The sequence below is a fragment of the Pinus tabuliformis genome, chromosome 1_1 (genome assembly GCF_031772625.1).
Source record: "Pinus tabuliformis cultivar Carrire ecotype Pingquan chromosome 1_1, CPIR1, whole genome shotgun sequence".
In the NCBI taxonomy this organism is placed as follows: Eukaryota; Viridiplantae; Streptophyta; class Pinopsida; order Pinales; family Pinaceae; genus Pinus; species Pinus tabuliformis.
In genome coordinates this window covers 16,627,256-16,699,344 of record NC_142297.1, presented here as the reverse complement: position 1 = coordinate 16,699,344, position 72,089 = coordinate 16,627,256, and the positions used below count along the sequence as shown (strand labels likewise).

General features: G+C 39.2%; 1 protein-coding gene across 2 annotated transcripts; it reads right to left on the bottom strand.

Annotated features, from left to right (window-relative positions):
- Window positions 1-32,175: 32,175 nt before the first annotated feature.
- On the bottom strand, window positions 32,176-57,354 carry LOC149211387 (plant/protein). 2 transcript variants are annotated; one of them, XM_089391488.1, is made up of 4 exons: window positions 56,818-57,354; window positions 55,611-55,865; window positions 55,190-55,349; window positions 32,176-32,689 (listed from the first exon to the last, which is right to left on the bottom strand). In XM_089391488.1, the coding sequence occupies exons 1-4, from the start codon at window positions 57,205-57,207 to the stop codon at window positions 32,511-32,513; spliced, it is 984 nt and encodes a 327-aa protein (XP_089247614.1). In that variant the 5' UTR covers window positions 57,208-57,354; the 3' UTR covers window positions 32,176-32,510. The 2 variants fall into 2 exon arrangements, with proteins under 2 accessions (XP_089247614.1, XP_089247615.1); XM_089391489.1 differs by having other exon boundaries at window positions 55,611-55,862; window positions 56,818-57,353.
- Between the last annotated feature and the right edge of the window lie 14,735 nt (window positions 57,355-72,089).

Here is a 72,089-nt window from a genome sequence, read left to right as displayed (position 1 = left end):
TTCGGCTACTTGTTTCTTTATCTCAACCATTTCATTTGATAAAGTTTTTAGGACTTTTTGCAAACCTTCCATGTCATATGGGTCTTTTGGGGTCTTCTTCCTTGAGTCATCTTTAAAAGAGACTTTCTTGGCTTTTCTGTCTTCCAGAGCAGCTTTCTTCTCTAGAGCATTGATGCGTTTTTCCACAGCAAGTGCTTCTCTCATGTTTTCAGCTAAGGTAGGTTTCCCAGCCCTGTCTACAAAAATGGCTATATTGGCAGGTAGGGCGGTGATATACCATTCGCTTCGAATTTGTTCACTTGGTTTGGAAGCTGTAGGGATTTTATTGAGGAGTTTATTGAAGCGAGCATTAAATTCCTTAATTGGTTCCCTATGCTCTATTCTCAGATTGGAGAGATCGTTTATTAGGGTAGCCAAAGACCTATCATCTCCATATTTGGTAAGAAACTGCTCTTGGCAAGTGTTCCAACTGGTAATGGAACCAGAGGGTAAAGAGAAATACCAGGATCCTGTTGATCCTTGCAAGGTGTAAGGGAAAAGTCTAACAACAACATCTTGTTCTGTTACTCCTTTCAAGTTGATTGCTAACATGAAATTATTAATGTGTTCCTCAGCCTAGGTCCCATCATCTGGATTAAACTTTGGTAGCCATTTTTCAGGGTAATCTGGTAATGGATGCAATGGAGCAGGCATATTGACTGCACCAGGTCTGGTCCATGGATCTGCCATTATAATAACAGTAGTGGTTGATACTACCGCTGGAACTCTAGATGTCTGGGAAGGAAATAATGTTGAGGAGTGAGCAGGTTGGGATGTTGAAGCTTCTAATCCCTGGTGAACAACAATATGTAATGGGGGAGTGGATGGTTGACTTTGTAGATGAGAAGTTGAAATGGAGGATGTGGATGAAAGCTCTTCACTGTCAGATCCTTCAGTATTTTTCTTCGCCTTTTTCCTTTTGGGTAAAGGGAACTCAGTGGGTTCAATACCGAGCTTTTCGCTCTGAAGTCTGGTGAGAGGATGAGATAAATTGAACTGCGAAGTCGCACTGCTTTGTGATACCTCAGATTTCTGTGGTGAAATCGAGAAGCTCTGAAGTTTGTGGATAAGGGACTGGACTTCAGGTGATTCAAGACTTAATTTTTCTGGAGTATGCTGGGTTTGAGTAGTGGTAGTTGATTCCTCTTCTTCTTGTTTGGATACTGGCGAACCAGCATGCGAATGAGAAGTTCGAGGGGATTCGAAGGGAGATTTACTCTTAGAATGGCTTCCAGATTTGGGTTTGCTTGCCATTCACAGTCAGCCCTCCTTCTAGCGCCAAAAATGTTGATGCCTCGAAAATCCTTGCAACAACATTGGGGATAACCACCCGGTCCGGACCTTAGTACAGCTCCTTTTCTGTTTGGAATAGTGGCTCCGACTGGGGATAATGGGACCAGTTTCCCAAAAGTGGATAAACGGGATGAATGGATGATTTATAAACTAAGCTAACGGTGAACGAATAACTAAACTATTAACAAGAATACATAAATTATGATCTATCCCGGGAACCTATTGAGCTTTAAAGTGCAGCGCTTGATGATCTGTGTCTATAAATAGGCATATATATGACTCTATTTAACAGACATAGACATTATTTCATTCATGATTACTATGCTTAAATAGTTAAGCAAAGCGATTAAAGCGATATTACTACACTTATCATTTATATCATTGACATATACATGATTAAAAAAAAAGGCACATCATATGAGCTGCTTGACACTCCCAATATCAATCGCTACTTGTAGTTCTTCCTTCAACGCAAAAACATTCCCAACAAAGACAATAGTGCACAATTGCGTAAAAAGCTTCCTTGTCGAATTAAGAACAACTGGTCTAGTTTCATAAAAGAATATTGACTGAAGCACAATAGTGCAAACTTCAGTCTTTAAGTCTGGTACAAAACTTTACGACCCTTTCCAAAACAATGAAAGGGTCTATAAATACTAAATTAATCTAAATATCTATTAAACTGAAATCCAACTAAATCAGTATCAATAAATCTTGATCCTATTTTCCTCAGCGATCTGGCAATCGGCAGCATGATTCATCAAGTAGGTTGCTTGCCTTTAAAGCTGAGCTGACTTATTGCAAGCATTGGCTCTACTTCAGGGGGTTTGTTGAGGCGCGAACTGAGCTGGGCGGCATAGGTGGCATCCTGAATATCGGGAATTATATACCCGATCGCATCTGTTAGGCACTTAAGGGCGACTCTCTGTGTATGCGGCTTTACCAGGAAGAGCCAATATGCTTCCATGGTTAAATTGTTAATCCTAGCGATTAATCTCCCCTTTTCCTCTAAATCAGGATAACATGATTGCTCCAATGTGTTTGTTGTTGTCAACTTTCCTGGTGTACATTGGGAGATCATATTTGATAAGTAGAGAGTGTTGTTAACTAGTTCAACCAGATTGTTGGAAGTTGATTTACATCTTGAAGCCGCCCTCTCTACTTTCATCATCTAAGACTGCCATTCTCTGAAGAGTATATCGTTATGTGTTTCTAAGATTCTGGGCAAATTTGTTGCTCTCCCTTGTTCAGAATCTTGCCAGTCAAGAAATGCAGTTATGATCTCTTCGGCTTGATCCAATTCATTTCTGGCCTTCTCTACCTGCTGATTTATGGATGTCGTTAATTCACACAGTGGCTCTGCCTGAGCGATTTGTTGACACAGGAGCTTAATTTGGGATATTAATGCAGTGTTTATTTGTAATGCTTCTGCTCTGAATTCAACCACTTGTGGAGCGCCCTTTATCTTTTCGAGCTGCGATGACAATTGAGCGATTTGCTCATCCTTTGTTTTCATCATTTGCTCGTTTGTTGCCCTTAATTGTGCCAATGCCTCTGATAATTCCTTCTGTTTCTGGATCGCGCTTTGGTCGACCCTTTGCTTTTCTACCTGCAATTGCTGAGTTAATTGATTGTTCGCTTGTTGTTGTGTCAACAATTGCTGCTCTGCCTGTTCTACCTTCTGCTTTTTCTCAGCCAATTCTGCCTGTAATGCGAAAATTTCTTGATCCTTGGTTTTCAGTAGAAGACTTACCTCTGATGCCTTATCGATTGTCGCTGCCGAATAGGCTCCCGCATACTGCGACAATTTTGTCAAGTCATCGGAGGGGTTGAATTCCTCCTTCCAAACCACGCTGCCCGTAACAGTTTGCTCTGGGAAAAGGGGAGGTTGATCAATCTTCCTTCTTTTCCTCTGTCGTTTTACCACTGCTTTATGCCTCGGGCTGTAGAAAACATCCAGGGGAGGAATATCTTCTACCTGGAGAATGATTTGGTCGGAGGGGTCTTTTGGTATTACCTCAGCATCCTTAGAAATGGGTGGGCCGCTGGTTCCACTTAGAACCTGAGGTGAAGTGATGTCCTGTGTATCGTTTGTCTTGAAGTGTCTGTATCCTTGGAACATTCCAACCCACTGATGATAGAGTCAAATTTCTTCCACTCCTGGAGAAATTTAGGGTCAATATGAGTATCTATATTGACATCAATGGTGGTTTGTTTTTCCTTTTCAGCTTGGGACTCCTTCCGCACTTTTTCCTGCTCTCTCTTCTGGTGTTCCTCTTGTTCTCTCTTTTGCCTTTCCTCATGCTCTTTCTTTTGTTGTTGCTCTTCCTCTTTCCTCTGTCTTTCCTCTTGTTCTCTCTGTTGACTTTCTTCCTATTCTTTTCTCTGTTGCCGACCAGGCTCGCTTGATGATGTTGTTGGGGTTGTTGCTAGTAAATCTAGAGGCAGAGTTTGCAACCTCTGTTCTCTAAGTTTATTAAATTATGTTAACCCTTCATCATTATATTTCGCCTTGGCGAATGCTCTAACCTGGTTTATTGACTCAGCTGAAGAGAACAGGTCGTCAAATATATCTTCCTTATGATCAAATCTGGTAAGTTTGGCATGTTCTAATGCATTATAGACAACTTTGTTTGGATCAAATGGCCTATTTGGGATAGTCGCCAGAGTTAAGGATTGAATATTTGTGGCTTCCTTTTCTGCATGTTTGAGATCATGCAGAGTATAGACAACACACCTCAAGGGAAAAGAGGGCCAACCCCTCTTCTTTTCTTTCTTGAGAGTCTGTGTAACACTCTCAGCCATAATCTGGTAAGCGATTTCCCTTGCCAGTAGTTTATCAGGTATGTATAAAGGGAGGACATGGGGGTTGGCTTGACTGCCGAAAACTCTTATGTAGGTAAATCTCTCCTCTCCAAACCATCTACCTAATGCGGTTAAATCAAATTGGGCTTGATAAGAAATCTTGGGAGCAGGTTTATCGAAAATGGAATAATAAATAGGCAACATAAAGCCATTACAAACTTGGTATAGATGATGTTTATAAGAAGATTTCCACAATTTCTGATGATATATATGAATAGGCGTGGGGTCTTGTGCAGTCCACCTCCAGCCGAGTACGGGGAATTCAGAGTTAAAGTAGAGGGTATATAGAATATAGGCACTGTAGTAAAATGGGGGAATTACCCTTTCGGAAACACGGGTCTTGCTTCTAAACTCAAGCACAACTTGTGCTAATTTGTCAGAAATGATAGTGGCCCAATCCATAATTATACTGTTGCATGCTGCTTCCATTAGAGGGACCATTTCTATGGTAAAATTAGCAGAGTCATGCAATCACCATAATCTACACATCATTATTCCAGCATAGCAGTAAGGAGAAGCCAGAGAATCAACTGAGTACTTACCGGAAGATTCGTGTTTGTGTTTGGCCGGATTTTGTCTCCAATCCCGGATGGGTTCGAATTCAACTTCATTTTCATTTGCGAATTTCTCCAGGAACGCCTTATTATATATCTTCTCTGGCTCGGGCAAATGATACATTTGCCTTAGATCATCCGCCCTGAATGACCCGAAAATTCTCCCGTCTCTGGTGCTGAAGGTTCTATCCAAGATTGGAATTTCTTCAATCGCCCACCGCACTACGTCTGTGTATGGGAGAATTTGCTCCCTGGCCGCTATCCTGTGAAGGAAAGAGTCGGCTAAATCCTTGAGAGTACTCTCAGACTTCCGAGTTGGATCCACAGTAGCTTCGTCTATTGTCCTTACTGGTTCGTCGGCTTCAATCAGGTTGTAGGTGCCTTGCCAAGTGACTCTGACGAGACCCGTACATGTAGTATCAGATATCAAGCCCTTCTTTTTATCCACGGCAGCTTGTCCTGCAGCTGGTGTAGCGGAAGCGCCTGTGGTCTTCTTGGATTTCTTTCCCATATTGCTTGAGCTTTCTCCTTTGGATGAATTCTGCACAGTGGCGAAAACAAACGTAACACAGAGATATGCTAATGAAAATCCAATATGGGAAAGATATACTGATCAAAGCGTGCTGAGGGATTAACTCTTGAAAATGGTTGTGGATACAATCCATGGGAAGATCTTACAATTACATTAAATGGCCGTTTAAGACATGCCATCTTTTAAATGCTCATTATACCATTATTCGGCTGAATGGCCCGCTTAAGCGTGCTATGGATATTTTGGCAGTTGAGTGCAGGTGACCGATTATTTAAGATATCAAGTTTTAAATATGCATGGATCGTAATATCCCTCCATTTAACGGCTTTTTTTGAAATCCGCGCTATATCATAATCGGGCGTCGGGAACACCTAAATCCTTATTTCGACAATTTTGAAACCCTGATCACCGATAGCGATATCACATAGCATCGGGAGAATTGGTGTTATATAAACATATGGATAGCATACCACCGATCACCGATAGCAAAATCGCATCGCATCGGGGAGAATGGGCATAACAATGTGCATATATAGTGTATCGCCGATTGCCGATTGCGATATCGCATCGCATCGGGGTTTGACCTGGGCGCCTTATTATTGTGCATAGGATATTGCCGATTGCCGATTGGGGTATCGCATCGGGGTGAAAGGCTTGGGGTGCTTTAAGACTTGCATAGAGTATTGCCGATAGCCGATAGCGATATCGCATCGGCGAGAACCCATATGTCACTTATTTGTGTTTTCTATGTCATTGCGATATGCGATCTTGCGATCGCTTTATCGCAATGATGAAAGATTGTTTTATTTGACCAAAAATGGGTTTTTAAAAGGTTTTATATAATGTCTTCATTTAGTTTGCGGACCTTTATCAAATAATGCAATATTGATACCAATTAACTTCTAAAGGGACCCATTTCATATGATAATTTTGTAAATATAAATGATATGAAAATGGGGGGTTGTTGTAGGGCACAACACATCCCTGATCTCAGAATGCAGCAGCAGATTTGCTAGCTAGCGTTGCTTCTAAGCTCCTTCCATCCGAAGATTAGAGTCCTGATATATTTTCAGTAGAGTTAATTTTTAGACCATCAATTCCTGATAATGTCACTAACTGGCGAGTGTTCAATCATGATGATGACATTTTAAATTTCTTAACTTCTTAGAAGTCCTATGATGATCAAATTATTGATGAAAGTGAGCATGATCTTTAAATGAAAGAAAATCTTGAAGAAAACTCAATACCTAAACCAGTGGTTAAACTTGAAGATCTTTATGACATCAAAGACAGGTTTAAACAGGTTACTAATTCAAAGCTCCAAAGTTCTACTTTGAGATTTGAATTGTTAAACCTTGGTACTGAGGACAATCCACAAAACATCAATTTGGGATTAGGACTTTCTTTAGAAGAAAGAATTGAATTCATTAGATTATTGCATAGATATAAAAATGTCTTCGCTTGGAAATATGATGATTTGAAAACATATGATACATCTATCATATAGCATACAATTCCAATGTTTTCTGAACAAAAACCAGTACAACAGAAATTAAGGAAGATTCATCCTAACTTAGAGAGTCAAATGAACGCTGAATTAAACAAACTCTTGAAATCTAAGATAATTTTTCCTATTAGACATTCAAATTGGGTGTCCAATATGGTGCCAGTAAGGAAGAAAAATGGTGACATTAGAATTTGTATTGATTTTAGAAATCTTAACAAAGCAAGTCAAAAGGATAACTTCCCTCTACCAACAATGGAGCAAACTCTCCATTCAGTGGTTGGTTCTGAACTGATTTCCTTCTTAGATGGTTTTTCAGGGTATAACCAAATTTTGATGCACCTCGATGACAGACTTAAGACTACTTTCAAAACCAAGTGGGAAACTTATGCCTATCAAAAAACATCTTTCGGGTTAATCAATGCTGGAGCCACATTCCAAAGAGCGATGGACATAGCATTCAAAGGGCTAATCAATAAATCAATAGTTGTCTATTTAGATGATATTACTGTGTTCTCTAAGAAAATATCAAGTCATTTGCATGATTTAAAACAAATCTTTGAACGCTGCAAAAGGTATGGCATTTCACTCAATCCTAAGAAATCCTTTTTCGATCTTAACCAAGGTAGAATCTTGGGTTTCGTTGTTTCGAAAGATGGTATTTATATTGATCCAGATAGAATCAAAGAGATTTCTGATATTCCATTTTCTCATAATAAAAAATCAATGCAATCATTTTTAGGTCAAATTAACTTTGTAAAAAAATTTGTTCTAGATTTTTCACAGATGGTTTTACCATTACAAACTATGATAAAGAAAAATTTAGTGTTTAAATGGGGGCCTATAGAAAAAAGAGGCATTTGATTCCATCAAACAATCGATCATAAATGCCCCTGCTTTAAGCACTTCTAATTTTTCAAATCATTTCATTTTATATACTCTTGCATCTGATTCATCTTACGCAGCAGTGCTGACACAAATTAACGATCAAAACTTGGAAGCACCAATCTCATTTTATAGTTCAAACCTTCAAGGTGTTGAACTTAATTACTCAGAAGTTGAAAAACAAGCCTTTACTGTATACAAATCCATTAAACACTACAGACCCTTTCTCTTAAAGCTCACACAAAAGTTATAGTCCCTTTTTCAGCAGTAAGACAGTTACTAGCTCAAAGGGAATTAGGAGAAAAAAAAGCAAATTGGGTCACAACATTACAAGAATATGACTTGGAAATTAAACCAGCAAATATTTTCAAAGGCCAAGGTTTTTGCAGGTTGTTGGCAGGAGCTTCTAATATTCAGGAACCTAAAGGTACAAATGATACCGAAGAAATCAATCAGATAAGTACCACTAATCCTGAATCCCAATATACAGATTTGATATTCTATTTGAAAAATGGATATGCTCCTTCTAATCTTTCCTATAAAAACAAATGTGTCATAAGACTAAAAGAAAAAAAAATTATGATTGTTGATGATGTGTTGTTTAAACGAAATTATGATTCAATTTTGTTAAGATGCTTAGAAAAACCTAAAGCGCAAAAGGTCTTGCAGGATCTACATGATGGATCGGCAGGAGGACATTTTGGCGCTGATACAACAGCCCACAAAATCATTCATGTTGGGCATTACTGGCCCACTTTGTTTAGAGATACTCATGAATATGTAATAAAATGCCAAATATGTCAAACTGCCAGTGGAATAAAACGGAAGCCAGTGTTCCCTTTGCAACTAGTCAACATTGAACAACCCTTTGAACAATGGGGATTGGATATCATTGGAGAAATCATTCCACATTCATCCAAACAACATAGGTATATCCTTACAGCTACCAATTACTTTACTAAGTGGGTAGAAGAAATTCCTTTGAAGACAACAAACTCTGAAGCAATCATTGATTTCATAGATCAGTTTATCATTACCAGGTTTATTGTCCCAAATGCTCTTATTCTTTATAATGCATCTTACTTCTCTGGTAATTCTATACTTGAATTTTCTATCAAAAGGGGATTTAAATTGAAATACTCTGCAAACTACTACCCTCAGGGTAATGGTTTAGTAGAATCTACCAATGAAAATCTTATCAAAATCATTAAGAGAACTATTGAGCAGAATCATAAACACTGGCATAAGTCTTTGATATTTGCAATATGGGCTGACCGAATAACACAGAAGGCCTCAATAGGCACTTCTCCATTTAATCTAGTGTATGGAAACCAAGTTGTCATACCAACAAACTTAGTACTTCCATCACTAGCCTTAGTGCAGTTTATTGAAGAAAATACCTCGTCTTCTATCCAATTGAGACATGATCAGATCCTGAAACTAGAAGAAGAAAGGGAGAAAGCCCGAATAATACATGCAAAACATCAGTATATTATTAAGTCCTCTTTTGATACAACTTCAACCGGCTCAAAACACTTACAAGTTGATGATCTAGTTTTGAAGTGAGACAAAGCCCATGAGGACAAAGGAAAACATACTAAATTTCAGAAAATGTGGCTTGGACCATTCCAAATCAACGAGAAGATAGGCCTTCTACATTCATATTGCAAGATATATCAGGAAAGAGAGATTCTCTCCCTGTCAATGGCCTTATTCTGAAAAAATTCTTCAATTGAGGAGGTAACCCCTTCTCCCTTTGTAAATATTCAATTTTCAGCAGGATTTGTGCGAATAAATTAGTTTATTTAAAATCTTAGGAAATAAAGTTGTGAAAAGTCTTCCATTTGTCTTTACTTTATTGAATAAGTTACTCAAAAGAACATAGTTTTAATATTTACTTTTAAGAAATGAAAGCCTTGAAGGAAAAAGAATATTCTAGGAAATTAGGTATAATTGGATTTTGAAAACCTCATTTTATTTTTGTGAAATCTTCTCAAAACTTAGAAATACTGTAAATCATTCTAAAGCGTTAGAAGCCTAAAAATGGTTATCATATAAAACAGACACTAATTCAATCTTAGCATCTTCAACTCTTACCTTTTCATCCATATTCTCTTAAGGAGAAAATTGTTCATCCCATCCATCAAAGTTTATAATTACTCAGAGTGTAATTCTAAAATATATTTGATATAAAAGATAAGAGGTCTTATTACAAGCCTACTTACCATGATCATAGGGGAATAGTTCAACTGACATTACCAACACTGCATACCAAAACAGGGTAATGGCGTATAATTATAAGACAAGGGGTCTCATAACGAGCCAGCTTGTTTAGTTAAATTACAACCAGTGAATGGCATTGTCAACAGTGGACACCAAACCAGGACAATGGCTTTTTATCTTACAAAATAAAGAAATGGCTAAAAATAAATAAAATGCAATACAAAAAATGTGGAAACATATCTTTTGGATTCATTCTTTTAATTATACTCTGAAATGGATGAAACAATGAATGATCAAATGGTTAAAAGGTAACCCTGCCGAGACTATAGACGTTTGCTGGTAGCAGATGCTCTACCTATGACATAGGAGTCATTATAAAAGCGAAGTTGAAAAAGTCTTTTGTTTTATCATTATCAAACAATTAAGGTTTATTTAAAGCTTAGAATGTATTTAATTTTAAGATGAGAAATAAATAGCAAAAATAGTTATCATTATGTTCAGAATTTATGATTATCTAGTTATATTAGATTTTCTTTATCAATTAAGGTTTTCAGATTAAGAAAATTAAAGTATTATATTACTTTCTCAGAAATAACTGTTTCTCCCAGTGAATCGCCAATTGTTGTGTTGTATAACAACCCCCCAATTTCAAAAAAAAATTACATAAAATTTTAATAAGAAATGGGTCCCTTTTAAATCAACTTAGATGAGATCTGTGTGTCCACAAATAAAATTGGTATTAACCCATCATAAGAAAAAACCATTATTAAAAGGCTTAATGTAAATGAATCATTTTTAAAGCCTTTTAAGTAAAAAATAAAGTGTTCCTTTAAGTGAATATTATAAAACTTTTCTTTATTGCGATAAAGCGATCAGAGATCGCATATCGCAACAACAAAGGAAACACACAAAAAAAAAAAAACCTCATCCAATCTCTTCGATTCGAAAAGGTAATTGCAATTGGGAAATGAGAGAAAGCAAATGCCAAGTGTAATAAAACAAAGCCCCTCAATTCCTCCTATGCGATAAAGCATATCACAATCGGCAAATCGGCAATGTCAATAATAAGCAAACACATGAATAAAGGCATGCTCAATTCCTCCGATGCGATAAAGCAAATCGCAATCAGCAATCGGCAGAATCACATTGAAAAAAAATAAAGCCCGAGCCAAGTCCCGACTGGGATATATTAATTAGGCTCGCATCTCGAAAATACATTTAAATGGTTTGCATGTATTATATCACCTTCTGGTAATCGGAGATATTTAAAGCAAGTGTTAAAACCTTTTCTTTTGACATTCCCGATCGCCGATTTGCGATTTATCGCCGATCACTGATCAAAGAAATCTAAGGCACGCTTGAAATAATCATTCGGCATATGAGCGACATGATGGGCATTTAATATGTTATTTACCATGATTGACAGGTTAAACGGCTATTCAATAAAGCAGTTAAAGTTAGATATTTTGTTAAGATTTTATCCGTGGTAATCTTTAATTACATCTCATTATTACTTGCCAATCAATGTAACTCTTTTCATTATCATATTGGCTTGCAGCAGTATTTCTTTGTATCACGGTTTGCAACTGCTTGTGCAACATTCTTCCAAAACCAGAAATCCGAAGAAAATGGGAAAGAAATCAAAGAAGTCTGCAACAGCAGCTCCTCCAATCAAAGATCCAGGACCAAGCAAAAGAGGATTAATCTCAGATACGACGTGTCTTTGTTGGGTCCCTATAATACTAGTGATTACCCCATTACTATTGTAGTTATACCCATTATTTATATTGATGTACCCATGTAGTGCCCATATTGTTACTATTGTGCCACATAGAAGCCCACTATTGTTATTGTTGTGCCCTACAATATTATTGTTATGTAGGCTTTGATTGTATTGGGACCACTTAGACTCCTATATATAGAAAGGAGGTATTTTCATTTGTATCATCCAAGAATTGTTCATTTATGTAATGTAAAGGAGGTTGCCCCCTCGAAGAGGCTGAATTCTAAGGCGTGGATCTCTCTTTTCTATATTTTTGTGAGCTGGTTTCATAACATTTGGTATCAGAGCTTTGGATTCTAGGGTTTCGCTGCTCCAAACAGGTCATCGTGGCATTTTCGCTATAACTTTTTTTCTGTGACGTTTCAGAAGTCGAAAAAAAAATCAATTTGAGAAGAATTGGCGCTGAACCTTGGGTCCGAATTTCAGAGATTTTCGCGCGATATGTTCGGAGATATGATCTAAGGAAGTTGGGCTTTTTGCAGACTCCTGAATTACATTCAAAACAGGTGACCTGGGGAAAATCGTCATAACTCTCTCTCTGAGGATCGGATTGTAATTTCGTAAAAAGGTGCAGAAAGAGGACGGACTGTAGTTTCTTGTGTGTGTGTTTTAGATTCAAAGGTTGAAGCAGTGGCTCGTGGTACGTTGTACAAGTTCGCTCTACTGAACCAGTCTAAAAGCAAGTCACTGTGGGAGATTTCACATAACGCTTCCTTGGAGAATCCAATTTGGCTCAGACTTGTGGCATTGGAAAGAGGACGCAGAAGGCTACTGCAGGTAGCAATTTCAGAATTGGATGATTCGAAATTACAGAGACACATCAGATTCAATATCAGGCTTCTATAAAGTGAAAAAAAATGTGTGTAGTTTGTTTTTAAATTTTTGTGTAAGCTTGGTTTAAAGGAATTCAAAGGGCATAGTAAAGAATTATTATCGGTAACTGATGCCCCGATGAAAGAAAATGCAAACACCTATTAAGGAACCTGAAAGCTCTAGCATGACTCATGAAGAAGAAGAAGAAATGCTACGTGATATATCAAAATTACAAGAACAAGTGCAACAAATGTCACAATCACAAAAGCTAACAGAAGCTAAGATAAGTGGCGTGGAATCTAAGATAAAGGGCATGGAAGCTAAGATGGATGATTCAAAGACAGATTTGAAGAGAGACATGGCAGATTTGAAGATAGATTTGAAGAGAGACATGGCAGATTTGAAGATAGATTTGAGGACATATATGGAAGAATTGAAGAAGTTGCTACAAGAAAGTGTCACTAATGGTGAAAAGGTATTAAAGGAAACTCATGATGAGAACAAAAGAAATGTTAATCATGATACCATAGATGCTAATGTTGGATCAAAGACTCATCATGTTCCAAAAATCGATATGAGGAAGTTTGATGGCAAGGATCCCGCCACATGGATATTACAGATGGAGCAATTCTTCGATCTCAATAATGTGCAAAACACACAAAAGGTACGTATGGCAACTTTATATTTGGAACCAAATCAGTTTGTATGGTATCAATGGCTTTGTTCTCGTAAACAATTTATCACTTGGGAAATTTTTACAGAAGAATTGATAGCACATTATGAGGATACAAAAAGCAACACTTTTTTTAGCCAATTGATGAATCTCAAACAAAAGGGTTCAATAATGGAGCACATTGAGGAGTTCCAAAAATTGAACATAAGGATAAAAGATATTCCAGAGGAGCATAGGATTGATGTGTTCATAGGGTCTTTAAAGGATAATATCCAACATGATGTGCGCCTTTGGGAACCTGATTCATTAGAGAAGGCATTCAGGTTAGCAAGAAAAATGGAAAGCAAAATTATGGAAACTAGGAAGCATACCATTCACAACTATAAAGATGGAAGTGTTGTTGCCCATAGTCTTCCACAACCTACAAGGTTGACACCGCAACAATTGGAAGAAAAAAGAGCAAAAGGGCTTTGTTACAATTGTGATAGCAAATACACAAAAGGTCATAAGTGTGCTGAGAAGAAATTATTCTACATAGATTGTGAAGAGGAAGAAGAAAAGGAGCAAGAAAGGTCAAAAGAAGAGGATATATTCCAGGAACAAAGCCTATATGAAGAACAAATAAATCCGACCATATCTTGTAATGCATTGGCGGGAATTACCACTCCTCAAACCATCAAGATAGAAGGACAAATCAAGAAGAAAAAGGTGATAGTGTTGATTGATTCAGGAAGCACCCACAATTTTATTCATTGTAGGGTAGCAAAAGAATTGAATTGCTTCCTATATCCAGCACCAGAGTGTCAAGTGATGATTGCAAATGGAGGAACAATAAATTGCTCTGGAAAGTGCCATAATATCAAGCTATCCATGGGAGAATATGTATTGACTAGCCCAATGCTTTCCATTCCAATGGGAGGTGTTGATGTTGTACTAGGAGTCCAATGGCTACAATCCTTGGGTACAATAGCTTTTAATTTTCAAGAACTTTTCATGAAATTTTTTGTGGAAGGAAAGGAAGTTGAATTAAGGGGTATTGCAGGGAAACCAGGAAAGATAATCAGCTCTAATGGTATGACAAAGCTTCTAAAAAAGGAGAAAAGGGGTGTAATTGCACAATTATGTTCGCTAGATGTTTCCACATTAGAATCATCTATTTCTCTAGATCTCCAAAAAGTCCTGGACAATCATTCCAAGGTATTTGAGACTCCCAAAGGTCTCCCACCTATGCGTGATCATGATCATGCTATTCATCTGATTCCAGGAAGTGTTCCTCCAAACATCAGGCCGTACAGATATCCCTATGTCCAAAAAAGTGAAATTGAACGTATGGTTGCAGAAATGCTAGAGGCTGGTATAATTCAACCGAGTCAAAGTTCTTTCTCTGCTCCAGTAGTATTGGTGCACAAGAAGGATGGATCATGGCGCATGTGTCCGGATTATAGGGAGCTCAACAAGCTCACTATTAAAGATAAGTTCCCCATTCCTGTCATTGATGAATTACTGGATGAATTACATGGATCAATTTACTTCACCAAGTTGGATCTTCGTTCAGGATATCATCAAATCAGAATGAAGATTGAAGACATTCCGAAAACGGCATTTAGAACTCATGAGGGTCATTATGAATTTTTGGTCATGCCTTTTGGCCTTACCAATGCACCTTCAACATTTCAAGGTTTGATGAATTCAATTTTCAAACCATTCCTTAGAAAATTTGTGTTAGTATTTTTTGATGATATACTTATCTACAGCAAGTCTTGGAAGGATCATGTTGAACATGTCGACAGGGTGCTACAACTATTGGAAGAGAAACAATTATATGCCAAAAGATCCAAATGTTTCTTTGGAGTCCAGGAGGTGGAATATTTGGGTCATATTGTATCTCATGAAGGAGTTAAGGTAGACCCTACCAAAATTAAAGCCATTAAGGAATGGAAAATCCCCACATCCATAAAGCATTTGCGCGGATTTCTTGGGTTGACAGGGTATTATCGCAAGTTTGTTAAGAATTATGGGAGAATAGCAACACCTCTAACGACATTATTGAAGAAAGATGCATTTTCATGGACTCCGGAAGCAACAAAGGCCTTTGAACATCTTAAAGAGGCAATGTGCCAAGCACCGGTCTTAGCTACACCGGACTTCACAAAAACCTTTACTGTGGAATGTGATGCTTCAGGAAATGGAATTGGTGCTGTTCTAATGCAAGATGAAAGACCCATTGCCTTTGAAAGTCGTCCAATCAAGGGAAAGTTTCTAAGAAAAGCTATTTATGAGAAGGAAATGTTGGCAATACTCCATGCACTTAAGAAATGACGACCCTACCTAATGGGAAGACACTTCAAGGTAAAAACAGATCATGCTAGCCTTAAATACTTTTTAGAACAAAGATTATCCTCTGAAGAGCAACAAAAGTGGGTCACAAAGATGTTGGGTTATGACTTTGAAATCATCTACAAAAAGGGGAAGCAAAATGTGGTGGCATATGCACTCTCAAGGAAGGATGAGGATGTGGAAGCATTGTTGTGCGCTATTTCTATCATCCAACCAGATTGGATAAATGAAGCAAGGGAGGAATGGAAGAATGACGAAGAAGTATGGGCACTTATTAGAAAGCTACAACAAGATTCCAGTACGTCTGATACATTTAGCTGGAAAAATGATTCGTTATGGTACAAAGATCGCTTATACCTCTGTAATAATTCCCAGCTAAAACAAAAGATTCTTATGGAATTGCACACTTCTCCCTTAGGAGGGCACTCAGGATTTTTAAAAACTTACCACAGGGTGAAGAAGGAATTTTTTTGGGATGGCCTTAAATTAGATATTCATAAGTTTGTGGCGGAATGTTTGGTTTGCCAGCAAAATAAAGTTGAAACAATTAAGACACCGGGTCTATTACAACCTTTACCCATTCCAAGCCAACGTTGGGAGGAGGTATCAATGGATTTTATCACATGTTTACCCAAGTCTGAGGGAAAGAGTGTCATCATGGTGGTAGTTGACAGACTTACCAAGTATGCACACTTTTTTGCATTATCACATCCATTTAAAGCCAGTACAGTTTCTACTGCATTTATGGAAACAATTCAAAAGCTACATGGAAACCCAAAGATTATTGTAAGTGATAGAGATCCCATTTTCACTGGAAATTTTTGGACAGAATTATTTTCTTGTCTTGGTACTCAGTTAGCTCATAGCTCATCTTATCATCCCCAATCTGATGGGAAAACTGAGATAGTAAACAAATGTTTGGAAGGATACCTTCGTTGCTTTGTATCTGATAAACAGACACAATGGGTCAAATGGTTGCCTCTGGCTGAATGGTGGTATAACACTTCCTTTCATACAGCAACAAAAATGACCCCATTTATGGCACTTTATGGGTATCAACCACCATCCATCACATCATATTTAAGAGAAACTTCTAAGGTTCAGGCAGTGGAACATCACATCGAACATCAACAACAAGTCCTCCAACTCTTAAAGGATAACCTTGTGTTGGCACAGAATAGAATGAAACAACAGGCAGATCAGCATCGCAGTGAAAGAAGTTTTGATGTAGGTGATTGGGTATTCCTACGGCTACAACCATATAAGCAAATGTCCCTCAAGCAAGCTAAGAAGGATAATAAATTATCACCAAAGTATTATGGTCCGTACAAGGTGTTGCAAAAGATTGGTACTATGGCATACAAATTGGAGCTTCCTGCAGCTTCTCGATTGCATCCAGTTTTCCATGTTTCATGCTTAAAGAAGGTTATAGGCGACAAGCTCCCAGTTCAAACAATATTGCCAGAACTTGACGAAGAAGGAAAAATTATATTGGAACCGGAAGCAGTTATAGAAACAAGAACTCGACAGCTACGAAATCGATCAATTTCAGAGTACCTTATCAAGTGGAAGAACTTATCCGCTGAAGATTCCACATGGGAGGACGAGAATTTTATGCAGAAGTATCCTGAACTACTCAAGCATTGAGGACAACACTTTTTTGAAGGAGAGGGGCATGTTGGGTCCCTATAATACTAGTGATTACCCCATTACTATTGTAGTTATACCCCTTATTTATATTGATGTACCCATGTAGTGCCCATATTGTTACTATTGTGCCACATAGAAGCCCACTATTGTTATTGTTGTGCCCTACAATATTATTGTTATGTAGGCTTTGATTGTATTGGGATCACTTAGACTCCTATATATAGAAAGGAGGTATTTTCATTTGTATCATCCAAGAATTGTTCATTTATGTAATGTAAAGGAGGTTGCCCCCTCGAAGAGGCTGAATTCTAAGGCGTGGATCTCTCTTTTCTATCTTTTTGTGAGCCGGTTTCATAACAGTCTTGGTTTGGGAAACACTAGCTGGGAGAGTATCTATAATCTGACTGAAGCAAAAGAGCCCGAAGAGTTATCAGAAGAAGCCACAACTGATTCAACTAATAAGTCTGAAGGAACTCTTAAAGAATTAGCTTGTTCCTTTCTTCACAGGATAGCAGCGCGAGCTAAAATCCTGCCATATACTGACGTGGTAAGATGGGTGGTAGAGAAAATTCTAGTTACAAATAGAACCTTTTGCACAACTGATAGGAGGATATTCGGCTCGTTTCAGCCTGAAGATCTAAGGAAAATGTATCACTTACCTGAACCTGAGAAGCGATACAACAAAGCATTCATAGAAGCGTTTGCAAAGGAAAATGACTCATAGTCAGCCCCGATAAAGCTGTGGAGACAGCACGAGTCATCGAGTAAGTACTCTGTTGACTCATTGGCTTCCTCTTACTGTTATGCCAGAGCTATGATGTGTAGAATGTGGGGGATACTTGATTCTACTAAATTCACTATAGAAATGGTCCCTCTAATGGAGGCTGCAATCAATGGTTATGTGATGGATTGGGTGAATATTTTGTCTGATAAGCTAGCCACAGCAATTTTAGAGTACAGAGCAAATGTATATCAAACTACCATGACCATTCTCCCATTCTATTATAGTGCATACATTATGGATACTATTTGTTTCAATTCTGAATTTCCGTTACTCAGATGGAGATGGACTCCCCAAGACCCTAAACCAATCCATATTTATCATGAGCAGTTATGGAAGGTTCATTACAAAAATCATCTGTATAAAATTTGCAACGGTTTTATTTTGTCTGTTTATTACTCTATTTTTAATAAGCCTGCTCCCAAGATATCCCAGGAAGTAGAGACAGACTTGACAGTAGTAGGTAGTTGGTCCGGGGAGGAAACATTTACTTATATAAGGTCTTTTGGTAGCCTTACTAAACCCCATGTCCTTCCCTTAAATGTGCCCGATAAACTGTTAGCTCGAGAATTGGCTTATCAAATAATAGTAACTGGGACATCAAAGACCCTTAGAAATTCTAAGAAACAGGTATGGCCTATATTCCCTCTACGGTGCGACATTTTCATTCTTCATGATTACAAGCACGCAGAGAAGGAAATAGAAAAAATAAAAATGTTGAAGCTTCCACAATTCCTAACAAGCAATATGATCCAAGAAAAGTTGCCTATAATGTTCTTGAACAAGCCAAACTTGCTAAATTTGATCATGAAGAAGATGACTTCGATGATCTATTTGCCTCAACTGAATCATTATTCCAAGTTAAAGGATTGGCTAGAATCAAATATCAAAATGAAGGGCTAGAAATGTTTAATAGGCTTAGAGAAAAGAGGTTGCAAACTCCGTCTTTAGACCTATTAGCCGCAGTCCCTACAGTTCAGCCATCCAGTCAAGCTGAACAAACAGTTACTGGTAAGTCCCCCAATGTGGAAAAGGTCTCCAAGAAAAAAAAAGTTCCAGAACAGGAACAGGAATAGGGAAAATATAGTCAACTCATGGATATATATACTCATATTGATCCCAAACTACTTAAAGGATGGCAACAGTTTGATTCAATCATAAGCAATACTGAGAGCTTACAGGGATTAAGCACGCCTGAAGAGACAACTGGTCACAAGACAGCAACTAATATGGTTCCGACTGAAGGAACCAACGGCCCACCTATCACTCAAAAGGATATAGAGATAATTCCAGAAAACCCATCCGATGAAATCGTTCTACATGTAGAATAAATACCACCTTTGGATGTCTTCTACAACCCTAAGCATAGGGTTGTAGTAAAGAGACAAAATAAAAAGAGAAAGCTTGATCAATCTTCTCTTTTACCTGCACAGATGGAAATAACTAATGTGGTATGGAGAGAGGAAGTCAATCCTTCCGAAGACCTTACAAAACTCTCTCAATATGCCGGGGCATACTCGGCAGCTACTATGGATAAGGCATCAGAAGTCAACAATTTACTTAAAGAAAAAGATCAGACAATTGTTTCACTGGAAGCACAAGTATCCGAAAGACAGTAGAGGATAGAGCAGTTAGAACAGCAGGTGGAAACACAGCAGCAATCAAACAACCAGTTAAACGAGCAATTGCTCAAGGAGAAGCAAATAATAAATCAAATTGCAGTTCAGAAACAAAAGGAACTATCCCTAGCATTAGCCAAGCTGAAGACAATGAATGAACAGTTGAGCAAAACAAAAGATGAACAAATCGCCCAACTGTCACAACAAATAGAAAGGTTCAAAGGATTTCCTCAAGTAGCAGAGTTTAAATCAGAAGCTCTCCAGATTAATAAGGCATTAATTAATCAATTGAATTTGCTATGTCATAATATCTCTCTTGCTCAGCCCCTCTGTGAAATTTCTTCATCAATGATTGATAAGTCAGTCGATGCAAGGCAGAAATTGGAGCAGGCCGATGAAACATTAACAGAGTTTCTTTCTTGGCAAGAAACCAAGGAAGGACAAGCTGCAAATCTGCCTCAAATTCTGGAATCACATAAGGAAATTCTATTCCTAGAATGGAAATCTCAACTGATGAAAGCAAAGAGGGCAACTTCAAGATGCAGATCGACGACTGGTAATTTGATTGAATTAATTAATGATACTCTTTATTTGTCTAATTTAATTTTAGAATGCACTCCAGGGAAACTGCCATCAGCCAAAGCATTGGAGCAGACATGCAAACAGGAACTAGAAAAGAAGGAGAGATTGATCGCGGGCATCCAAAGTTTAACTTGAGACACCTTTTGGTTCTTCCTTGTTAAACCACATAGTCAAAAGGCAGCGATGAAATGTTTAACCGATGCAATTGGTTACATGATTCCTGAAATAAATGATGCCACGTATTCTGCACAACTATATTCACATATGAGTCACCCTCCAGAACTGCAACCAATGCTTGCCATATGCCAGTTCAAGCCAAAGGATAGCCAGCCGAAATAGTGAATCATTCTTACCGACTGCAAGCATGTTTATTTCAAGGAGATTTCATGATTTGGTTATACCAACTCACAACATTTTTATTTCATAGTTAGTTTATAAAGTATTTATAGACCCTTTCATTGTTTTGGAAAGGGTCCTCAATTTTTGTATTAAAACTTGGATGGGGAGTTGCACTACTGTGCTTCCGATATATATATATATATATATATATATATATATATATGAAGACTAGACCTATATTCTGAATTTTAATGAAGAATACTTTGATGAGATATGCACTATTGCTTTTTGTGAGAGTATTTCTAAGTTGAAAGATGGGATCTGAATGCGATTGATATCGGAAGGGATTCAAATTACATATGGTACTATTATCTATGTCTTTGCTCCATTCTTTTATATGAATCGGCGTTTATTCATTTTTGCTCTCATTTCATATATATATATGTGTGTGTGTGTGTGTGTGTTTTAACAACAGTCCTTTTACTTATCACTATTAAATGTTTAAGGGATGTTACTTCTTCAATCATATTTATGTCAATGGTATATGAAAAATAGTGTAATAATGTTTTAATTATTACTTTGTTCAACTACTTGAACAAAGTAATTATCATATGAATGAATGTTTTTGTTTATAAGTGGAGTCATCACTATGCCTACTTGTTAATAAGAATTATGTTAGGTCCCTATACTACTAGTGTAACCCCTTATTGTTATTAGTATAACCCACTTATTATATTGTTGTACCCATGTAGTGCCCATATTGTTACTATTGTGCCCCATAGAAGCCCACTACTGTTATTATTATGCCCTTACATTATTATTGTTATGTCGGCTATGATTATGTTATAACCCCTTAGACTCCTATATATACAAAGGAGGTCTTTTCATTTGTATCATCCAAGAATTGTTCATTTATGTAATGTAAAGGAGGTTGCCCCCTCGAAGAGGCTGAATTCTAAGGCGTTGAGCTTTCTTTTCTATCTTTTCTTGAGCTGGTTTCATAACATTTGGTATCAGAGCTTTGGATTCTAGGGTTTCGCTGCTCCAAACAGGCCATCGTGGCATTGTCGCTATAAATTTTTTTCTGTGACGTTTCAGAAGTCGCAAAAAAAACCCATTTGAGAAGCATTGACGCTGAACTTTGGGTCCAAATTTTAGAAATTTTTACGCGACATTTTCGGAGATATGATCTGCGGAAGTTGGTCTTTTTGCAGACTCCTGAATTACACTCAAAACAGGTGACCTGGGGAAAATCGTCATAACTTTCTTTTTGAGCATCGGATTGAAATTTCGTAAGAAAGTACAGAAAGAGGACGGACTGTAGTTTCTGTTTATATATTTTTCAGAGTCAAAAGTGGAAACAGTGACACGTGGCACTTCATACAAGTTCGCTCTACTGAACTAGTCTATAATCAGGTCACTGCGGAAGATTGTGCATAACTCTTTCTTGGACAATCCAATTTGGATCAGACTTGTGGCATTGGAAAGAGGACACAGAGGGCTACTACAGGTCACAATTTCAGAACTTAAAGATCTGAAAGTACAGAGTTACAGTCGTTTCAAGGTAGAGCTCCTAAAATCAAGAAAAAGCAAGATGAGGAAGTTTGATGGCAAGGATCCGGTAAATTGGATACTTCAGATGGAGCAATATTTTGATATACATGGTGTACAACTGTTACAAAAGGTATGTATTGCATCTTCATATTTAGAACCAGATCAATTTTTATGGTACAAAGGGCTTTGTTCTCATAAAAAACTTGTTACGTGGTCAATTTTCACGGAGGAAACGATAGCACATTATGAGGATACAAAGAGCAACACCACAACAATTGGAAAGAGTAAAAGGGCTTTGTGACATAATGGAAAGCAAAATTATGGAAACCAGGAAGCATACCCCTCACAACTATAAAGATGGAAGTGCTGTTTCTCCCAGCCTTCCACAACCTACAAGGGTTACACCACAGCAATTGGAAGAAAAAAGAGAAAAAGGGCTTTGTTACAATTGTGATAACAAATGCACTAAAGGTCATAGGTGTGCTGAGAAGAAATTATTTTACATAGAATATGAAGAGGAGGAAGAAAAGGATCAAGAAACATCAAAAGAAGAGGATATACGTTAGGACACCACCCCAGAGAAAGAAGAAATGAATCAGACCATATCTTGTAAAGCATTGGCAAGAATTACCACTCCTCAAACTCTCAAGATAGAAGGACATATCAAGAAGAAAAAGGTGCAAGAAGTGAAAGATCACATCGAGAAAGAAGAAATGAATCCAACCATATCTTGTAATTCAATGGATGAAATTACCACTCCTCAAACTATCAAGATAGAAGGACACATCAAGAAGAAAAATGTTCAAGAAGTGAAAGATCACATCGAGCATCAAGAAATGAATCCGACCATATCTTGTAAAGGACTGGAAGAAATTACCACTCCTCAAAAGATAGAAGGACATATCAAGAAGAAAAAGGTTCAAGCAGAGAAAGATCATATCGAGCATCAACAACAAGTTCTCCAACTTTTAAAGGATAACGCCACTTCGGTGCAAAATCAAATGAAACAACAGGTAGATCAACATCGTAGTGAAAAATGTTTTGATGTAAGTGATTGGGTATTTTTACTGCTACATCTCAAGCAAGCTATTTATGAGAAGGAAATGTTGGCAATACTACATGCACTTAAAAAATGGCGACCTTACCGAATGGGAAGACGCTTCAAGGATGAGGATGTGGAAGCATTGTTTTGTGCTATTTATATTATCCAACCAAATTGGATAAACGAAGCAAAGGATGAATGGAAGAAGAACGAAGAAGTATGGCCACTTATTCAAAAGTTGCAAAAGATCCCAATTCAAGCAATATTGCCAGAAATTGAAGAGGAAGGAAAAATCATATTGGAACCTGGAGCAGTCACAGAAACAAGAACCCGACAGCTACGAAATCGATCAATTTCACAGTATCTAATCAAGTGGAAGAACTTACCTGCTGAATATTCCACATGGGAGGACAAGAATTTTATATAGAAGCATCAAGAACTACTCAAGCGTTGAGGACAACGCTTTTTGAAGGAGAGGGGCATGTTAGGTCCCTATACTACTGGTGTAACCCCTTATTGTTATTAGTATAACCCACTTATTATATTGTTGTACCCATGTAGTGCCCATATTGTTACTATTGTGCCCCATAGAAGCCCACTACTGTTATTATTATTCCCTTACATTATTATTGTTATGTCGGCTATGATTATGTTATAACCCCTTAGACTCCTATATATACAAAGGAGGTTTTTTCATTTGTATCATCCAAGAATTGTTCATTTATGTAATGTAAAGGAGGTTGCCCCCTCGAAGAGGCTGAATTCTAAGGCGTTGAGCTTTCTTTTCTATCTTTTCTTGAGCTGGTTTCATAACAAATTATCAAAAGTTGCACTAAAGTGGAGATTTCCTGGAATAGATTAGTTGTTTATATTTTGGAATTTTACAATAAATCATCCATCATTACCATTAGATAATAGAAAATCAATCACTTATCCATCCTATTTACAAATCATTGGGAAACTGGTCTCATTATATCCAGTGGGAGCCACCACACCAAACGGAAAAGCAGCTGCGTTTAAGATCTGGACCGGGTGGTTTTTCCCGATGTCGATGTAGCGATTTTCGAGGCATCAACAATGCCCTAGACAAGTCATCGCTTTGAATGCCTCCTTCCCTGAGAGTTTCTTGGCCTGAAGCCCTCCAGAAATGCCTCCTTGAGGGACCAGTGCAACCTTGGTCAGGGGTAAGTGCGCTTCAGTGCAGGTAGGCCCATGTCAGGGTGCTTTTCAGAGCACTTAGACCCACTTTGACCTGCGTTGGGCGAGATTGAACGAAATCACCATAGGGTTCTGGGAATATTCTTATCTTCTAGAGCCATCTAGAAGATTCCCACATTTATCATCTCCTATGAACTTGAAATTGGATAGGGAATGAGTTAAGTAACCTCCTATCCTCTCATCCCTTCCTCCATGGAAACTAACTCTAAGTTTGGAAGGCCATTTAATACCCTCATTTATGACCAAACCTCCTCCACTTTCCTATAAATTGAGCACTCATCTAAGTAATTAGGTACTGGACTTTGAGAATTTGTAAGGAGATACTGTTGGTGTCAGGACTGAGATTGTAAGCAAGTATTGTTATGCTACTGGAGTGTTGTTCTTTTGATGTGATGTTGGTTGAACCCAAGCTAGAAGAATGACAATGGATTGAACTTCATGGTTGTAATTATTCCTTCTACTTAATCAAGTTGTTTACACATTTTCCATATTCTTGTCTTTATGTATGATGATTATATGTGTAAATGATTTCGATTCCATTTTCTTATAGTAGATAGATATCTTTCTTTGATTGGTTTTTTTCCTCTGTTTATAATTGCAGGTACTTGTCGAGCATATTAAGTTCGAGAAGGAGCAACGGGAGCCATATAAAGGAAACATAGGGAAAGCGAAAGATAACAAGTAGTTCCCTTGTATTATTTATCTTCTATAGAAAAAGGTTAAGTGCTTTAAATCTGTTGTTCTAGGTGTAGCTACCCACTTAGGGAAATTGTATTTATCCGTAGATGAAAAATTCCACATAACAGGTAGTACGGCTAAGGGTACGGTTGATCCTCCTTAGTTAGTGCCCTGAAAGATTGGGCTGAGTACTACTGTTGGACCCTTCTGTATATTGCGATCTGTAGCACCTGACACTCCTTAAGACCATAGTTCCCTCGTCTCTTTGAAGCTCGCCCATTATCTTCTTTTCCAGATCAGATCTAGCAGTTGGGGTCTGTCACCACCGCAACAATTCGATCCATCAGTTGAGGTTCTATGGCCACAGTACCATTCAAATCTAGCAGTTGGGGTTCTGTCGCAGTCGTAGTCCAACTCACATTCAGTAGTTGCGGGTTTCGTAGGTAGATCTGACCATTTGTGCAGTGAGGCTTGTGGCTCTTATACCCTGGGGCGATTCTCACGAGGCATGGGGTAGGATTAAGTTCTCTGAAAATTGGCCACTGTAGTATTGATAAGTGGGGAGTAAAACTCCATTCGGAGTAAAACTCCATTCGGAGTAAGAAAAAAAAAATTGAGGCCTTCCTGGGACGCTTATAAGAAACTTAGCCCATAAGAATCAGGGCGACGATCTGATCGCGGTGGTACCATTACTTGTCAGCTTCAATTTCCAGGCGGTCCCAAATTTTTTCAAAGTGACAAGTGACCAGAATCTGTGTATGGTAGAAACCAGAGCTCAAGCCATGGCCAACGAGAAGATCGAGAGCCTTGAAAAACAGTTGGCTTCTTTCAGAGCTTAGCAGATGAGATGCAGAAATTCATGGACACATTCAAAAGGAGCTCGTCGGGGTTGCATTCGGAGGCACACGGTTTTAATGAAGACCTTGAAGGAGAATCTAGCCATCATATTCACCTCCATGGAAATCACCAACATTCCCGCCCTCGACCACCCAAGCTGGACATGTATAAATTTTATGGCTCTAATCCGGCAGTATGGGTAGCACAAATGAACCAATATTTCACTCTGAATGATATCCTACATGATAAAACTAAACTACGTGTGGGAGGCCTTTACTTGGACCAAGAGAGATGGCAATGGTGGCAATGGCATAATAAATGTTTTCCCGGGAAAATTACTTGGCAGGTGTTCTCAAAATCCATTTCTGACCACTTTGACTGCGAATCTAATTTTTTGGTTCATCTTACTAAGCTTCGATAGACAGGCACAGTAAAAGACTACATTGCAGCCTTTGAGACATTGGACATCCGCATAGAAGGTCTGGGAGATGAATTCTACTTGGAATGTTTTATAAGTGGTATTAAAGAAGCCATTCAAGCCCATCTCTGGATACACCACCCACCTACATGGATGGGCGCTTGCAAAAAGGCTATCAAAGTGGAACGTGCTTTAGCTGCCCAATCGCCTCGTCCAAGTTTCATAGCCAAGGGGCACCCCACCCAGGCTCAGGTCACTACCCAAACACTTAAGGTTCAAAAGGTGTCCCCAACAGAAATGGCCGAAAGAAGAAAACAAGGATTGTGCTACTACTGTGATGACAAATACTCCCCGGAGCATAAATGCAAGGAACCCAAATTCTTTCAAATTGATGCTACTGATCACAACTCATCTAAGGAAGCCCCACCCCTTGAGGGACCAGAGGAGGAAGATGAAAACACCCAGCAGGACAATGAACTCCCAGCTACACCCGAAGAACCAGTTATCTCGTTACATGCTTTGGCAGGCATTTCTGCGCCCCAAACTCTCAAAATCAGAGGTTTTATTAAACATCACCCTATAGTAGTATTGATTGATAGTGGCAGCACTCATAACTTTATCCATCAGAGAGTCGCCGAAGTTTTCATTGTTTTTTCAAGGCAATCTCTAATTTCCAGGGCAAGATTGTTGATGGGGGACAATGAAATGTGAAGGCCGCTGCAAAAATATCAAACTTTAGATGGGAGATTACCACTTAAAGACCCACATGTTTGCAATCAACATGGGTGGTTGTGACATTGTCTTGGGTGTTGAATAGCTTTGCACACTAGGCCCAATCACAATGGATTTCCAGGAGTTATATATGAATTTTAAGCAAAATGACCACATGCATACCCTCTGTGGACTCCAGGCAGGTGTTCCTTTTATCATCAACTCGCATCGAATGGAAAATTTGTTGAAAAAGGGCCATCATGGAGTTATTGCCCAATTTAATGCCATCCAGGCCATCGAGCCCACTGCTCTTCAAATTCATCTTGAGATGCAACAAGTCTTAAACTACCACCAATAGATCTTTGACAAACCTAAAGAGCTTTCAACCTCTAGATGGGAACATGATCATAGCATCACTTTGGTCCCAAAGGCACAACCGCCGAATGTGTGCCCACACAAATATCCTTTCTCCTAAAAGAATAAAATTGAAAAAATCATCAAGGAACTCTTGGAAGCTGGTGTCATTCGTCCTAGCATCAATCCTTATTCATCACCAGTGGTCATGGTGCTCAATAAATACGGGGAATGGCGCATGTGTCCAGACTTGAGGGCCCTCAACAAACTCACAGTCAAAGAAAAATTCCCTATCCCGTTGTTGATTATTTTTTGGATGAACTACATGGTGCTTAATTCTTTACTAAGGTAGATCTTCGCTCGGGCTATCACCAAATATGCATGAAAGAAGTAGACATTCCCAAGACTACTTTCTAAACTCATGAAGGCCATTATGAATTCTTAGTCATGCCATTTGGTCTCTGTAATGCCTCATCCAATTTTCAAAGCCTCATGAATCACCTGCTCAAACCATATCTTAGAAAATTTGTCCTCGTTTTCTTTGATGACATTCTCATCTACAGCCTCACCTGGGAAAAACGTCTTCAGCGTGTAGACCTGCTCTTGCAACTGCTCCGGAAGCATAAATTATTTGTCAAATTGTCCAAGTGCTCTTTTGGTATGGAAGAAGTCGAGTATTTGGGCCATATTGTGGCTCATGAAGGTGTCCGTGTGGATCCCAAAAAGGTCCAAGCAATGCAAGATTGGCCCCAACCAAAGACCTTGAAGAGTTTGAGGGGATTCTTGGGTCTTACAGGCTACTATCGCAAATTTGTCCGCAATTATGGTTGCATTGCTAGACCCCTCACTAACCTTCTCAAGAAAAATTCATTCCTCTAAACTGATGAAGCACCAAACATTTATGGCTCTCAAACAAGCCATGTGTTCCACTCCCGTATTGGCACTACCCGACTTCACCAAATATTTTGTGATTGAATGTGATGCTTCAAGTACTGGTATTGGTGTTGTCTTAATGCAGGAAGGTCGACCCTTGGCTTTCACCAGCCAACAACTAAGTGGGAAACATCTAGGACAATCTACCTATGAGAAGGAGATGATGGCCATCTTACATGCAGTAGATACCTAGCGACCATACTTATTGGGGCGGCGTTTCCAAATCCGCACAGACCATCAAAGCCTCAAATATTTTTTGGAGCAACGTCTATCCTCACCCCAACAAAATAAATGGCTGACCAAAATGTTGGGATATGATTATGAGATAATTTACAAGAAAGGGTGTGAAAATGTAGTAGTGGATGCTTTATCACGCCAATTTGAGGATGAAAGCACCCTGCTATCAATTTCTCTCCCCATACCAGATTGGATTGAAGAAGCCCGCAAGGAATGGTTTTCACATCCCTCTCTCTCCCAACTCATTAATAACTTGAGAGCAGATCCTAATTCCATAGTGGGCTACTCTTGGAAGGATGAGATTCTTCGCTACAAGGATAGAGTAGTGATATCATCGACATCCACCCTCAAAACACGCATTTTGGTAGAGTTGCACTCATCTCCCACTGCAGGCCATGCAGGCTTTCAGAAGACTTATGCTCGCACTCGTTGTTCTTTCTTTTGGACAGGCATGAAAACTAACATTTTTACTTTTGTAGCTAAATGTGATGTGTGTCAACACAACAAAGGAGAAACAGTCAAGTCCCCAAGCACCTTACAACCATTTCCCATCCCTACCTCAATCTGGACGGATGTTTTTATGGATTTCATTACTAGTCTTCCGAAGTCAGGCAACAAGTCAATCATCATGGTGGTTGTGGACAAACTTTCTAAATATGCTCATTTTTGCGCCCTACCCCACCCATTTACCCCCACTTTGGTGGCTCAAGCTTTCATGGACCGGATATTCAAACTGCATGGCATGCCCACCTCCATTGTGTTTGATCGTGACCCGACCTTCCCCAGTGACTTTTGGCAAGAAATTTTCAAGCTACAAGGATCCCAACTCCAACTAAGTACTTCCTATCATCCCCAAACTTATGGTCAAACTGAAGCAACCAACAAATGTTTGGAGACCTACCTAAGGTGCTTCACTTCAGAAAAGCAACATCAATGGGTACAGTGGTTACCTCTAGCTGAATGCTGGTATAATACTAACTATCATGCAGTGACCAAGATGACTCCATATGAAGCAGTGTATGGTCAACTCCCACCTCCACCTACTTCTTATCCCCCTCGATCCTCTAAGGTGCAAGCAGTGGATCAACTCCTACAGAACCGTACAACTATGCTAGCTTGTCTCAATGATAGTCTCCATCAAGCTCAGAATCGTATGAAGCAACAGGTAGACCAACATCGTTCAGAGCGCACATTTCAAGAAGGGGATCAAGTATTCCTGAGGCTGCAACCATACAAGCAAACATCACTCAAAGACAAGGGTTGTCAGAAATTAGCTCCAAAATTCTATAGACCTTATCAAATACTTCAGTGCATTGGAGAAGTAGCCTACAAGCTAGCCTTGCCACCAACTTCAAAAATCCATCCCGTCTTCCATGTATCATGCCTCAAGAAAGTGGTGGGGAACAATTGCAGCATTCAAACTAGTCTACCTGAATTGGATGAAGAAGGTTCACTCTGGCTCCAACCTGAATAGGTCCTCGACACGCGAGAACGACATCTGCACAGCCGCACGATCAAGGAAGTCCTCATCAAGTGGAAAGACACCTCTCTAGAAGATGCGACCTGGGAACCAACCACTATTCTTCAATAGTTTCCACAGCTTCAGCCTTGAGGACAAGGCTGCTTTTTATGGGGGAGGGCATGTTAGGGTCCAACCCTAACCCCTTTATTTATGTAATAGGGTCGAGTCATAGTTATAGTTAGTTAAAGAGTCAATAAAGCCCATATTAATAATTGTAAGTGGTTGACCCACATTTAAGAAAGGGACCACAGTTAGTTGCAAACGGGCCATGGTATTAGATAGATGGTATTGAGAGAACCATGGTACTGACCCATGGTATTGCATGTATGAATCCTATATAAAGGATAGAGACTCCCCATTGAGGAGCGTTATGTCTTATTTTGTAATTGAGCTTTGCTCTGCTGGAGGTTGCCCCCTCGAAGAGGCAAGTGAACATTGCTTTCATCTCTGAATAATAAAATACTTGTTGTTTTTCTCATATTGTTCTGTGTTCTGGGTTGTATTTCTTCATATATTTGGTATTCTGGCATCTTCTCGCAAGTCAAGAGCATAACAGTGATAGTGGGCCACTAACCCGTTGTTGCTTCTAGGTCTAGTTTATGCCTTATAGGTTTTCCCCCTCCAAGGCCTGCTAGATTTTGTGAAAACAAGTCCCTCATGAATTCAATATTATCATAGAAGAAGTTGTATCCTCTAAAGGTGAAGGATAGTGATAGGGTTACAAATCACCTTAATGCCTCCAATGCCTTGCTTGATCAGTTCAAGGCCATTGGTAATGAAGAACAGACAATGAGAGATGCATATCCCTACTTTATATTTTTCTGGATTCTTGGAAGAATCTAATAGTTGCCATCTAGAGAGCTACAAAGATAGATAAGATAGTTTATTAATGTCCAACAAATGACCACAAATAGGTCAATGACACTACTACGTAGAATAGTATCAATACCTAGTAGGAGAACACCATTCTTATATAAAATCAAAAGTAGATATAAACTCTAATAGCCATAAAAAAAGTGCTATTGGAAAAATTAAAGTGCTACACATGCTATGAAGTGCCATAAGACAAATGTCATAGAGGGATGCCTTCAAAGAAGGTACAAGGGAAAGGGAAGGAGTCTTGATGCATCTTGAACCTATTGACTGAGGACAAGAAAAGGCTATTACCCCACAAGTCATAAACCTCATTATGTGTTTCTCCTAGCATTAAGGATGAAGAGTAAAAACTCATGATGTAAGATTGTCCAAAAGAGACAGTTCAGGGTGTGCTTCACTATCTCAAGGAAGCAAGTTGTTATTGAAGTCTAGAAATGGAGGACTACTAACTAGAAGGGTGACCTTGTGCTTCACTATCTCAAGGAAGCAAGTTGTTATTGAAGTCTAGAAATGGAGGACTACTAACTAGAAGGGTGACCTTTATCCCTAGATATGGTTAAAGTACATGCCGAATGATGACCCACCTTCTTTCAACAACAATGTCGGATGGTGAAAGATGTCTAACTAGTGTAAACTGAAAATTGGAAGATCTTGGCATATCATCATGTACTAAGTAAATGTAAAGCTGGTTGACTACCCAAAAAAAGAGATTTTTTTTACTATTAGATTACGCACTTTTTGTGATTAACACTCCACACTCATATTAATGTATATAACATGTACTTGTAACTTTTTGTGATTAACACTCCACACTCATATTAATGTATTTCACATGTACTTGTAATTTCTAAATAAGACCACACATACCCTTTAACATGTAAACGACCTATAATAAAAATCAAAACATCAAAATCAAGTTATACAAAGTTAAAAACACACATAATAAAAATCAAAACGTTAAAATCAATTCATATCAAACACCATATTCCCACAAAGACCAAAACATGGTGAAAATTGATATAAACATTACCATAAAATAAAAACGTCATCACCCTAACATTACACATACCAACATCCATACATCGTAAAAATTAACATAAACATTACCATGAATCAAACAATACAACATGTCACATGTCGAAATTCACATTTACAATAAAGAGTAACATAACTATTATCATGTGCAATAGCATTGTCAAAGTCCAACACCTATAGGAACCAACCACGTATAGATGGAATGATACTGACAAAGCTAAATATTAATAATTAAAAAATAGATGGAATGATACTCTAACAAAGCTAAATATTAATAATTAAAAAAAATGGTGTAATTTTCCTAAAGAAAAAGTATAATTTTATATAAGTTATTTTAAAAACTTTAAAATACAGAATCAGTATACTTGCATGGACAATGTATTGAAAAAATAATACAATCTCCAACTTCCACATAATCTAATTCAATATAATTATATATATAAACGGATATTGTTAAACAAATATGGAGCCCGTGGAAAAGAATGAAACATGATTTCAGCTGTATGCCTTTCAATCCGCCATCCACACGATTCAATCCATTATAATAAAATATTTACTCGGAGAACAAATGCTGTGCCAACCCTTGAGTGGAAATTAGTGTTCAGACATCTGAGCAGTTGTCTTCAAGGCCATTTTGTGAACTCCAAGACCTTCAATAATATTTCGATACCAGTTGGAATCTGCCAAATAAAGAGTAGAACATTGACGGCATTTAATGCTATATGCAGGCTTCTTGCAACATCATTACCCTTCTGCATTGCAGGAACAAGCGCAGCAGCTAAAGCCCACAAAATGGTTATACCTGTCAAAGTATATATGTGGTGTCAAACATAAGCCTCTGCAGCAAAGTAAAATCACTGCACTGTAATATGTTTGATAAACACCAGAAACATTTTTTGTTAAGCAACTCCTGCTGCACAAAGATTAAGGTGAAATGTTAAAAATGAGAAAACGAAATCCAGAATTGCTTGTGGAATAAAACAAGCAAAATGCCTTCATATAATGTCCAGTGAAAAATGTCCTTTTAATTTATTTTCAATCACAATATTCTTTATTCCTTGCTATTTTTACTATTATTTTTTATATTGTCAATGAAGCTGCAGTCTAGTGATCAAGTAGGTAGGGATGTCAAGCCACCTAACAAGGTTAACACGTGGAGACATGTTAGCACGAGGTGTAAGTTAAGCGTGAATTTGATGCAACAGTGCCATGGTCCCCTCTCACAAACAACTTGCATCTAGCAATAGTGCATTAGATGCTGTATAAGTTGGGATATATATATATATATATATATATATAAAATTCACTGCTGCAGGGTGCATATTATTTACCCCTTCCTTCAGTCTGGTTTGATGTCCAAAGGCTGTTTTACCAACACAAGTGAGGAACCCTGACCTCTTCATGGGAATTTTAATGCCTTTGGGTTGGTCGAAATGCTTCTTTAGAGTCTAAAGAATCACTTTGAAAAATTCAATGGATATCTGTGTTCCATGGTATGTAGATTCCTCTTCCTTGAAGAGATCATTTATTTATTGCTTGGAAGTTGGCAAGGCTTTGTGCACTTGCACCAGAGAGTCAATAGTGGCTGGATTCATCTCTACCAGCGCCATCAACATGTGGTGGAAATGAGTTTGCCATGTGCAGTCAATATCTTGAACGACTTTGCCATTTGACCACATTCCATTTGTAAAACTTTAATGTCACGGTTGCGTGCCATGCTCAGAGATTTTCTGCAATATCCTGTTTGTAGAAACTGAAATGGATATAATGCAATATCCTGTTTGTAGAAACTGAAATGGATATAATTGATGCAATTGACATAATTGTAGTTACACCAGAAAATGTTGTGCCTATGAATGAAAATGACCTTGCGAAAAAGTTATGCTTCAAGAAACCTGAAAATGACAATAGTGATAGGCATGCGACATTTTAGCTGAACTATGAAAAACTTATCTTTGATCTCCTAATGATAGGATCTCACATGGGTCAGAAAGTAGACAAGATACAAAGCCAAGACATTCAGTAAAGTAGCAACATAATATGAGCAGATTTTCTTGGTCTCTATCTAATTTGCATGGAGAATCTCAAGATGGTTTTGATTTTGCGATAATGCCAAAGATAGCTGAAGCTTTGACTTGAAAAGTTGTTGAGATCCCCAGAGAGCATTCTCTTTCAGCTTTAAGGTATATATCATTTGAAGGCCCCTTCAAGGACAGGGCAGTGAGGTTAAAAGGCTATTAGAAGAACTCTAATTGCTATCTTGCACTTATGTCTGAAAAATAAGGTATCTGCAGGCTAGGATCCAAAGTAAGATCCGGAATTGTATCAGATGGAATTGAACATACTCTTGAGCTAGAATGATGTACATATACCAAACCATAAGGTGTCCATGCCAATTATTAGAAAAATAGAATTTTAAGACTTTTTTTTGTGACTAGTGGAATTAGCAACTTGGGTGGTCTTGTACTCGCATGACACAGGTTAGATTCCATCTACTACCACTATAACCACTAGGTGCACCATACCTGCCCCTAACATGGACATGGGTTAATCTGGGGGATCAAACCGAGGACCTCATAATATTTTACATAACATGTTTATGTACATCGCCAAGTGAGCTAACCCAACCCCGAGGATGACTAGAATTTTGAGACTTGAGTAGTTGTTGAATTAGGTTTAAGAGATCTCGCTCTTAGTTACTCTGCTTAGTAGATAGGCCACTGAAAACCATAACACTAATACAATTCTATCTTCCTTTCTCATTTGAAAAGAATGTAGATGACCAAAAAAAATATAGATTTTATATTTGGTATTCTTTCAATTTCCTACAAAGCTAAAGCATGTTTTTGATTCAAATTTACAGTCCCAATATTGAAGGAGCCTAAATGCATAGGTTTATCCAATGGTTCATACTAGTGCAATGCAGGAGAACGAGCTAGTTCAGTCCTGTTGCACACATTTTGTCAAAGTTCTAAGGAAGCGGAAGTGCCCATTTTTTCAACATGATCGGGTAATCTATCAACTGTTTACATGTCGTTGTAAACTCATTATGCAAGTTGTATGATGTAAATAATCCTAGTAAGATCTTGAATATATGTATCAACCTAGGTAAGACTATAATCTTGATGACGAATTTCATCCTAGGAGGTTTTTTAACCTTGCTGATTACCTGTTTTGCTAGACACGACTAATCAAAAGATTTTTCCCCTCCAGCTTAAACCCCAAAGCTAGGGTGAAATTTATTGTCAGAATCTTAGGTGAGTCCTAGTGTTTTTAGTCGAGTCTGATGTAAAAGTGATTTTAGTCGAGTCTGATGTAAAAGTGATTTGGGAATAATTTAAGCTAGTTGGCTTAATTATTTTATTACAAATCACTTGGTCTACTAGATCATATTGTGTCGCAAGTGGGTTATGTGTCTTTAGCGTCTAATCCTAATGTGTATTCCCCCTTTCAGGGTTGAAAATGTAAAATATTATGTATTAGACAGTGGAAAAATAATTAAATCCCCTCATGTATAAATTAAAAAAAAAAAATCTGACAAAATAAAATGAAATCTTAAGCTAGAAAATTAATTAATAGAGTCAAAATTAAATGGTCTTAGGACAAATAATCTTCCAATTGGAAAAAATCGTGGGTTCTAAAGGAATCAATTTTTAAAGGTCCTCCACAAAGGGAATATTGTATATTTCAAAAAAATGGATTTCTTTTGATAAGTACATCTCAAATACATTTATGAAGACTGGACCTAGTTATATATTTCAACACTCCTTAACTAGAGAGGTATTCATCAGTACAAGTACAAGGAAGATCTCAGAATACATGAACCATGAAGAATTTTAGGCACCGCAATGTCGTGGACTAGAGATTCCTGACCAGGGAAATCTATCCAAGGTCCTCCAACATTTTAGGCACTGCAATTCCATGCACTAGATTCCTAACCAAGGCAATCTATAAAAGTGGGACTACGATGGACTAAAGCTTTTAGCCTCTCTAGGTACCATCAGGAAATCTATCCAAGGTCCTCCAACAGTTTAGGCACTGCAATTCCATGCACTATATTCCTAACCAAGGCAATCTATAAAAGTGGGACTACGATGGACTAAAGCTTTTAGCCTCTCTAGGTACCATCAAGCTTACTTGTTAACCATCAACCTACGGATCTAGGTGTGTATCCGAGGTTAGAACTCTATGACCAACGACACCCTCCCTACTTCGAGAACTAGACATCAACACAAAGTGTAGACCAGATGTCCTCCCGGGCAATGTCTCACACATAAAGCCTCAACTTCCCGATTATTCCAATTGGTAACAAATCCTCCTCGATCAAACAGGATGGCAACAAATATCTCACGATCAAACTGATCGACAACCCTAAGCATATAAAACATGTTATCAAACCTTCGAGAGATTTACCTGTACAAACACAACCCCAATTAGTAATAGACTCTCAAATGTACATAAATAGATACAAACCTCTGGGGTCTTCCAGAGAACTTGATGTTGCTTCTCAACTTTTCATAGTAGGACTTAGAGCTTTCCCAATGAATCTTGATAGAAGATTCCTCAACCATACAACTTCCTTTCCTACTTCTCATGCAACAACATATTCCACACATCGATCCGACTTTTCTTATCTCAACAGCCCTTCAAAATACATTCTCCAATTTCTTGTCTCACTCATGGCCTTCACTAAAACTTACGGTTGTTAGTCCTGGTCTAGTGCATGACACATGAAGTAGAGAACCATATCCATCACTCCCTCTTAATAAGGGAGGATCTAATATACCCAAGCTCCCTCTTAACCTAGGGAGATCAACTTTCATCCAAGCTCCCTCTCAACTTAGGGGGCTCAACTTCTTTTCTACGACATCGAAGAATCTTTCATGGATTCCATCCTTCTCATAAGAGTTATCATGAACATCATAATTCACATCATGTTTATCACATCAACTTTACTTTATGAACATCTTCACCATCTTGAAGATTATGTACCTGAGAATCTTTCATGGATTCCATCCTTCTCATAAGAGTTATCATGAACATCATAATTCACATCATGTTTATCACATCAACTTTACTTTATGAACATCTTCACCATCTTGAAGATTATGTACCTGCACAACTTAGATAGCAAATACAACCAAATCTATAGAAGCATGAAGTTAACCATATCAAAATCATATAATGAAAGCATTCATCTTTAGACATCAAATACTCAAACTTAATTATAAACAAGACGCACATACACTTCAACTTCTTACTAGGGTTTTGTCATAAACCCTAGACTACCTCATCAAGACTTTGAGCCTTTCATAACAACTTCTGTTATATCTAGGGTTTCAATGTTTCTTCCAGAGGTATGACATACCCTACGACAACATATTGCACACCCTAGAAACAATTCAAATGTTAGACTTCCTACTAGGATTTCATACAAACCCTAGATTTCATCCATGAGATTCAACAATCAAAACCAATCACATCTCAATCAACAACATGACTAGCTTCCACTAGGATTTGTTGTAAACCCTATATTTTACTTATTCTCAACAATCATAACTCAATTTCAGATTTTGACAATCTTACACAAATCTCAAATTATCACATTGTCATCACATATCAGAGATTTGGACTTCTACTAAGATTTAATTACAAAATCCTAGAATTCACCAATACTATCATCCTAGAGAATCAAACTTCGACTAGGGCTTAGTTCCAAACCCTGAGACTCATTACCATCAACAATTAGGTCAACTCATATATCTAGGATTACATCATCATGCACAGGCATCTCATAACATGTGTTAGTCAAACCCAACTACACAAACATCAATAAGAGTTCGACATATAACAAACTTGATCAGACTAGGGTTTGATCAGACAAACACACACATGACAAGGATTTCATTTCTCGGACATAATAAGGGTCTTGCTTGTGGACCCTACCAAACCCTAAGGATCTAGGGTTTCAATACAAAACATAGAAAACCCTAAATTACCAATACTTCAAAGGTTCGGGATTTTAGACATTACCATTCAACCGTAACAAGTTAGGGTTTTCATTACCATACCAAAACCCCAAACATGACATCATCAAAGCATCAAGCATTTTCTCTAGACTTCAACAATAACCCTAAGTAGGCTAGGGTTCTACACATTATCAACATACCCTTAAGTTAGGGTTTTCACAACAAACCTTTCTAGGGTTCCACAAGGGTAATCAAAGATATGAGGAGGGTAGATTTATCTAATGATGAATCACCCTATCAAGAATTTTTAAGATTCAAGAAAGCTAGACAAAAAGATGTTAGTAATAGTTTATCAAGAATGAATATGGAGAGAGAAAATACTTATAATTCAAAACATGCCTCTTGTTTCTTAAGAAACCTTGTAATTCCAACACTTTGTTTTGTGAAGCCTTCTTCCTTGAGTCTTCAACAAGTTTTCCTAAAAAAGGAAAATAAGAGCATAAATGCGATTAGTATTTAAAGCAAACAAAACTAGATAAGGAAGGAAAACTAAAAATGAAAATGGTAATAGGATGCTTATCTTTAGAGGTTGATGAGGGCTCCCTCCAAGCTTGAGGGATACCTTTAACCTTAAGAACAAATAAAAATGTTTTTCCAAAATATGTTAAACCTTATATCAAAGGACTTTAGTAGTGTAAATCCCTTATATCCAGTTCTTCGGGCTTAGTCTTCTTTGGAGATCCTTCTTCAACGACATTGGCTTGATCCCTACTTCTTTTCTTGTTCTTCAGATTGTCAGGACAGTCACTTCTATAGTGACCTGCTTTGTGGCATTGGTAGCATTCTATCTTGTACATATCAACCTTCTTTCTTGGCCCTCTTGACTTCTTGGAGTGTCCTTTCTTGTGAGAAGCGGAGTATGCATTTGAGACCTTTTCATCTTCATTGTTGGATACTAAAGAAATTCTCATTTCTTCTTTCCAACTATTGAGACCTGATGCAAAAGAACTCCAAGTAGGTGGTAATCCCAATAGTGCATTGATTACTAGCTCCTTCTCTAGTACAATTTCATCTATGGCTTGAAGTTCATCTCTAATTCTCAATATCCTCACGAAGAAGGAAGCCATAATATCATCCTTTGTGATCTTACCAGTCCTTAACTCATTCTTCAAGCTTGCTATTTGACCAATATTCTATAGTGAATAATTTTGACAATGCTTCATAAATTTCTTGAGCATGGTCTATATTGGAAATGTATGGGACAAGATTTTCCTTTATGCTTTCTACCATTAGTGTCAAAGCCAATATCTCCAATTCTCTATACTTCGCCTTGTCTGCATCACTGAATTATTTTGTAGGTTTCTTCACTTTTCCTTTGACCACATCCAAGACCTTGTTCTTTTCAAGAATGAGGTCAATCCTCTTCTTCCAAGACTTGTAGTTTGATGTTCCTTCCAATTTTTTCTCACTCTTTATTGTGTTAGACATTGTCCTTGAAGATAGTGAGCTCCTTCTCTTGTAAGAGCTCCTTATATGATCCCTTGATCAATCTTTTAGATTCCTTCTAATAGATACTAATAATTTCCTTTTTCCTCCTTTCACCTTAGCTCTAATACCATGTTAGAAAATCAGAAGGCAGAAAAATTTTCTTATATAGATAATTACTTGAGATTATTTTAGCTTTATGTTCTTCTTTTATCTTTTAGTTCATCAAGCAATTACCAAAACAATGACACAAGGACAATAGATGTAAGCAGACAGCGAGGGCAAAATCCCTATCTGGGGGAAAACCCAGTCAATAATTCTTCCTTCAATAGTTTCTCGAGATAATCCAAGACTCTAGACCCAGACAGAGGCTTCCTCCACACCAAGTCAACCCTCAATCCTTCTTGCATATGATAACCCTTCAAAAGCAACTTTGTCTTCTATCTTCCTCCAAAAGCTCACACTTCTTTCCAGCTCTTCTTCTAGCCCTTTACCAACTTCGCACTTTTCTAGCTTCCATCTTCAGAGATCGAACTATGTGTGACAGAGTATGAGATGCTCCAAATGAATTCGAATTTCCTTGTATTTATAGCCTTCCAGGGAAGTCGAATTACTTGTCTTGAGGCAGACTTGGTGTGGAGGAGACTAAATTCATTTTTTACTAAAAAATAATTCTTTTTACATGATTCGAAAGCCCAAGAAGGGTCTTTTTTAATGTACAATGACTCTAATGACTCAGAATAAATATTAGAAGTCATCAATGGGGACTTTGACCTAAAACATGATGACCCTAGCATGAAACCCATGCTTTAATAAGTCATAATAATCATTAAAAAAAAATTATTCATTCTTTTGATAAGTACATCTCAAATACATTTATGAAGACCAAACCTAGTTACATCTTTCAACAATATGTCCTCATATGGAATATGAGGTGGTTGAAAGATATGAAGGAACTATGATTGGGAGTTCCTAGGAAGTAATATGTGAATAAAAGGAAAAGAAGAGATCGTGAAAGATGCAACTATGGAGAAGACAATCAACATCCAATGACTAGAAGAATTGACCATGATATCTCCATGGGAAAGATATGAAAACCTTGGAAAAGTCTGAGAAGAAAGAAGACCCTTGACAAATGAATATCTTGGAGATGTGTCAATATGAATGCAGGATATTGATGATGCTACAGGCAGATGTCATGATGAAGGGCCATCACAAAAGGTCATTTTTTATTTGATGCTCATTTCTGATTTATTGAATAATATTTGGATGGGCTAATACAGGGCTACCTAAAGAAAAGTATGGATGTCATCTACAACTGATACTAATGTGGAAGGATGGAAGATCCTGAAGGAGACATGATGTGAAAAAGGTAGCTATATGAGGAAAATCCAGAAATGGTCCAATGGATCACTTCGATGAAAGGAAGGATGACATGACTACCCTAATTCAAGAAGGAAAGTGATGGATGGTCAATGCCCTACATAGAAGTCCCAAAGATGAAGGCTCCATAATATTAAAAACGAATTCATGACATCGAAGGGAAGAGCACTACAAGCAGCTGAAGATCCCATAATCTCCACCAATGAATAAAAGAGTTGTTGTTGGAAATAGGTCTCTAGTTAAGAAGGAGCCTAGAAGCAAGTTTTTGATTTAGTAGAAACTTGGAAGCAAGTGTCTAATCTAAGAGGGAGCTTGGACAAGTCCCTGGTTAAGAGGGAGCTTGGGTGCATTCCTTTTAGAGGAAAGGGTACATTCCTTCATTGGAATGGGTATATCCTCCCTAGTTGAGAAGGAGAGATAGACACATCATTCTTGTCTTTACTTGGGAAGAAAAGAAGAGAGGATTGGATAAGCATCTGGCATTCGATACTCTTTGAGGTTGTGGCAAGGCATCCAAGATAAGAGTAGTCGTAGAGGACCGATAGTCTTTGAGGACTGGGAATCCAAGATAAGAATACTCCTGGAAAGACATACCTTGTGAACACTCAGGTGGGGTATGCTCCTGGAGAAACAATGATGAAGGTGTCTATAAATCATTGGTCTCGCAAGCATTGTGCTCTGATCTTGTGGAGAGATAGAGTTGTTAGTAAAGGCCTTGCTATGTGACAATGCTGGATGATATGATGCTATACAGATGGGTTACCAATCCGACTCTTCTTATGAGAATTCTTGAGATTGAGAGTGTCCAAGTACATTCTATGGATTATGAATACCTCCTTAGTTAAGAGGGGGTGTTGAAATATGTAACTAGGTTTGGTCTTCATAATGAAATATGTAATCATGATTTTATGTAGTTAAAATAATGAAAAAAATAAATTATAATTGTTGATCTTGAGGCATGGGTTTCATGCTCAAGAGGAATTCATAGGTCAAGCTCCCATTGAGAGCTTCTAGGGCTTATGAGTCATTGTCATGTATGAATGACCCATTTGGGCATGTTACATATTATAAAAATAATTTTGTTGAGTCAATGTTAGAATCAAAAGACCCTCCAAGACCTCATCTCAAGTGCTACAACAAGTTGTCCCTCAAAAGAAGCAAATTGGTTCATCTAAGGGACATGTTGGCCTAGGTGCTATGATAATTCGGCCTACAAGCGTGGGAAGGAAGACTATATAAAGGAGGACTCGGCCTCACTTGAAGAAGTATCCATCAACATCCACGGCAAGAATAGAAGTGCTAATAACAAGGGAAGATAGCCTCTTGAGCAGCAAAGAGAAGAAGAAAAAGATCAAAGTCTTCTTGTGTTGTTTTTGGGTTAAGTAATCTCGCACATGTGACTACAACTAGGGTTTCTGCAGTAAAACATTGCAGACCTTGGAAAAGTTGTGATATAGCCAAAGGAAAGCGAAGAAGAGGAGCCTAACAAATTAGCCCCAATCAGTCGACACATGTGAATCTTTTGTGATTACAGGTAGGCCGAAAATTGCAAGCCTGTAATAAGAGGCCGAAGCCGAAATCTATGGTGTAGCAGTCAATTTGACCAAAAGGAAAAAGAAGTCTTCAAGGGCCGAAGTGTGAATTGGTCTTGGAGAGGTTTTTTAGTCAAGGGTCTAGGTCTTGGAATTCGTCAAATTGAAGATTATATATGAAGAAGAATTCTGTGGGTTTTCCTCTAAAGATTGGAGAGGTTTTGGCCCTGGCTGATCACCTATATCTTGTGTCCTTTGTCTCATTATTCTTTATGTTTTGTGGTAGTTATCAATCAAGCTAAAGAAGAACCTAATCACGATAAGTAAAAAGTATTCACAAGTAGTTATAATTTAAAGAGAAATCACCTAATCTCGCTGCCCTAGATTTCTCAATATGGCAACCTTCCCATCCTCTACCATAGGCCCAAAGGCCTTATTCTCTAAGGCCACACACCTCTCTTAGCCTTACGACAGGCCTACAAGGCCTCTACCCTTGAGCTGCGGGCCTGTTGGACTTGTCTTCCCTTACGGCAGCCCTCATTGGGCCTTCCTTTTCCCTATCGCAGGCCTTTGAGGCCTCTTCCCTCTCATTTGTGGCCTCCTAAGGCCTTGATCCCTCCATCTCTGCCCTGGTTGCCCTATTCAGTCATTTGCATTGGGTTATTGAGCTACTTCATTGTGGTTGCAGTGTTTTTCAAGTGATTTTCTTAGCTAACAATGGTGGTTGCAGCTAGATATTCCAAGAACCGTTGGCAAGTTTCTAGTCATTTCCAAGGCCTCAAGGCCTAAGCGGTTAGATCTCTAAACCCTTGATCTCTTCACTGTCTACTTACAGCTAGTTAATCATTCAATAACAGTGGCAAAATTCTTCATGAAATTGGCATAAAGTTAACAAACAAGTTCCCTAACATATTAATAAATCACTTGCATACTTGGGTAATCATTTGTTTGGCATACTTCATGAATTTTGGGTGACCGTCCATTGTCTAAAAGAAGCATCATAAGGTCTGATATAAACGGTGACATAAGCATCTCCTCATCGCTTGCATTCTACATTAAGAGGAAGTAATAATTTTGGCATTGGGCATTAGTAACTTACTGCTGTCCTAAGGTTTAATTGATGCTCTTTGATGTTTTCTTGAATTGGTTAATTGCCTGTTGTAGCTAACAGTGAAGTGAATTTATTATTGGGCTATTTGCTACATTTTTTCTATTTTTTTCAAGAGCACTAACATATTGTTGTCTTGTGAGATCCTCATAATTTCCAAACTTACACTAATAATCTCACTCTCTAAAGCACATCAAATTAAGATCTAATATCTTGTGTAATGGTTAGTATTGCTCATTGGCATCTCTCATTGGCACTAAAGATCTAAGTGTTCTTAACATGAGGACTTGTGAATCTAATTGCATGTCTATTACTAATAATGTCACTCTATAAAGCACATCAAATTAAGATCTAATATCTTGTGAAATGGTTAGTATTGCTCATTGGCATCTCTCATTGGCACTAAAGATCTAAGTGTTCTTAACATGAGGACTCGTGAATCTAATTGCATGTCTATTGATAATTGTCACTGAAGAATCTAATTGCAATATTGGCATTACCTTGTTGAGAAAACTTGGAAGGTTTCTAACTATCCTAGGAGCATTGATAATCTTATTGTCTCTTTTGAGTAATTATCATTGGCTAATTGTCTTAAGTGGAAAAGTGCTCTTATTATCATTAGATTTATGGTTCCTGCCTAAGGTGAATACCTATTGTGAGTGATAATTTTATTGGTAAATCATTGTGAAGAGCATCTATATTTTTGTTTAACACTTGGGCAATTATTTCTTGGTTATCTCTTGTATCTTGTTGGCACTTGTAAAATTGGTACATGTTCTTGTGGATGAGATTGTATCTTATTTACCATTGTTAAGTACTTATTGCCGTAACTTAAGATCAATCATAATTAAGTACTTGAAGGAACATTAAACAATCTCACCTTAAGAATCACTCAATAATCTTGCATTTGGCATCCTAAGACTAGTCTTTCATTTGATATTTACCTCCACGCATAAACTTGGTTGATAGAGAGATAGGAACACCCTTTCATCTTTGGTCGAGAATTCTATCCCCTCTAGTATTTAAAACGGTAACCTTGCAGTCGTCAGAGCCATAGTCTCTACAGCGCCGGAGGCCCCTGGTACATTAGATTTCAAGGAGAAGGATCGTTAACCAAGCCCTTGCTTTCTTCACCTTGACTTCTCTTTTCCACTTACTTTAGAGACTAGGCTCAATATAGATAAGGATCAAGGGATTTACTTAGCTCGGCTTTTAATTAAAATAAACCAAGATCTTGCATCTTGCCTAAGTCCTAGGATTTGCATAGCATATAGGATAGTTAAGCATTCATCAAGCAGGGGCTGTTCATCCAGTCACTTGGTATTTAATTGATCTAAAGCAAGTAGTTGACTCCATAAGGCACTTGTCTCATTAATAATTCAAAAGTCACTTGGTATTTAATTGATCTAAAGCAAGTAGTTGACTCCATAAGGCACTTGTCTCATTAATAATTCAATCTAATCTCATAACTTGCTAAATCAACCAAGTGGCTATGCCATTCAATCATATCTCCCGAACTTATTGGTTGCCAATAAGTCTTTCATTTCCATCTTCCATAGGGAGTACCCCCCATAGCTTGTTGTTGGAAGACAACTAGAATGGAGAGGTCGGGGAGTAGAGTGATAGCCCCGACCTAAGTCGTTGTCGCAGTGATTGTACAATCTGAGCGAAAACACACACTAAAATATGAAGACTGAAATGTCCAAAACAATAAACTAATCTAGTTTCTAAACACCTTTCCACAGAAGTGTTCACCAATTGTGAAATCACCCATCTTGCCAAATGTTGTAGTTGTGGTGTGGCACCATTGTGCATATTCCACTTCTCCTTGACAAGCAATGTTCCACCATCGATTATATCAAGATCCTCATCATTAGTATTATCCTTCATTCTCCGACTCTTGTCTAGCCTTTGCCTCTACCTCAATCCTCTAGGGACATCAGTCGACATCATCTAATTTTGATGAAACTACCTAATCCAAGCCATAAAATATGGTAGAACAAGCTTAACATGCTTGTTGAATGATTTTGGTTTGAGTGAAGGATCCATTTATGCTAAAGCCATCATAAAGGAGTTCAACAATTAACACCACCAATGTTAGGATGCATATGGGGATTGGTGCTCTTGATTATATGTCAATCACATACCATAATACATGACAAAATCCAATGAACTTGTTGCAATCCCATCAATCTTGAAATCTTGAAAATTGTTAAGTTCGTTGAATTTTGAATGGGATAGTAAAGTCTAGTTTCTCCATATAAAGTCCAATGAAGTTGGAACTTGGAACCACTCTCAAACAACTTGAGACACGTAATCGTAATGTTAAAAGTTTAAGTAAATGGATAACTTTTACTTTAAGAATTTAACATTACCTTTAGGGAGTGCCTAGGGAAACTAAGATTCAATCAAACTCCCCTAACAATTGTTAAAATTGGCAACTAGGGCCAAATTCCACCTTGGGACAACCAATATGATGGATATGATTATTGCATTGGATTCCTTTTTTCGAGAGGTCCAATTTTGATATAAAGATCATCTCATTCGAACAAGCAGAAGTGAAATTTTGAATTTATTCTCTCTCATGCACAAATTGTCAAGGTCAGCCTCAGTGAAATGTAGGCTCATAAAGCCCATTGGATGTGTCTCCTCACCCTCAACGAATTGTATAAATAGGAGTGACCTCTCTCCTCACGTGTACATCACTCACTCACGCATCCTTCTCTCTCCTCACATCAGATTGGTTTGTACAGCTTGGGTTCTTCTCTCTCTCTCTCTTCTCTCTCTCTCTCTCTCTCTCTCTCTCTCTCGCACGTGTGGCAGGAGGACAAAAATTTCAGAGTACAAACTAGCATTGACCAGGGGTTGTTTGACTGCATTTTTCTAGATAGAAAGACAATGTCTTGAGGCCGCATTCCCTGGCACAAAAACTGAGGCATTTGGGACAGTTTGACCTGCGTTGACCGCATGACTGTTTGACCACAACATTCACTGAAAAGTTTGACTAACGCTAGGTGGACTATTTTGGGTTGACTTTGACCCTCCTTGAAGGCTGAATTGGACTGTTGTTGATTGAGCTACTTGGAGGAAGTTTTGTTGTTGATTTGACTAGCATTGACTTTTTGGTTAGGGTTGTAGTTGACTCCTTTTGACTGCTAATTTTGACAAGGTTGTTTTAACTGTGTATTGGGCAATTAAATTTGATCTATGTACTTTCTCTCTTTTTGCGGAACTATTGAATAATAATAAGAAGATTTGATCAAAGGGTTTTCCTCACATTGGGGTTTTTCCCTGGCATCTGCCAAATCTTGTGTCCTCTTGTCTTGGCTTGTCCTTTGTACATGTTTTTTATGTTCTATCTGTATTTACTATCAATGTGATTAAATGTGTTGATTACTACTGGAAATAATTAGAAATTGTCATTGGGCTGCTAAAGGAACATTGAAATAAATTGTGCTAAAGCATAGAACATATGTTAAATTATGGTATGTTCTATGCTTAGAGTAGTTTAATTATTTTTCTTCTTATTAGCCACAGATTAGCAATCACATATACATTAAGTAAAGTGCAGATAGAATATTAAATGATCAACAGAAAACAAGCCAAGACAAGAGACACAAGATGTGGTGGCTAGCTAGGGACAAACCCCAATGTGGAGAAACCCTTTGATCAAATCTTCTTTCATCTTCAATAGTTCAACATAGAGAAATAGTACAAAATATAAATTCTGTAATTTTATATCAGCAGCAGCAAACCCTAGATCAGCAAAGTCAAACTTGGTCAAACTAGCTGAAATTGACCTCTAAAATACTTGGTCAATTTCCGGTCAACTTGTCCTCGAACAGCCTGAAGAAACAACCCTTGAACAGCCCCAAAAGTTCAGTCAATTTGCAAATTTCTGAAGTCAACTTGCAGCCCTAAACTAGGGCAGTCAACACCGGTCAAACCAGAGGTCAGATCACCTCGATTTTCGTGCCAAAAATTGCAGCTTTCCTAGGAGAGGAAACCACAGCCAATCCGCACTTCTGGAAGGTCAACGCTTGGTCAATGCTAGTCGAAGAGATGACCTGCTGCCCTAGTGTCCTTTCTGCGTCTTCCTTGCCCTAGGACGTCTTCCTTTTAGCCACACATGTGAGAGAGAGAGAGGCTCCTTTTATGCGTAGGAGAGGGAGAAGATGAGTGAATTGAATTTTCCAAATGAGGAGAATTCCCCTTGTATTTATATGCAAATGTTGAGGTTGAATAGACATGATTGTTGGGTTTTTGAGACTACATAAGTTTGCTAGCCGACCTTGACAATTTGTCCATAATCAAAATAAATTCATATCTCCATAAATACTTATCGGAATCCGGTGATCTTTAGATCAATCCTACAATCCTACACTTCTCGATGAGAGGAGTCTAGGAAAAATATCAAAAGCCATAAATAAGGTGATCCACATGGAGTTTGGCCCTAGTTGCCAATTTTAACAACATACCATTGTTATCTAAAATTAACATGGTATCAGAGCATAGGTGAAGACAAAGCCCAAGCAAGAGTGAGGAAAAGCAGTCACTATGGGAAGCTGTTGGACAAGAACTTGGAACTAGTCCCAATGACGACTACATCTTACTTCAAATCCGAGGACAAGATTAAGGACAAATCCGACTATCATGCATGGAAGATGTCTCTAGATTTGACTTTGGAAGAAAATGATGTTATGGACTATGTCAAGGGAAGAGTAGTGGAGCCTCCTTCGAATGCATCCGCAGCTGCACAAACCAAGTACAAAAAAGGTGGGGTTAAAGCTAAGAAAATCAATGTTGATTCTATTCACAAGCCTTTGGTTGCCTATATTTCTGATTTGGAAACATCTAAGAATATGTATGAAAAGTTGGTTGGGATGTTCAAAGTAAATAATGCAAATCAAGTCCTCTTTCTCAAGAACAAGTTGAAAGACATCAAGATGGATAGAGGAGAATCCATTCAATCCTACTTCATGAGGATTACTGAAATCAAGAATGATCTCCTATCTATTGGAGAAGTTATTGGTGACAGGGAGCTCACTCTTATTACACTTGGAGGCCTTACAAGAGAATGGGATGTGTTCAACACTACCATCCTCAACAATGACAGGATTCCAGGATTTGATGAATTATTGGCTAGATGCACTCAAGAAGAAATAAGGATGATGGAAAGAGACAAGCCCTCAAATGGAAACAATCCTACCGCCTTCTCCACTCATGCTAAGAGGAAGAACAATGTTGGTCCAAGAAGACAAGGTCAAGGGTTCAAGTCGGGATTCAAAGAAGGAAGAAAAGGGAGATGCTTCAATTGCAACAGGTTTGGCCACTTTGCTAGAGAGTGTCCTCACAAGAAGGATACTCCAAGAGATGATGACAACCATAACAACAATGGCAAGGGTAATGGCAATCAAAGGAACAATAAAGGAAAGAGGAATGCTCCCGTTGCTCGAAATGGAAATGGTCGTCCTCCCAAGAAGTCGAGGAAATCCAAGCATGAAGAAGTTAATGTTGTAGAAAAGAAAAAATAATTTTATCTTATTTTTTCCGTCACCACCGCCTCTCCTCCGCCTCTCCTCCGGATACATTGGATCATTGGTTGATTGATAGTGGTGCCTCAAGGAATTTCATTGGGTACAAGGAGGCCCTCTCAAACTTGATTGAAAGAAGACTAATATGGATATTATACTTGGGGATAATGCCACTTATCCCGTGAAAGGAATCAGGATTGTTACTCTTCACTTAAATCAAGGTCAAACCCTTCATTTACAAGAAGTGTTGTATGTTCTTGATCTGAAAAAGAACCCAGTCTCTATTTCTGCGATGGAAGATAGAGGCTTCAAGGTGACATTCATTGATGGGAAGGTTCGTGTTTGGAAAAGGAACCCAAGAGATGCATTCACTCTTGGATTCAGGGTTGAATGTCTTTATCAGGTTGGAGGAATTCCATTGGGAGCAATGACTTGCGATACTTCTCTTCAATTCGAATTATGGCACCGAAGATTTGCTCACCTTCATTACAAAGCCTTAACTGATGTAAGGAAGATGGTCACAGGTATGCCCAAATTCAACTTAGATCATGAAGGTGTTTATCAGGGGTGTGCAGCTGGAAAACATACAAGGGGACCATTCCCCTCAAGTCAAAGTCAAACAACCAATATTCTTCAATTGGTCCATTCTAATCTATCAAGTATGTTGCCTATAACATCTTTGGGTGGATATTTGTACTATGCAATTTTTGTGGACAACTTCTCTCGCAAAACATGGATCTATTTCTTGAAGAAGGACGAAGTGTTCAAATGGTTCCGCTCTTTCAAAGCCTTGGTCAAGAATCAAACAGGGAAGAAGAACAAAATATTGAGGACCAATGATGGGACCGAATATGAGTCAAATGAGTTCAATGACTATTGTAGAGAAGCTGGCATTAAGAGGGAGACCACTAATACATATACTCCTGAACAAAATGGTGTTTCCGAAAGGAAAAATCGAACCATCATAGAAGCCACCCATGCCATGCTTCATGACCAAGGTCTACCGAAGTTCTTATGGGGAGAAGTCGCCAACACCGTTCTGTATGTTCAAAGTAGATGCCCACATCAAGCATTGAACTTCAAGACACCCGAAGATGTTTTCACCGGTAAGAAACCTGATGTTTCTTATTTTAGAATTTTTGGTTGTCCCGTATATTTTCATGTGCCGAAAGAGAAAAGAAACAAACTAGATGCATCTGGGAAGAAAGGAACGTTTGTAGGCTACAGTGAAACTTCGAAGGCATATATAATTTATGTGTCTGGTCAAAGAGAAGTGGAAATAAGTCATGATGTCACTTTTGATGAAGATTTTTCCCTTAGGAAATTCTGAGATCTTCCTATCCCTAGGAAGGACAATGATGATGATGAAGGACAGGAAGATGAACCTTTGACTAATGACTCAATGCCCGATGTTGAAGGTTCAATGGATCCCATTGATCCACCTCCTAGTGAGCCCTCTACTTCAAGAAAAAGACCTTTGTGGCTCAAAGATACTCTTGAAGATGCTGAGAAACATATTGCACCAAGGGGGACATTTCGTGAAAGCAAGAAGCCAAACAGGTACCAAGGGTACTTAGCTGCCATGAGTACCATTGTACAATCTGAGCCTTGTACATTCGAAGAAGCCGTGAAACACCAAGTCTGGAAGGATGCAATGAACGAAGAATATGAGTCAATCATGAAGAATGATGTCTCGGATGTGGTTCCTAGACCCAAGGAAAAGGCAGTGATCACTTTAAAACTGCTCTACAAGATCAAACATGGAGCTGATGGGAATGCTGAAAAGTTCAAGGGAAAATTCGTTGCTCGAGGCTTCTCTCAAAAGGAAGAAGTAGACTATGGTGAGATAATTGCGCCAGTTTCCTGATATACCACCATCCGTTCGATCATAGCCCTTGCTGCCTCGCAAGGATGGAGCCTACACCAAATGGTTGTCAAAACTACTTTCTTGCATGGTTTGATTAAAGAGGAATTCTGTGTAGAACAACCAGAGGGGTTCGAAGTTCAAGATAGTAAGACACATGTATGCAGGTTGAAGAAATCCCTCTATTGGTTGAAGCAAGTCCCCAGGGCTTGGTATGCGAGGATCGATAGCTATCTTATGAAGTTGGGATTTACAAGGAGCAATGTTGACCCGAACCTATACTTCAAGGTTGAAAAGGACAGGCCTCTCATTCTGGTCGTTTATGTGGATGATCTCTTTCTGAAAGGTGATGACCCTCTCATTCATCAATGAAAGAGGGAGTTGGCTTTCAAATTCGAGATGAAGGACCTAGGACTGATGCACTACTTCCTAGGACTGGAGGTCTGGCAAAAGCCAGGTGAGATTTTCCTTTCTCAAGGAAAATACATTGTGAAGCTGCTTGAGAGATGTGGGATGGTGGATTGCAAGTCCGTGTCTACTCTGATGGAACTCAACTTCAAGAAGCTATGTGGAAGTGTTGTTGGGCCCAGATTAGCGAACCCTTCCGAGTATCGTCAACTTGTGGGGGCCCTGATGTTCTTGGTCAACTCTCGTCCTGACATATGCTTCGCTATGAACACATTGAGTCAATTTATGGTCGAGCCTCATCACATTCATTGGATTGCTGCTAAGAATCTCTTGAGATATATCCGGGGCACAATCCACTATGGACTAAGATACACTGTCGGGAATTTGAGGCTGCATAGATATTCAGATGCTGATTGGGCTGGTAGTGTGGTGGATCGTAAGAGCACGTTTGGGTGTTGCTTCTCTTTGGGGTCTGCTTCAATATCTTGGATGAGCAGGAAGCATAAATTGGTTGCTTTAAGCACCACTGAGGCCGAATACATTGTTGCGAGTATGGCCTGTTGTGAAGTTGTTTGGTTGAGGAAGCTCTTCAGTGAGCTATTTGAGCACGTGCTAGATACCACCATGATCTTCTGTGACAACCAGAGTGGTATTCGCCTATCAGAGAATCCTGTGTTCCACAACCACTACAAGCACATTGATATCAGGGAGCACTTTCTCCGAGTTATGGTACAACAGGGAGCAATAAGGCTCCAACACATCAAGACGGATGAGCAGGTCGCAGACATTCTCACGAAGCCCTTGGGGAAGGTTAAATTCTTAACCTTCCGAGAGAGACTTGGAGTCGTGGAAAGACCCTCATATGAGGGTCCCGTATGAGTTGAACACTGAGCTCTGGGAGCTCCTGGGGGCTTGGGGTACTTCTTGGAGCTATGAGCGACCATAGGGTGAGTGGTTCACCTTCCCCAAGTGGTGCGCTATGTACAAGGTGAGTGGTTCACCTTCCCCTGCGATTGACATATGCATAGGATGAGTGGTTCACCTTCTCCTATGGCATATGAGCAGGATGAGCGGTTCGCCTTCTCCTGCCGATGCCCCAGCACACATCCTACCCATGGAGTCCGAGCCTCATGGGAAGTACCTCTTATCTGGCCAATGAGTTGGGAAAAGTGGTTAGGGACCATAGCACTACCGATGGACGCATCGTGTACTACCGTACTCCCTATGACTAAGATGCATGGTGTTCAACAACTTGATCTCGGATCAAGGATTGACTTTTGTCAGTGGAGAGTGGTAAAGTCTTGTGAGTCACTCTTGATCACTTCTTTTTCATTATTACTTCATCGTTCAGCAGAGCAGAGAAGTGATGACAGAAATGATACATGATGACGGGATGATGATGGTAGATGGATTGGCAGGTGGAATTCTCCGTACTTGAGAGGGAGTGTTAAAATTGGCAACTAGGGCCAAATTCCACCTTGGGACAGCTCATATGACGAAGATGATTATTGCATTGGATTCCTCTTTTCGAGAGGTCCAATTTTGATATAAATATCATCTCATTCGGACAAACAGAAGTGGAATTTTGAATTTATTCTCTCTCATGCACAAATTGTCAAGGTCGGCCTCAGTTAAATCTAGGCTCAAGAAGCCCAATGGATGTGTCTCCTCACCCTTAACGAATTGTATAAATAGGAGTGACCACTCTCCTCATTTGGAGAGCACTCACTCACACATCCTTCTCTCTCCTCACATCAGATTGGTTCGCACAGCTTGGGTTCTTCTCTCTCTCTCTCTTGCACGTGTGGCAGGAGGCCAAAAATTTTAGAGACAAGTACAGGCCGAAATTTCAGAGTACAGACCAACGTTGACCAAGGGTTGTTTGACTGTCTTTGATTGTGTTTTTCTGGGCAGAATTCCGATCTCTTGAGGCCACATTCTCTGGCATAGAAACAGAGGCATCCGGGGCAGTTTGACCTGCGTTGACCACAAGACTGTTTGACCGCAGCATTGACTGAAGTTTGACCGAGTTCGACTGAGGCTGGGTGGACTGTTTTGGGTTGACTTTGACACTCCTTGAAGGCCAAATTGGACTGCTAATGACCGAGCTGCGTGGAGGAATTTTTGTTGCCGATTTGACCAACGTTGACTTTCTGGTTAGGGCTGGAGTTGACTCCTTTTGACAGAGCTGTTTTGACTGTGTATTGGGCAAGTAAATTTGATCTATTTACTCTCTCTCTCTCTGCTGAACTATTGAATAATAATAATAAGATTAGATCAAAGGGTTTTCCCCACATTGGGGAACTATTGAATAATAATAAGAAGATTTGATCAAAGGGTTTTCCCCACATTGGGGATTTTCCCTGGCATCTGCCAAATCTTGTGTCCTCTTGTCTTGGATTGTCTTTTGTACATGTTCTTTATGTTCTATCTGCATTTACTATCAATGTGATTAAATGTGATTACTAGTGGAAATAATTGGAAATTGCCATTGGGCTGCTAAAGGAACATTGAAGTAAATTGTGCTAAAGCATAGAACATACCATTGTTATCTAAAATTAACAACAATTGAACATACCATTGTTATCTAAAATTAACAACAATTGATGTGACAACTGAGACTAAAGCTAAGGCTAGTTAGTTGTTAGTATGGGAGACTAAGACTCAATTGTTAAGGGAGTTTGACATAAAGGACTTCGGTGAGTTGCATTATTGTGTGGGAATTAAGGTTAAGAAAACTGCCAACATAGATATATATATCATCCAAAGAAAGTATGTGGAAAACATACTTGAGTTCTTTAGAATAGATAAATGTAAACCGACTTGCACTCCATCTCAAGTGAGAGGGCGTTTGTCGGCGAACATGAGTCCTAAGAGCAAATATGGGGAAGAGGTGATGGAAAAAGTACCATATGCTAGTGTGGTCGATAGCCTTAGTATGCAATGGTGTGTAAAAGCAGTGGGACTTGTAAGTAGATATGTGGCAAATCCATGGATAGGTCATAGGACAACTGTCAAGAGGATCTTTCGGTATCTATAGGGTACTGGTGACTATGCTATTTTCTATTATGGAGGTGCAAGCAAGAAGCTTTGGATGCACGGGTTTGTTGTTGATGACTGTACACATGATGTGGAGTCTGGACAATGCAAAGTCCACTAGTGTGTATATAAGTGTGTTGTTTGAAGGAACAATGACTTGGAGGAGTAAGAGGCAACGAGTGGTTACCCATGCCAGAACTGAAGCAGAGTACATTGCAACTTTAAAGACTTTCAAGGAAGCTGTTTGGTTACAGCTGTTACGCAGAATATTGGACCTGAACGTGGGCCCACACCATTTGTTGTGACATCAAAGTGCAATTGCTTTGGCAAAGAATCCATGTTTTATCCATGGACAAAGCATGTCAGGGTGAAAATCCACTACATAAAAGAAGTGGAGTCCCATGATGAAGTAGATGGAGGGAAATTTGCTAAATGTATGGGTAAGATGGGGATTCAACTTTGATTGATGTAAGTGACAAGTGGGAGATTGTTAGGATATTACCATTATATCATGTGTGTAATTAGTAGTATTCCATTTTTATATGGAATGTGTAAATCAATGTCTGGATTGCGTTCTTGTTTTTACTAAATGCAGAGCTGTTTCTCTATTCCTAATTTTAGGGGCAACATTGTTTGTATATTTGTAGATTCTTTATAAAAGAAAAGAAAAGAACAAAAAAGACGATGATTTATCCCTAAGAAATGAAAAACGTTTTGTTGTTATGTGTGTTTCTCTGGTATGACTGTTCTGTTATTTTGAATTTCATTAACTGCTGAATAAGCATGCACTGTAAATTCTTATCCTACTGCTGCAAGTTGCTCTCAAGGTTTAACATCATTATGGATGCAAGAACTATTTATGTTGTATGAAGAGCGAAATTTCCAGTGGCTACACCTTGATGATTGCAAATCAGTAAATAGTCAGTGCAGACATCCTAAGCCACATTGAAAAAGAAAATTTACGGAGGATAAAATCATACCTGCTCCTGCAAACAAGTGAGGTCCAGGAAAAAGTTTTCCTGTTCTGGCCCAAGTGTTGAAACCCCCACCTATTGACTCAAAAACTCCGAATCCCAACAGGATTGAACCAGCATTAAAATGTCTATCTCTGAATGAGCCCTTGAGCAACCCTTTCCTCTCCTAAAAGTCAGATGAATAGTTGGATTTAGTTCCAACGTAAGTGCCTATTTCGCCATCTAAGAATGCACAGAATACTTGGTCCTAATGGCCACTGCTTCTCTGTTGGCCTTAGGAAAGCAAGAACACCAATATATACAGACACATGGAAAAACCAGGTATGAAAACTAACATATCTACGTACATAACCTACACAAATATTGATAGGCATTTTAAGAATAAATAAAAATTATATGACGAAGAAATATGCACGAGTGAACTAACCTCTGTGAGTTGTTGGATTTTTGTTTCTATAGGTGAAGGTGGAGCTGGTGGATCTCCTTCTTTCTTGGGCTGAGGGTTCACTTGCTTTTTCAGCTCGTTGATTTCATCTTGAATGGTGCGAATTCTTCTCCATTGCCATCCAAGATAGCCGGTCCACAGAGTATAAACAAACAAACCACCCATTACAATAGGATGGATCAAAGATGCAGAAAGACCCTCCAAAAGTCCAAACTCCCCACTAATTGCAAAAGCCTGCTGCAGCCACAAAGAACTTTTTCAAAGGAAAAAATGGAGAAAAGGGGCTTTTTATAAATCCCTTATATTGATATCCAACTTAATACCAGAGTTCTAGAGCATGGAAAGGCATCAAATTCCTCAATAATTGATACCTGGGGAAAGTCTATCTATCCTATTCGTGAATTTGTTATACTCTGATATGTATCAAATTTCTCAATGTAGTAGTGGACATCAATGTAGAAATTGATAGCACTTGATACCTTGAGGAATTCAATACTTCTCTGTTCAGATCCAAGAATAAAATGGATTTGTCCTAGTTATTAACAACTTCAAGTGTATTTTAAAAACTAAAGTAACATATAAAGATAACAAGACCCCCGAGGACACCACCCAGCAAAACCTGAATTTAACTCTGTTATAGCTATGGCCTGTTTATTGTGTATGTCTTGTACAGTGGAGCAAACGATAATATAATTAGCATAGTTTGGGGTCTAAATGTTGAACATCAGTCCCTGTTTTTGTATTACCCAGCTATAAGTGTGGTAAATTTTCAAGTATATCTGACTTGTTATACTATAATTTTTATTTATCCAAAAATCAAAGTCTGTCCAGACTCCAAACTCTTATAAAGTGAAACACACAGTATGTTGGCTATCCATCTACTTGGGCTGTAGAATGCCCCTGTCAACACAAATATCATTCTGCCATTCTCTATTCACCAGAATGCAATGCAGATAAAATCAGTAAGCCAAATATCCGTATGTCACTCTCTATCCACCAGAATGCAATGCAGACAGAATCAACGGGCCAAATGCAATGCAGACAGTATACTGAAGAATTTTAGCCAATTCAGTTAGCCCCAATTATTACAGAACATCCTTATTGTTTCAGTACATAGCATCTTTATGCAACTAATTAGTCTGACAATGAGCATTTATTAGAAATTCAAAGATAAAACAAGTATACTAACCTCTGTATCCACCAGAAATGGTACCAGTGCCACTACTCCAGTAAGAGCACTCAGCCTGAGGTAATGTAGTATTTCATTCTGTCTTTCTTGTCCATTAAGTTCTCCCAGTTTCTGCATTCCATATTTTCCAATGTGGATCGTTTCAGTCTGCTCATATTCACGACTAGAGGACACTAGTCGGGATTTAACACAGAAATGGCTGTTTCTAGAGTTTCTGGTGATAGATTTTATTGAAATTTTGGTGGCCAGAAAGGTGGACAAAAGAGGGGCATGAAGGACTGACTGGTAAGGACTGATATGCAGCGGACGAGGAGATTTTAAGGGACACAATAAGGTTTTTGTTTGTGGGGGTGCTTGCAAACTCATCATGTTTGCAATTACTTCAACCATATCTACACACACAGTCACCTGTGAACTTGCCAAGGACTTGGGCTTTCATGGGTGTTCAGCTTGAGATAACGTGACTCGTGGAATTGTGCTTGATAAGATTTTGGGTAAGAAAGATTCGTACAGATTATTTTCGTTAAAGTTAAATTGTTAGGTTTGATAAAATCAATGATTATAGAAGTGGAAAGCTTTAGCTTCTAGGAGAATCCTCCCCGACGTGAGAAGGATAAAACCTTGGATAATTCAATGGATTGGTAAAGTGGAGGTGTAAATCTGTTTTATAAAGTGAATTCGGAGCGAAAAATGATTAATTAGAAATAATGTTAAAACTTTTGAATGTATTGTGATAGCAATGTTGTTAAACTTTATGAAAGAAATAATATAGAAAATTATTATTTAAATTTTGTAGGATATGGAAATAAAAAGATAAGATTTTATAATTTAAAATGTTTGTGGATATAGAGAAGAGGTACATAGATTTATGAAGATAATTGAATAAAATTATTTAAATTAAAAAAATATATATTATGAATGATTATATAGATGTAGAAATAATTTAATATAAAAAATATGATTTATTTATATTGTGATGTAATTTAGTTTTAAAATAAGTAATTTTAAGGCGGGTGAATTGTATCTCTCAATATAAAGTTTTAAAATTTGTGAAAAATATATTTAAATTTTATGTGAAAAAATAATGTTTTTTTAAATAAATAAATATGTTATTTATAATTTATAAATTAAATAGAGATTTTATTTATGAAACTAAGTATTTTGGTTATTGAATGTAAATTTTAAAACATTATAATTTATATAAACATGAGTTTGATGAAATGGAGAAAATCGTGCTTCTTATTATTGTCGTATTATAATTGAGCCTAATATGTTTTTGTTTAAAAAAGATTGACTTTGATAAATCGTTAAAATGCAACAAAGCAATCCCCTTAATGTTCGATTAAGGTTGCAAGGTATCTAGACCCAACCTCTTAGGTCAACTTAAGTAAGCGGGGTTATAAAAATACCTTTTTTAGCAACTGCTCTAAAACTTAATTCTAATTCTACCATAGTCTTATGTTCATTGACAGTTTTTCAATGACAGCCAGGAGTTCCTTTTCGGTCACTATGTAATTTAGTTCAGCCTTTGACAGATTCTTACTGATAAAGTAGATATCATAAGGCAATTTTACATCTATCTGACCTAGGGCTACTCCTATGGCTTTGTGTGAGGCATTAGCATGAATATGAAAAGGAAGGGCCCAATTTGGGCCTCGGAGGCGTGCAGTGGTTAACTTGTTCTTTAGGGTGTCTAAGGCCTCTTGACAGCTTTTTGACCATATAAACTCAAAGTCCTTCGCCAACAAACCAAATAAAGGAGAGGCCAGCCTGTTGAAGTCCTTTATGAACCTTCGGTAGTATCTAGCTAACCCTAGGAAACCTCTGACATCTCTCTGCTTTTGAGGTGGGACCCTTTGGATGATTGCTATTTTGTTTGGGTCCACCTTCAATCCTTGCTGAGATATTGAATGACCTAGCACAGTCCCTGCAGTCATCAAGAATTCACATTTTTCGGGACAAAGAGACAGGTTCATTTCAATGCATTTGTGCAGTACTTTGGCTAGGTTAGACAAAGCCTCTTGAAAATCACAGCCATAAGGTGTAAAATCATCCACATAAATTTCTACCGCATCATGGACTAACTTAAGAAAAATACTCAGGACTGCTCTCTGGAAAGTGGCAGGAGCATTGCATAGGCCAAAAGGAAGGACCCTATAGGAAAAAGTACCCCAAAGACAAGTGAAGGTGGTTTTATCCTGGTCTTCCGGGCTAATTTGGATTTGGTTGTACCCGCTGAATCCATCTAGGAAAGAGAAAAACTTTTTCCCTGCCAGGCCATCTAGCACTTGGTCAATGAAAAGTAGAGGAAAATGGTCCTTCTTTATGGATTTGTTCAACTCCCTGTAATCACACAAATCCTCCACTTACCATTTTTCTTTGGAACTAACACCAAAGGAGAGACCCACTCACTGTTGGAGATAGCCTGGTAAATGAATCCTACATTTGGCAATTTTTGCAGTTCTTCTTTAACTATATCTTTAAGAGCTGGATTCATCCTCCTTTGGGGTTGTTGGACTGGCTTGCAACCTTCTTTGATGTATATGTGGTGAGTACACACTGAGGGGTGCACTCCCTTCATTTCTTTGTAACTCCAAGTGAAGGCATCTAGATGTTCCTTTAGCATGTTGCATAACTTCTCTTCTTGGAGAGCAGAAAGAGATGGATTGATTTTCAAGGTTCTCTCAGGGCCGAATTCTATGGTTTTGACATGGAGGGGGTTGGAATCGGCCAAGCATAGGTCAATTGGATGATTGTTCTGGGTTTCCTTTACTACATCTTCTAAGGGCAATGTATTGGGAGTTGGACTTTGGAGTAGGTGTTCAATCAAATCATCTTCATCCTGCTGTCCTCCTCCCATAGTTATTTCTAAAGTATAAAGTTGGGAGGGGTAAACTTCATCTTCTTCCTCCTCCTCCAACCATAAAGGTAAATCATGCTTTAGAGATGGTTGAGTAGGAGGGTATAGGACTAACTACTTGGACATATGCCCATTCTTGATGGTCATATTCCCAGCTCTGCAGCTAATGTAAGCATCGGCAGTGACCAACCAGGGTCTCCCAAGTATGAGAGGGTAACCAGTAAGCTTAGCCTTAGGCTGGAGAACTAGGAAATCTGCAGGGTACTCCCAAGAGTCAATGGAGACCATCACATCCTCCACAATCCCCTCAGGGTTCACCATGGAGCAGTCTGCAAGTTGCAGAACTGTTGTGGTCTTCCTCAATGAACCTTAGAGGTTGAGCTTGAGCATGATGTGTTACACTAAAAAATGTCACCATGACTATTTACAGTTAGTATGGCTCAATCAACAGTCATGCTACCCTCTTAGGCAAGTCTTACGCCTCTGCTCTCCATGTCAAACTCCAAAAAGAGAGAAAGTCTTGTATAAATGTATTTATCTCTGGGGACGCAGGTTCTCTCAACCTTACCTGCGGGGACGCTCCCAATGTTCACAAAAACTGCGTCTTTGGACGCTCTGTATGTAAAGGGGCAGGTGCGTCCCCCTGTAAAGGTTAGAATGCGCAAGTTTCATCTTTAAAAAGTTACTTGTGGTCATTTCTAGAGCATTCTAGAAGGTTGTTCAACGTGTATTGAGCGCCTCCAGATGGTTCATGCACTCCTACCAAAGAGGAACTTATCCCATCAATAAGGGAGCTATCCCACCCAAAGAGGGGATTATCCCATTGATGGTGGACCTGATTAACCTCCTCTTGAGCACTATAAATACAGGCATTGGGCCAGAAGGAGGGGAGGTTGAAGCTATACATTTTCTAAGGGTAAATGTTGCAGGAATTAGGACTCCCATTTAGAAGCTTGTGAGGAGAGATTGCCATCTTTGCTTGTTCTATTTGGAAGTGGGTGTGCTTTGTCAAAGTAAAGGAGAACTCTTGATGGACCCTGGGAAGGACTTGCACAACACCAAGGCTCAGGTTGTATTTGTTCCTTTTGTTACCTATTAATGCAAATGAGTCCATTCTTCTCAATAACTTGTTATTTATGAGTTATTTCATGTACTCCTTGGTCTATGTGTTAAATATGTTTTATTTTATGAGATTATCAAGTGCTATTTAATCGTTTGATTGTTAGTGTATGCAGGTTTCAAAGTGAAGGAGGAGCTCATCCGGATCAGAGGAGCTGGACTGCTACAACAGCGTTGGATTACAGGTAGGATCTAAACACTTGATTTCCCGTATAGTAAATGCATGTTTAGAGAATGATTGCTCTTGTTTGTCTTGTTTGTCACTAGAGAGTCTTAGGCTCCTAGGGAGGTTGGTTGTGTCCGCACAATCGACTCTTTCCGCCTGACAAATTGGCGACTCCGCTGGGGACTCCATTAATGTAAAAGTCTTTTCCTTTGTATGAACTTTGCTCTGAGAAAATTGGTTTATTTTTCTGGTTTTTGGCTCTGTGACTTTGTTTTTGGGTGGGTTAGCTTAGAGTTAGATTCCTTTTAGTTTTTCTTGAGTTTTCCAGTAGGACGCACCCTCTGAGCATTGCACAGTGCGTCTCTGGACGCACTGTCACTGTGTACACAGAGCGGGCCCGCACCTGTTCTAACGGGTTGCCTGCGTCCTATGCTAAAATTTGAGAAAATTCCATTTTTTACATTTTTTCTCTTAGATTTTGTTTTTTCTTAGTTTTTACTGCTCAGATTCATTAGTCTCTTGTCAAAAATCTTCACCTGAACTTGTTTCGATAGCATTGAGTGTTTTAGTGGATTTCATAGAAGTTTAAGCCCTAGGGTTTGATTTTTGAGTAGGTCTTGTAGTGACTTTGGCGGTAGAAGTTGTCAAGCCTTAGATCTCTCTGGTTTTGTCAACATTCTTAGAAGTCAGACCTGTCATAAAGTCTACCTGTGTGAGCAACTTACCATTGAGTTGTCTCTTTGGCAAATTTCGAAGTGCTTGTTGATTAAGTCTTGAATTCCATTTTACAAAAAGAACAAAAAGATTTGAGTTTTGTTTTGACTGGTCTTTTGATTCTGCATTAGCTGGTCCTTGATTTGATTTTGGTCAAGTAAAACATCCTAGAATCATCTTTGTGAGCTTTTTCCTTGTTAGGTTTACTTAGAGTAATTTCCTTTTTGATTTGCTTGTGAGTCAAGTTTTCATAGTTTTTATAGCTTTTAAGATTGATTTTCGTTACAATAGATTTATATGCTTTATTAAAAAGAGAAAATACAAAAATATCTCCTTTGAAAAGTTTTGTTTCAAGTAGCTTTGAAAAGTTTTGAAAGAAAAAGAGTTTTTCGTGCACGTAAGGAGTGGTCATGTTTGTATGCTTGAAAAGATAAAGAGAATTATTTCTTTGATTGTCTTTATTAAGAAAGTTGTTTTCTTTAAAATTTGCATTCTCTCAACTCTCTTAGTTAAGAATTTCATTGAAAAAGAAAAGTAGCGTAAATCATCTTAGGTGCATCTTTGTAGTGGTTTGAGTCGAGTCTACACACCATTGGTTTCACTTCCGCTACCTTTTGTCTTTAATAAAAAACCATAAAATTAACGCTTAAAGTAAAATCGACGTAGTAATTTTTATTTACTAGGGCTCTGAAACACCAATTTAGATCAGGCTAGTGTCTTGGAGTAGGTGAGTAATTAACTCTCCAAGACAACAAAACCAAACAAGTAGCTTATCTTGTGATAGATTAAATCCAATTGTCTCATTTGTACTCTGGGAAAGCTCCTCTTAAAGGAGAAGCACGAGCTCGTGTCCGAACCAGTGAGGGGATCAATCCCCCCTCGTTGGGAACGACGCCAGACACGCACGTATTACAAACGGTAAACCTCAGATTAACCATTGTCGAGGAGCCAGGGGTCACTTGTCAGTAAACCTTGGATTATTGTCAAGGAGCCGGCAAGGGGATTGAGCTTGATACTCTGCCCTTGCGTGCTGTCGGAGTTTAGACTGTTCCCCCAGGTGCATTTGTTGCGGTTGGTAACCTTAGTGACCATTATCTTTAGGATTCTACCGAGGTGACGATGGAGGGAAGATCCCACTGTACCTGGAGCAGACGTCGGCTAGACTCACTTGGATTTTCTGGGGGGTTCACTTCACTCGAGATGGTTAAAGTGGAGGAACTTGGTCCAGTCTATTCATTAAGCAGGTTGTCGGGGTAACTGTTCCACCCGCCACTTCTGTACTGAATCCGACGATGTTGGGTTTCATCACCAACTAGCGCTTTCGGTCTGGAAGGCTACTGTTTGTGCTTGGTTTGACGCCCTAGATTCTTTAGGCGTGTGATTCAAATTTGTTTGGTTCTTTAGAGACTTTAGGTGGTTTGATTTGAAATTTTACTTTGTTTTCGTGTGTAGTAGTTAAAAGTTTTTAGCTGTGGCGGAATTACCGAGACAGTCCCGTAGACTTCGGGGCAAGTCTCCTGAGATTGTTACCGGAATAGATTTGTTAAGAAAACTCCGTAAATCACGGGGTGAATCTCCTGAAGATATTCCGGGTCAGAACGAAGGGTTGAAGGTCCTTGTAACTCCTCCTAGTGGAAGTAGAGTAGGTTCACCTAAAGAAGGAGAATCTTCCTTGGTAGTCCATCCAGATTACCAAAGTTTAGAGACAGGTTATAATCCCGAAGCTGTTACAGTTTCTGAGCTTGTTGGTAGTTTTTCGTCTACTAGTGATACAGGCGAAGAACCTGAAATATCTGAACCTGTTACTCCAACTTCTAGTGTTCCAGATTCACCGAGAATAGAAAGAATTATCACCGAAAATCTTCCTACTGGTTTGATTGCTATAGAAGAACTTGCTCCAGAGGAAGAAATAGGCGTCTCTAACCTTGAAGGTCAACTTACTATTGATCTAAGGGAGCGTGAATCCATCTTTTACAGTCCTCCTAGAAGTACTTCTTGGTACCTTGCGTTAACCAATTTTTTAGACAACTCAGGGGTAGGTTTTTCTACACCTCGTACTCCTTTTCCACCTGGAGGTATTTATACTCCTGTAAATATGTCTGGTCAGTCGTCCGTGTTTACTCAAAGTCCTGAATCTTTCTTACACGACGGTCCTTCTGTTCCCACTGGGTATCAATCACTTTCTGGTACCTTTGCGGGGGCATCTCCTCAACCCGTTGATCATGGGTTATTAGCTGGAAACAGTGGTAATATACCATTGGGTGTAGGAGACATTTACATGATGTCAGGTTCAGTTCCCGTTTCCCAACCTCAAGGTGGCCAATCACCGCATGGGGGGCAGCCGCAGTTAACGCCTGGGGGGCAACCTCAAGGTACACAAATTGTGTCTGGGGGGCAACCTCAAAGTCAGTATGTACCTATGGTGCAATACGTGCCTCAAGGTCAACCCCAGCCTCAATATGTACCCCAGGGTCAACCTCAGTATCAATATCAACCTCAAGGGTGGCAACCCCAAGGATGGCAACCTCAAGGGTATCAACCCCAAGGTTATCAACCTCAAGGGTACCAACCTCAAGGTCAAGGTCAACCCCAGTATCAGTATTTACCTCAAGGTTATCAATCTCAAGGTCAATACTCGAGTCAAGGTTATCAACCGCCTCAAGGTCAGTCATATGTTCCAAGTATGGGAACTCCACCTTACAATTATCAATCCTACCCTCAATCCGGTTATGGATCTCAGTATCCTCAACCTGTTATGGGTCAATACCCTGGAATGTTAGTGTGGGATCCTTCACAGGGTCAACAGGTGTTGCAGCCAAGTGTACAGTTGGTTCCTCAAGCTGGACAACCCGTAGTTTCTGGTCCACCCCAGCGACCGCAACCTGTCCAGTCAACTGTTCAAACTTCTGTAACTTCGGTAGTTACTCAGCCGCCAATTGCACCTAGTACTCCATCTCAAACGGCTGCTGCAACTACCGCCACATCTGCCACACTTACTTCTGGAGTATCGACGGCTCTTGTTTCTACTGTCTCTGTAACCACGCCTCAGACATCTTTACCGTTGTCTGGATCTACGATTCAAACCACGGTCCAGATGCTTGTAGGTCAGCCTGGTATAAGTACGGTTGTTAATACTCAACCTCAATTTGTTCAACCTCCGTACCAGGGACAGTACCAACATGGGCAAGTTGTCCAACAACCGGTTTACCAGTATCAACCGTATCCTGGGTACACTTATCAACAACCTCAACAACCCCAGTACGGTTCGGTTAATCCTGGTTTTCCAGGAGGATATAATATCCCAAATGCGACTCCTGTTCCTAGTTATCCTGGATATCCTCCTCCTGGGGCTGGTATTGTGACCCAGAGTTTTAGAGATCCTAACCGGCAGTTACCGTTTATCGCAACTTTGGATTTACCAGACTTGACGCGCTTAACGAATGATCCAATTCAATATCTTCAGTTCTGGCCGCCAATGCCAAATAAGTTGGCCAGTGATATACCCAAGTTCGAAGGTAAGTCTGGAGAGGATCCGTCCAATCACGTGATGACTTACCACCTCTGGTGTGCTTCAAATTTTATCTCGGATGATTCAATCCGCTTACGTCTTTTCCAGCGTACACTCATTGGTCTCGCGGCCAAGTGGTACATTGAGTTGCCACGGGCCTCTTTTTACAATTTTAGCCAGTTAGCTACCTCGTTCCTAACTCACTTTCAGTTGCCGGTCAGATACGATAACGGCACGGAGTTATTAACTTCACTAAAACAATCGACGTCCACGTATATTTCTGATCACATTCATGAGTGGAGACGTCGAAGAAGACTAGTGAAAGTTTTTATCCCGGACCAAATCTTAGCTGAATGGTTTGTTAAATCATTATTACCGAAGATTACTGAAGATGTAGCTAAGGCCGGAGTAGTTACTGAGGAGCAAGTCATTGCTCAGGCACAATACCTTGACTTAGTTTACACTCAGTCGGGTACATTACACGAGAAGATTCCGGATCTTCCAAAGTCGAATAAAATCGTTGCTGCTCCTTCGGGATCTCATGCCGTTGATGGTATGATTGGTATCGTGAATACAAAGAGCAAGAAGAAGTCTTCCAAGGCTTCAACTACTCCAATTATCACTTTGCCTGATTCTCCGACAGGAGAGTCTTCTCCTGAACTTATCGTCGATATTCACGTTGTAGAGTCATCTACGGCCAAATCAAAAAACGGTGGAAAGAAGAAAGGAAAGAAGAAGGCTAAAGCAGACAAGGCTCCAAAGGAGAAAACGGAAAAGTCGAAAACCAATGACGAAAAGCGCAAACCTCGATATCCTTGTCTTATTTGTGAAGAGGATCATTTTACGAGAGATTGCCCTCATCGGGCCGAGGTTGTGAAAATAGTCAAAGGTTCTCCCACTCTTGCTGTGTTAAAAAATCCATTTCCGGAGCAGGAGAATAAGATGATAGGTTCTTCTTCGAATGCCAGTGAAGAACCCATTTTGATGATGTCTCATGTGAGGATTGCGACTCGATCGCAAGATTATGGTAGTAAGGTTCCTGTTGATGGTAAGGAAGCAGAATCTTCTCATTCTAACCCATCAACCTCAGCTCCTGGTTCCGATCCACTACAGATCGAAAAACCTAACCCGGACTTAGTAATTAAATCGCCCACCAAGGGTGTACTTTGAAGGTCTGCTTTCAATCCACATGCGAGAGCAGCCCAGAATTACAACATTGTTGAGGACTTAGCTGTTTCACCCTCAGCAATGTCGGCATTAGAAGTGCTGCAATCATGCCCAGCACAACGAAAATTACTTTTGTCGGCTATCTGAGCTGTTGATGTTTAGGACCCGAACCTGATAATCTTCGATCTAGAAAATAGTACACCGCGTCTCCCCCATCAAATGGCTTTCCAAATTCCAGTGATAGTAAAAAACATGCCTATTCATCGAACTGTGATTGATGAGGGAGCCTCTACGTGTATTATGTCGATTCAATGTTGGAGATCTCTTGGTTCTCCTTCGCTGAACCAATCCCCCACCATCCTTAAGGCCTTTGATGGCCGTGGGTTCCGTCCGTTTGGTATTCTTCAGGAATTGCCTATAGGGGTAGAAGGTAAAACCGTTAGTCTGGATGTGGAAGTGGTTGATGCCCCTCTAGACTACAACCTTCTTTTGGGTCGAAGTTGGTCATATGCTATGACAGCGGTCGTTTCATCGGTCTTCAGAGTAATTAAGTTTCCATGTAACGGTAAGATCGTGACTATTGATCAGCTGACATACTTTTCATCCGACCCAGCCTCTTCAGAGAGTATCCAGCATGTCGGTAAAACGAAAATCCCCTATAGGGACGTTGGCGTAGGTTTAGTTAAAGATTCCGGTTTACTGGGAACTTTTCCTTTCCCTCCAATCAACGCAGACCCTTCATTTGCAACAATTCACATGATTACATCAGAAAATATTATTTATGATGATCCTTGGATCATCCCATCTGAATCTGAGATAGACTCATTCGGTGATGCTATGCCTTTGAGTCCATATGAAATTGCTTATGAAGCCGTCATGTCTTTTACCGACTCGCGTTCAACCGAAATCGACCAAATGAATGTGGTCAGTGAAGAATCACTTTTCACCTCAACCTTAGAACGGATAGCGTTTCCCGAAGTCGTGTCATCTGACGAGCAACTTCGCGAAATCCTCAGTGTAGACGATCTACCGTGGGAAAATCTCCATCACAGATCTTCGTTTTTACCTAAGGATGATGCTTTTGAAAATGATTTTTCATCTACCTTTACCGCTGAATATGTCAAAGACGCTCAGGATCCAACGAAACATTCTGATTCAGAGTTGAATTTAGGGAATATTTCTCGTACTATTCCCATTGATATTTCAGTGAAGCCCGGAATTGAGGAGAACATTCATATAGGTGCCGCTTGTACAGAAGATGAAATCCAAACTTACAAGGCCCTATTCCAAGAATTCCGCGATGTGTTTGCCTGGTCTTACGAGGAAATGCCGGGAATCGATCCTGCCATTGTTGTTCATGAAATAAAGACCTACCCGGATGCTAAACCCGTCCGGCAACGGTTGCGTCAGATCCACCCTCGAAAAGCGGCTGCGATTAAAGCAGAAGTCGAAAAGCTGTTGAAAGCAGGTTTCATTTATCCGATCCCGTTAACGGATTGGGTATCGAATATTGTTCCGGTCAACAAGAAACAAGGAACAATAAGAATCTGTATCGACTATAGGGATATAAATCGAGCTTGTCCAAAAGACAACTATCCTACGCCTTATATCGATCAAATTATTGATGATTGTGCCGGAAGTGAAATGTTTTCCTTTATGGATGGTTTTTCGGGCTATAATCAAATCAATATTCTACCTGCCGACCAACCAAAAACGGCATTCATTTGTCCATGGGGGACATTTGCTTCTTGCAAATTACCTTTTGGGCTTAAGAATGCCGGAGCAACTTTTCAACGGGCGATGTCTTACGCATTTCATGACATCAAGCACATTGTGCAACCGTATCTCGATGATTTGCCTGCTCATTCTTTACATCGAGCTGATCACCTTGTCCACCTACGAGCAATCTTTATGAGGTGTAGGCATTATCGAATTCGGTTGAATCCCCACAAGTGTGTTTTCTGTATAGAAACAGGTCGATTGCTGGGATTTGTTGTTTCAAAAGCCGGCATTCACGTCAATCCCTCGAAGGTCGAAGCTATCATCAAATTGCCTCCTCCTTCGAGTTTGCGCCAACTCCAAAGTTTGCAAGGGAAAGCAAACTTTTTACGCCGATTCATCCCAAATTACGCCGAGGTCACTAAAGGTTTTACACGGTTGTTGAAACAGAACGCACAATTCTTTTGGGACGAGATTGCCCAACAATCTTTTGATGCACTTAAACACGCGTTGACCCATGCACCGTTGTTGCATCCTCCCAACTACAACCAGGACTACTTCTTATACCTCGCAGCTTCGCATTCCACCATTGGAATGGTGTTAGTTCAAGAAGATGAATTCGGAGCGGAACATGTGATATATTATCTTAGTAGGACCTTAAATCCCACTGAGTTAAAATATTCGCATGTGGAGAAATTGGCCCTGGCAGCCGTTCAAGCTGTCCAGCGTTTCCGTCACTACATTCTTCTCCGTAAAACTACAGTTATTTCTGATTGCAACCCTATGATTTATATTTTGACAAAACAACTGCTAGGGGGCAAGTACTCTAAATGGATTGTTATCCTGCAAGAGTTCGATTTGGAGTTCGAGAAGTCCAAGTCTAAGAAATCCTTAGTTTTTGCGGAATTGATGTGTGATTTCCCGAGTGCTGACACAGAGACTGTGGCAGAGGAGTCCATTGCGGACGAATCTTTGTTTCTTATCAGTACTGTAGATCCATGGTACGGGGATATAATCATCTATCTCCAAACCCAAACCTTTCGGTCTGAAGCTTCCAAGGCAGAACGTCGAAAAATTCGGTTTCAATCCCAGCAATACAAAATTATTGGAGATACACTTTATCGCCGGGGGGCAGACTTAGTTTTTCAACGTTGTTTAACTCACGAAGAGGCTGAGAAGGTTTTGAATGATTGTCACTCTGGAGCATGTGGTGGTCATATGTCTGGGTATGCCACAGCTCAGAAGGTGTTGCGCGCTGGCTATTTCTGGCCATCTATGTTTAAAGATTGTATCATTGCAGTCAGGAAGTGCCACAACTGTCAAGTGTTTGATCGCAAGATGCGCGCTCCACCTGCTCCTCTCCACCCTATAATTGCCGTTGGTCCATTCGCCAAATGGGGTATCGACTTTATTACTTGTAACCCTCACTCGGCCGGGGGGCATGCGTATATCATCCTCGCGGTTGATTATTTTACTAAATGGGCCGAGGCGATGCCTACATTCGACGCAAGCGGCAAAACAGCTGCAGTTTTCGTATTCAATCATATCATAACTAGGTTTGGTGTCCCACAAGCAATCATTACTGACCATGGGAGCCATTTTCGAAACATCATGATGACTGAGCTTACAAGCCAGCTTGGTTTGCGCCACGATAGCTCTACTCCTTATTATTCGCAAGCCAACGGTTTGGTTGAGTCTATCAACAAAGTTCTAGTTATCATGATCCGACGAACCATTGGTATTCATCGGTCGAATTGGCACAACATGTTATTTTCAGCGCTATGGGCATACCGAACCTCAGTGAAAAATTCAACAGGGTTCACTCCTTTCCAGCTAGTTTACGGTTTGGAAGCTGTGTTACCCATTGAATGCGAAATTCCATCACTTCAAATGGCTGTCGAATTACTTCCAGCTACTTCCGAAGAAGAGAAACGTTTATTGTACTTAGCTAAATTAGATGAGACTCGACGTGACGCTACATTGGCAATCGAGACTCACGCGAAGCGAATGAAAGCTCAGTATGATAGAAATGTGACCCCTCGAAGTTTTTCGGAGGGAGACCTAGTGCTATTATATGATCAAGCTAACGATAAGCTAGGTGCTGGAAAATTCGTTCCTATGTGGCATGGACCCTACATTGTAAAGCGAAAGCTAGCAAAAGGGGCTTATGAGCTGGTTGATTTTGATGGGGACTCTTTGGGTAAACCCAGAAATGGACTTTACCTAAAGAGGTATTATGCTTAAAGGATGGGTATGGAGAACTTTTTAGATTAGGTTAGGTTTTCTTTCTAGCTAGTATGTTTTGTTAGTTAGTTAGTGTGCTTAGCTTAGAGAGTGTGTTTTTCGTCGTTATTTTGGCTTATCTTGGTTTTACTCTTGATATTGCAGATGTCGACGCCTCTCCAAACATACATTGGATTTGCTGATGGTGCTTGTCGTAGTACATGGAATATCTCTTCCGCAGCTTGGGTTATCTATTCGCCCTCTGACGAGTTAGTTTCTATGCATGGGGTAAGCCTCGGTCAAACAACGAACAACATTGCAGAATACAGTGCAGTGGTTGAATTATTATCCGAATCTATTTCATTTGGAATTCGACGTTTGATAGTGAGGTTAGATTCTGAACTTGTTGTATTAAAGCTTAATAGAGTTTATGCCATTAGAAATCCTGTGTTATTAAGGTTGTTTTTGAGAGTGCGTCTCTTGGAACGTGAATTTGATTACATTGAATATCAGCATATTCCAAGGTCTTTAAATACATTAGCAGATGCAATTGCTTCTCGAATGTTAGACAGACATTTACGATAATCATGCAAGTAAATTTAAAAACATTTCATCGCATATGTTAAACAAGATAAGCCGGTAATAGTGATATATATATAGATAGGAGTGTGTCAAAAAATATACATCGTCTTCGATCATAGGTTGAAAAACACCTTATGATCGGCATAAATGATAAGTACAAAAAGCCAAAAATGTCATATGTGTCTACAAAAGTGACTAGTCAATCACTGGTGGTGCTCCCTATACGACACCACTACACGGGCTACCTTACGCAAAAATCTCCTAAACGGTCCAGGGACTGCGACTACAAAGCGCTGAAGCCTGATAGGAATATCATCCATAGTAGTCTCAGGCATATCTGCCGTCAGACGCTCTAGATCATGCTCCAACTCAGCTAGTACCTCTGCAGCCGCGTCCTGTGGGGCCGGTACCGGTGCAACTGGATGTCTCCTCTCAAAAGGCCGGAGGTTGGCTGGGCGCTGTGGACCAACATCTGCATTTTGAAAATTTTACTGTCAGTTTTGAGACGATATATATAAAAAACAAAAAAAATACATAATTTGAAAACTTGTGAAAAATAAAGTACCTCTGTCATCCCATTGTTCTCCCTGTGGAAGAACCATGTCCGGATCATGTCGAAAATCTACTCCGGCATACGGAAAGTCCTGGATCGAAAAAACCTGGTCCTCTAACCAGTGAAAATAACTATCAGTAAATCAAACAAACGTCGCGCCCTCGTCAGGATGCCGGGCCATCACCGCAACCCATCGTACCAGCTTTGGCTCCCGAGGACCCAAGATATCAACAGTGAGTTGCTGAGGGATCAGCATCGGAACTCTCTCTAAGGCAAAGCTCACGACTAAAGGCCCATATCCAAAAGTTTTCAGTCGTCCGTTCTTTGCCTTAGTCAGTTGGCTCTTCATATTAGCCGACACAGCATCACACCAGTTGAAAATGGTGCCTTGGTAACAGTCAATTGCCATCCGCATTTGGGACCCAGAAGCAATGTGTAAAGCGGCCGCGCCGCAAATTCTGGTAACCGTGAAAGCAATGACTTTGAGTTCACGCAGAGAGATGTGTTTGATTTCCACGCCTTTCGCATGGTGTGCATTGGGTGTGCACCAATCTTCCCGGAGACTAACAAGGGATTGGCCACCCGGCCTAGTCCCGGCTAGATTGAGTTGCTCGCCTCTATTCGGCAAGCCAGTGAGAAAGTATACATCAGAGGGCTCTAT

Coding starts and splice junctions, on each gene's coding strand:
- LOC149211387 (XM_089391488.1), bottom strand. CDS start 57,207: ATGGTTGAAGTAATTGCAAACATGATGAGTTTGCAAGCACCCCCACAA. Junction 55,866..56,817: donor CATTTCTGGTGGATACAGAG/GTTAGTATACTT, acceptor TTGTGGCTGCAG/CAGGCTTTTGCAATTAGTGG. Junction 32,690..55,189: donor TCACTTGTTTGCAGGAGCAG/GTATGATTTTAT, acceptor ATACTTTGACAG/GTATAACCATTTTGTGGGCT.